Consider the following 72,089-nt stretch of genomic DNA (forward strand, 5'->3'; position numbering starts at 1 on the left):
TTACAAACACTTAAATGCATTATTGGTTCCAAAATGGCCCCATGCGGAGTACAGAAAAGAAAGGACATTCATTCTCCAGATAGTAGCCTGAATTGTTTTCCAGAAATAAGCTATATGTATTAATTTACAATACATTAAAGTTGAATCATGCATATAAAGCTATTATTTTAAAACATGAAAGCACTATTGTGTTTTTAAAACAAGTATAGGTGATTTCTTGGTATTTGAGCTGATCCAACTGAATCTACTCATTGAATTGGCTAAATAATGTCCAGCAATTTAAATCAGCTTTCTATATACCAGTAAAGAGAAATACTTTTTATATTGAGCACATAAAGTGCAGTGTAAAGTCATTGTGTGTTGGTGTCAACCATGCTAGTTTCACATTTCAACTCTGCACTCTTAGGCAGAAGATGACAGAAGTTAAAGTGCTTTGCCTCACTTAAAAATGGGTACTTAGTTAAAACTATGTCATAGACTTACTTTGAAAATTAAATGGAAAAACTACTTTAAAGTTCATATGGAACCAAAAAAGAGCCCGCATCACCAAGTCAATCCTAAGCCAAAAGAACAAAGCTGGAGGCATCACACTACCTGACTTCAAACTATACTACAAGGCTACAGTAACCAAAACAGCATGGTACTGGTACCAAAACAGAGATATTGATCAATGGAACAGAACAGAGCCCTCAGAAATAATGCCACATATCTACAACTATCTGATCTTTGACAAACCTGAGAAAAACAAGCAATGGGGAAAGGATTCCCTATTTAATAAATGGTGCTGGGAAAACTGGCTAGCCATATGTAGAAAGCTGAAACTGGATCCCTTCCTTACACCTTATACAAAAATCGATTCAAGATGGATTAAAGACTTAAACGTTAGACCTAAAACCATAAAAACCCTAGAAGAAAACCTAGGCATTACCATTCAGGACATAGGCATGGGCAGGGACTTCATGTCTAAAACACCAAAAGCAATGGCAACAAAAGACAAAATTGACAAATGGGATCTAATTAAACTAAAGAGCTTCTGCACAGCAAAAGAAACTACCCTCAGAGTGAACAGGCAACCTACAAAATGGGAGAAAATTTTTGCAACCTACTCATCTGACAAAGGGCTAATATCCAGAATCTACAATGAACTCAAACAAATTTATAAGACAAAAACAAACAACCCCATCAAAAAGTGGGTGAAGGACATGAACAGACACTTCCCAAAAGAAGACATTTATGCAGCCAAAAAACACATGAAAAAATGCTCACCATCACTGGCCATCAGAGAAATGCAAATCAAAACCACAATGAGATATCATCTCACACCAGTTAGAATGGAAATCATTAAAAAGTCAGGAAACAACAGGTGCTGGAGAGGATGTGGAGAAATAGGAACACTTTTACACTGTTGGTGGGACTGTAAACTAGTTCAACCATTGTGGAAGTCAGTGTGGCGATTCCTCAGGGATCTAGAACTAGAAATACCATTTGACCCAGCCATCTCATTACTGGGTATATACCCAAAGGACTATAAATCATGCTGCTATAAAGACACATGCACACGTATGTTTATTGCGGCATTATTCACAATAGCAAAGACTTGGAACCAACCCAAATGTCCAACAATGATAGACTGGAGTAAGAAAATGTGGCACATATAAACCATGGAATACTATGCAGCTATAAAAAATGGTGAGTTCATGTCCTTTGTAGGGACATGGATGAAATTGGAAATCATCATTCTCAGTAAACTATCGCAAGAACAAAAAACCAAACACTGCATATTCTCACTCATAGGTGGGAATTGAACAATGAGAACACATGGGCACAGGAAGGGGAATATCACACTCTGGGGAGTGTTGTGGGGTGGGGGGAGGGGGGAGGGATAGCACTGGGAGATATACCTAATGTTAGATGAGGAGTTAGTGGGTGCAGCACACCAACATGGCACATGTATACATATGTAACTAACCTGCACATTGTGCACATGTACCCTAAAACTTAAAGTATAATAATAATAATAATAATAAATAAAAAGAAAATTAAATGGAACAGTTTACACAAAGAACCTAGACCATAAAAATCATTAATATTAATTATTAACATATTGAGCACATCCCAATACTCATGCAAGGTATTTTAGAACTGTTAACCATATACAGTTTGATAAGATATTTTTCATCCCTTAACCCATGTTTTAACATAATTCATATTGTAAAAGTTTGTCTTGGTGAACTGATCTATTTCCTTTATTTTATGACAAAAGCCTTGTGTACCACCTTGTGTTCCTTTTGGCTTTGCCAGCCAGTGGGTTCAAGGTAATAGCTTCTAAATCCAAGCCACCATTCTTAACTGTTTTTTTTTCTACTATGTGAATTCTCCCTCCATCTTTGCTAATGACTAAGTTACGTAGATTATTCTCATTTTGGTTGTGTTTTTTTAATCTATTTCCAGAAAGAATTTTATGTGGACTAAGACCATGTGTATAAATACAGAAACAAACATAAATGCAAACAGACATTAGAATAGAGTGCCTAATCCTCGTCTCTATCTCTAAATGCCTCCAAGGATGATCTACGTCAGCAGCCACAAAATTCACATAAATGGGCATATGACATCCTGACAGCTGTTGTCACTTCAGCTGGTCATCTCTTCTCCCAGGCTACTTTAACTTACAGATTGATTGACCATTTCTCCCTCTCTGGCTTTACCCATCATTTCTTACTCTCCTGTCCCCAAATCTGGTAACTTTGTAATCTGGTTTAACTGTTTGCATCTGACACTATGTGTTTCCACTTCTTTGGGTTGGGCCTTCTGTAATTTACTCGAGTTTACCTTACATAAGATTGAAGTGTACCTTACATAAGGTTGGGTTGCCTGGGGCAACCCATCCATTCTGAAGCCAAGTCCTGAAGGAACCCCCATCAAATTAAGAAGCTGGCTATGCCTGCTGCAAAGAGTAATACATCTTTTCATGCTTTTGTCTGACTTTTAGTCAGAACAGACACACTTCTTCATTGATCTTTAATAAAATGAGACCTTCAAAAAAAATGAAAAATTATTTTCCATTTCTACCACCAGCAGTGTATTATTTTGTATTGTAAGCTCCATAATTTAGAATACTCAAATAATAGGAATCTATTTCAATAACAAATTCATCCAGTTATTAGGAAAGACAAAAGGGATGCACTTTTTAAATAAAGATGTGACAGGATTAGAAACCAATAGAAATCATCAGAAATTTGAAGAAAAAAATGTATTTTCTTCTCTCAGTTAGCAATTAGACAGCTGTATTTTGCATAAGCTAAAATTGATACCAGGAATACTGTGCTCAAGTTGCTTGAGCTAGAAATAGAATTGAATACAAGTTAGGGTGAAAAGATTCTTCCTGAATGCCCATAAGACCCTCTCACCCATATCTGGCCCACGTTTCTATATTCATGGCTAAGTGAGTTTTTCCCCTTTATTGTAAACTGCTTGTCTGGCTTTGTTTTCTTTCTTTCTTTCTTTCTTTCTTTCTTTCTTTCTTTCTTTCTTTCTTTCTTTCTTTCTTTCTTTTCTTTCTCACTTTCTCTTTTTCTCTCTTTCTTTCCTTTCCTTTCTTTCTTTCTCTTTCCCTTCCTTCTTCCTTATCTTTTTCTTTCTTTATTCCTTTTTTCCTCTTCTTTTTTGCTCTTCTTTCTTCTTTTCCTCTTTCTTTTCTTCTTTGCTTTTACCTTTTCCTTAAATAAGACAAATTTTTAATTGACCAAAAAAAACCAATGTTAGTATTTAAAGCAGGAAAAATGAACAAGGAGATATATAAAGAGGTAGAGAAAGAGAACTACATGACTTGAATTCATGGATATTTCCTTAGACCTTTCCAGCTCTCTAACCATCTATCTAGTTTTTTACTTAAATCTATAAACAATATATCTATGCTTTCTAAATAAAATATGTAGGGACCAAGTTAATCTAAATAATGGCCTTTAAATTACATTCTTCACATTCTTTTAATACACTGAAGTAGTTTAGCTCATGTTTTACTAATCTCCCTGAAAAAAAGGTGATCATATCTCTTTGGAATCAATTAGTAAATAAAGGTATTTTTGTGGCAATTGGCAATACTATCTAGAACTAACATTTCATATTATGCCCTGATAAAAAGAAGGTATCAAGATCAGCATTATTTAATTTATATGGTAAATTTTTAGACAAATAAAGAATGATAAGGAGTACTTACATGGTTTGGCTTTCATTTCATGAGCTATTTTGGAAAAAAATGAATGCATGAGTAGAGAAATAATAGCACTTTTTGCCTTCTGAATTAGCTCATATTTTGGAGGAAGATAAGACTGTGATGAGCAGTTGGGGGTCTGTATCATGCATTAATGCAAAACCACTCAGAAATCTTGCAGAAAAATACACACAGTATGTTGTATGATGAAACTTCCATTAGCATTTTATTGTTCCAACGATACAGCAATTACTCATGCATTCTCAAAGTCTTTTGAGTCGCTCCGTTTTGAACAATGTCTTAATAATATATGTAATAGCATTTTACCTGTGGTAGTAATATTATTGATCTTACACCATCAACGTTAGCAGCGTTTTTAAGACCCATTACCTGATTGTATAGTAGCCCTGCCTGGCAAAAACACATCACTTTCTCTGTTGAAGTTTGGCAGACAACAACACAAAAAAAGCAATTTTACCTGCTACAGTGTCTGTCTGCTTGCTTGATAATGTCAATCAATAAGTGAATTCACTTTTCTACAGTCTCTGGTAAACAAGATGTCTGCTCCATTTCAGATGCAAACAAAAAGAAAAGAGCCAAGATATGGGCTGGAGGGGTGGTCAAATAAAAATGTTTTGGATAATGTTTAAGGGGCATTTGGGGTAGGATTGGGGGGTAGGGTGTGCAGTGAAGTTACTAAAAATTATATCCTCTAAAGAAAACATTGACTGAATTACCCATGGCAACAGCAGTATGGTAGCCTGGAAAAAAACTTAACGAGATAAGAAGTTTATTTCTTTCTTAATAGAGTTATGATAGGAAGCCATTTGAATTGAAATACATTTTAAAATATTCAGAGAAAATAAACCACCTTACCTGGATAACCAGATTTCTATCACTTCATCACCTATGTACTATGTATCTTATATCTGCCTAGTGAATATGGGGCATTAGAAAGACAGTTACTATTTTCAAGAAACATCGGGATAATTTAGGGCAATTTTTTAAAAAGTGCAAATAATTCTAAGGCACTTTAATATAGCTATAGAGCCAAAGAGAAACATGAGTAGTAATCCTCACCAAACATGCACATTGGATCTGAGTATGAGTAGACAGAGTTAGGCTCATGACATGTGTCTGCTCGGATCCCAATCTAGAGTTTATACGGATGCATGGGGAAGTTGGGTTTTGATGAAACTATTTTAATACTGCATTTTTTAAAAAAGCAATACGTGTTTACAAATCTTCCGCACCAATAGTTTGGGATGTCATAGAGTCAACATCTCCATCTTTTTCCTTGAAGACAGACACTTTCCTTTGATTTCTTCCTTGCACAGTTGTGTTCCACAAATTTGGTTTTTCTTTTTCTAAATTATTTAAGATATCTGAGGGTCCCCAAAAAGTAAACAAAAGACATGTTAAAAAAATACAAAGGCAGGTTCATAGGGTCACAAAATTATTTAACCAAATTTATTACAATGATAATTATATATGTTAACCACTTTTAGAGAATAATATGTGACAGGCACTAGGCTAAGATTGGAAGCTTTAAAGGTCCTGTCAAGAAAACAGATGGAACATTCAAAATGGTTTATCTAAAAATAAAGCAAGAACTGTTTACAAAAACTGAAGGAATTTAAACATTTGGAGGAACGAACAAGGGATGGTAAGACATGAAGGGGCTGCCATGGTGAGAAGTCGTTTTTTTTTGTTTGTTTTTTGTTTTGAGACGGAGTCTCGCTTTGTCGCCCAGGCTGGAGTGCAGTGGCGCGATCTCGGCTCACGGCAAGCTCCGTCTGCCGGGTTCACGCCATTCTCCTGCCTCAGCCTCCAGAGCAGCTGGGATTACAGGCGCCCGCCACCGTGCCTGGCTAATTTTTTTTTGTATTTTTTAGTAGAGACGGAGTTTCACCGTGGTAGCCAGGATGGTCTCGATCTCCTGACCTCGTGATCCGCCCGCCTCAGCCTCCCAAAGTGCTGGGATTACAGGCGTGAGCCACCGCGCCCGTCTATAATGGTGAGAAGTCTTTAACCCCCCCTGAGACTGGAGAACAAAGGTTGCAGGTATTGGAGGCCATTGCGAGCTAGAGTGATGAATAGAAGCTGTCCTTCAGGAGTCTTAGCCTCAGATGAACTCAAACACTGCCAGTGAAAAATAACCTGACCTCCCTTTCCTCCTTCTCTACCATCTCCTGTAGGTGCTTTCCTTTACTGGACTCAACAAGAAGTAAAGAGCACAGGAGGCACATACCATGCAATTGTACAGGTCAGTCTTCTGGGACATGGAGTAGTGAAAGGAAGGGCAGAGAATTGACTGTATGTATTTAGGGGAAATGGAGAATAACCTGCATGATGCTTCATGCCAGTTAAATCCTACCACATTCATAAGATTGCCCTGTGTTACAGTTGAAAAACATCTTGACTCAGAGTAGAAGAGTGACAGCCAAAATCAGCGAACTAGTAATTGGTAGTGATGGCCTCAATCACAGCTCTGTTCGATCTCATCACCACACATACACCCCCACAGCCCCATACAATATTTCTATTTAAAAGATTAAAAGGGATTGGAGAAACTTCAATTGGACAGAAAATATTCATTGGGTTTGAGAAAGTTTTGGAGTAAAGAACTTTACAGTTCATAAACATTTTGAACAGTATTGCAATTGATTTTCACAGCAACACAATTGTCAAGTTAGGAAAGGAGTTTTATTTCCATTTCTAGAGAAGGAACTTCAACTCAAAAAGGCCCAGGGGTTGGTTTCCAGTCATACGATCAATGCTAGAAGTTGCACTCAAATCCAGGCTGCCTAAATTTTAGTCCAGTGCTTCTACCCTAACCACAACCACACACCATACTACATTGTTCAACATGGCTTCTGCATCAAAAGAGGTAGCATTTTATACTCATTACGTTAATCTTACGTAGTTACTGCTGAGCAATAAATAAATAAATAAATAAATAAATAAATAAATAAAATAGCACACCTATCCCACTGGAGTTGTTTCAAACAGTTGTAAATTCTATTTTTATAATGTTTATGTGTTTTGATTTGTGGATAATTTCTTGGCCTACAAAGAAAATATTAATACATTATTAACTGAACCCATAGTACACCTGGTGATGACCTTTTGAAAACCTGAGATAAGCTGATGAGAGCAGCTCCATGCAAAATAATAAAGGTCATTCAGATTTAATCATTTAATTTTCATAATGCAGATGTCAAATAAAACCTGCTTAATAAAGTGTGTATTTTGAAAAAGAGAAGATGACACCATGAATTATATCAGTTGAACTGCCACAGTGCATTTTGGTAAATATTCTCTATATTATACAAAATCTGAGGATTATTTCCCCCAACAAGCAGGAGCTCAAATGAAGAAAATGGCAGTCAGGGCCTATGCTTCCATGTGTAAAAAGCTTCTGACCCAGCTGCACCCTGAGAATGCAAACAGCCCCACTATGTTAAGTGAAATATTGCTGTGTAATAAACCATATTTGGTGATTTTAAATAATGATGCTTTATTGTTTCTCACAATTCTATAGGTTGGCTGGATTTAGCTGGGCAGTCCTTCACTAACTGACACTCTATTTGGAATGACTCGTGTGGCTTCACTCAATGGTGAGCTCTGCTGGGCTGTGATATTAGAGATGGCTTTACTTACTTGTCTGGGACATGGTTGCTGGTAGCCAGCTGGGGAGCCATGACTTTTTGTTTATGTGACTTCTGTTTCCACATGGCTTCTCATCATTCAGTAGGGAAACCTTAGTTTCTTTACATGGTGGCTGGGTTCCAAGACAGCAAAAACTCAGTTCTTATGGCCTAATCCCAGAACTGGCACGATGTTACTTTGGTCACATTCTATTGACCAAACAAGTTCTGAGGCCAGACATAAACTCATCTCTTGAAGGGAGGAGAGCCATGCCCAGGTATGGATGGGGGGATTGTGGTTGGCCATCTTTGGAGACAATCTTCCATTCCTATCCTGGCCTAAATTTCAAATCTAAGCAAAGGGTAGAGTTTAAATACAACTCATAGATTGAGAAATAGAAATACTTTTGGCAAAAGAACAAGATATCATGTAGTCCAGGGCAGAACGTTTTTGTGATTAAAGTAATATGACTTATTAGAGAGATTCAAAGATGAGACCTGGAAGATACGCCTGACTTGAAATTATCCGCCTTATTATACCTCGATATCTATGAGTCAGAAAATGTATTGAATATGTTCAGCCTAATCCTTTTTTTTGCTACTATTAAGACTTATGACTATGCTTGTCATCACAAGATAGTTCAAATATTTGTACTTCACAAGGGGAAGAGTAAGTTTTTTAACATTTATTGATCAAACGTTTTGTGTCACACAATTTAGCTTATTTAATATTCATGATAACCTAATGAAGTAAGTATCACTATACTCCATTTGTTCGTTCAATTATTTTTTATAATTCAGTTTATTATATTCTAAGCATTATTTGGGGCATAAAAATATGGCAGATAGCAAAATAGACAAAGATTCAATCCTCCCCAAGCCCACATACAAGTGAAGAGTAAGAATTATTTTAATGTTTGTTCATTGTCTGTTAATTGGCAATCAATATTGTAAAGAAAATGTACACATTGAACAAATCCTACAGGATTTCACATTATTCGAGATGATTACATTGTACATTATTCCTGATGAACATAAAAGATATTTGATGAGGTGATATTTGATTATAGTTTGATTTTTCAAAATTAATGAAGCCAAAAGCTTTTATCTCACCATTACCCCCCTCTGTCTGATGCCTACCCTTTTCCTGAAATATCATAAAAATACTGGCATTTTTAAGATTAATTTCTCCAGAGTTATTTGTATATCTGTACAAGCTAATAAAATTTGTCACTTCACCTTTTTACAGAATAAATAAAGGTTATAATATAAAACGATACACTCTTTTTTACCCTTGGATTATACAGAGATATGCTTTACTCGTTTCAAGAAATACATAGTGTGCCATGACACAAATGTTTCATAAGCTATTTAACTGGCTGGTAAAATGAAATTTTAGCTGAAATCTTAAGAAAGTGACAAAATACGATATGTGAATATATGAGCAAGAAATAATTCTTTTAAAAGTATAAACAGCAAGCACATGTTTTCTGAGTCAGAATCACACTGGATGCTAAGAAGAATACTGAGAAGAGCCATAAGATTAATACAGAGCATTAATGTAGTGTCATAAGAAATGCGGTTATCCAGGAAACTAGGGACAGAACCGGTTGATCTCGTAGTTAATTTTGGATTTTATTGTGACAAAATAAACACCCATTAGAGAGTTTTGAATATATAACTAACATGCTAGGGTTTACAATTTAAAAGTATTACTCTGGGAATGGGGGGCAAGAAGGCAGAATAGAAGGCTCCACCAATTGTCCCCCTTGCAAGGACACCAATTTAACAACTATCTACACAGAAAAAAAATACCTTCATAAGAACCAGAAATCAGGCGAGCTGTCATAGTTACTGGTTTAAACTTCATCTCATTGAAAGAAACATGGAAGAGCTAGAAAAAAACAGTCTTGGATCGCCAAAGCCATCCCTTCCCCATCCTCTGGCAGTGGTGGTGCTATGCGGAGAGTGTTTCTGGGTGCTGGGAAGGGGAGATCACAGCAATTGTGAGGCATTGAACTCGCAGCTGCCCCATTAGAGCAGAAAGGAAAACCAGATGAAACTCAGCTCATACACATGCACGGAGGTAGCATTTAAACTAGCCATAGCCAGAAAGTTAATCACCAATCCCAGCAGTTGGAACCTAAGTTGGGATTAAGTGCTTTATGCTCTAAATAAACTTAAAAGACATTCTAGGCCCTAAGGACTGTAACTTAGAGGCAAGTCCTACTGGTCCCAGAGACAGACTGAGTGGAGCATGTGACCTACTCTGACATCAGCTAAGGCAGCTAAGGAAGGACTGACATCACCCCTTCTCTAATTTGGGCTGCACAGCTCAGGACTCCAGAAGAGACCTCTTCTTTCCACTTGAAGAGACGGGAGGGAAGAGTGGGGAAGACTTTTTCTTCTGTCTTGGATACCAGCTTAGCCACAGCAGCACAGGGCAGAGAGACTCCCCTCCAACCTCTCTATTCTAGGCCCTTGCTACCAGACATTTCTTGACACACTCTGGGCCAAGGGAAACCAGCTGCTTTGAAGGAAAGGACCCAGTCTTGAAAGAACCCATTCATAATCTGCTAACTTTAGAGCCCTTGGGCCCTGAATAACCAGCAGCAGTATCAAGGTACTATACCAAGGGCCTTGCATGAGCCTCTGAGAATTGCTGGCTTCAGGTTAGACTCCGCACAATACCAGCTGGGTGGCTACAGGGCAAAACTTCTTCTGCTTGAGAGAAGCAGAGGAAAAAGTAAAGGAGACTTTGTCTTGAACCTTAGGTACCAGCACAGCCACAGGTGGGTAGAGTACCAAAAAGGCTCTTGGGGTCCCTGATTCCAGAACTTGTTTCTTGGACAGCATCTCTAGACCTGCCCTGGACCAGAAGGCAACCCATTGCCCTGAAAAGTGAGTCCCAGGCCAGGCAACATTCACCCCAAGCTGACTGAAAAGATCTTAGGCCCTAAGGGACTATCAGCTATAGTCTGGCAGTACACCCTGTGGCCTGTGGTGGCAGTGGCCATGGGGTGAGGCACTCTGCCTTTGGAAAGGTGAAGAAAGAGTGGGAAAGACTGTGTCTTGTATGAGTGCCAGCTTAACCACATTACAATAGAATGCCAGGTAGCAGGTAGACTTCTAAGGTTTTTTACCCTGGTCTGTGACTCCCAGACAATACCTCTGGACTGACCCAGGGCCTGGGGGAACTCATTGCCCTGAAAGGCAGGACACAGACTTGGCTGGCTTTGCCACCTGATGATATTTTTCTTTTTTAGATGGAGTCTCGCTCTGTCGCCCAGGCTGGAGTGCAGTGGCACAATCTCGGCTCACTGCAAGCTCTGCCTCCCGGGTTCATGCCATTCTCCTGCCTCAGCCTCCTGAGTAGCTGGGACTACAAGCACCTGCCACCAAGCCTGGCTAATTTTTTGTATTTTTTAGTAGAGATGGGGTTTCACCTTGTTAGCCAGGATGGTCTCGATCTCCTGAGCTCATGATCCGCCCACCTCAGCCTCCCAAAGTGCTGGGATTACAGGCGTTAGCCACCGCGCCCAGCCTGAAATAATATTAAGCATCTGCTCTGACCACAGTGAAATACAACTAGAAATTAATAACAAGAGGAATTTTAATAGATATACAAATACATGGAAATTAAACAATATGCTCTTCAACGACCAGTGAGTAAATAAACAAATTAAAGAGAAAATTGAAAAATGTCTTGAAACAAATAATAATGGAAAAACAACATACTATACTACGGGACACAGCAAAAGCAGTACTCAGAAGGAAGTTCATAGCTATAAGTGTCTACACCAAAAACAGAAAAAAACTTCGAATAAATAATCTAATGATGCATCTTAAATAACTATGAAAATAAATAATAAAGATCAGAGCAGAAATAAATGAAACAGGAATGAAGAAAACAATACAAAAGATCAATGAAACAAAAAGTTGGTTTTTTGAAAAGTTCAACACAATTGACAAACCTTCAGCCAGACAAAGAAAAAGAGAGAAGATACAAATAAATGAAACTGTAAATTAAAAAGTAGACATTACAACTGATACTCCAGCAATTCAAAGGATCATTACAGGATACTGTAAACACCTTTATGCCAATATATTGGAAAACCTGAAAGAAGTAGACAAATTTGTAGACACATAAAACCTACTAAGATTGAACCAGGAAGAAGTTCAAAACACATGAACAGACAATAACAAATGATGAGATCAAGGCCATAACAAAAAGTCTCGCAGTAAAGAAAAGGCCAGGACCCAATGGCTTCACTGCTGAATTCTACCAAACATTTAAAGAAAGTTAATACCAATCCCACTCAAACTACTCTGAAGAATAGAGGAGGGGGGAAACTTCTGTACTCATTCTGTGAGGTCAGTATTGCCTTGATAGCAAAATCATACAGACACATCAAAAAAAGAAAACGAAAGACCATTATCTCTAATGAATATTGAGGCAAAAATCTTCAACAAAACACTAGCAAACTGAATTCAGTTATACATTAGAAAGATCATTTGTCATGACCAAGTAAGATTTATCATCCCTGGGATGCAAGGATCCTTCAAAATATGCAAATCAATCAATGTGATACATAATGTCAACAGAATAAAGGATAAAAACTGTATGATTGTTTCAATTGATGCTGAAAAAAACACAATAAAATATAATATCCCTTCATGATAAAAACCCTCAATAAACTGTGTATAGAATGAACATATATCAACATAATAAAAGCCATATACAACAGAACCACAGCTAGTATATTAAATGGGGGAAAAAACAAAAGCCTTTCCTCTAAGATCTAGAACACAACGAGGATTTTTTTTTTTAGAAGGATTCTCTGTCACCCAGGCTGGAGTGCAGTGACACCAACTCGGCTTACTGCAACCTTTGCCTCCTGGGCTCAAGCAATCCTCCCACCTCAGCCTCCCAAGTAGCTGGGACCACAGATGCTCACCTGGCTAATTTTTTATATTTTTGGTAGAGATGGGGTGGTTGTCAGTAGTTATAAGGTTGAAATAATACATTATAAAATAGCATTCACAATCCTCATGATAGTATTTGCAAGCCTTGTGTTACCCAGGCTGGTCTTGAACTCCTGAGCTCAAGTGATACGCCTGCCTCAGCCTCCCAAAGTGCTGGGATTATAGGCATGAGCCACTTTGCCTGGCCAGGATGCCCACTTTCACCAGTGCTTTTCAACATAGTACTGGAAGTCCTAGCTAAGTAAATCAGATAAGAGAAAGAAATAAAAGGCATCCATATTGAAAAAGAGGAAATCAATTTATCCTTGTTTGCAGACGATATGATCATGTACTTGGAAAAACCTACACTCCAGAAGAAAACTATCAGAATTGTTAAACAAATTCAGTGGAGTTGCTGGATACAAAAGCAACAAATAAAAATCAGTAGCATTTCTATATGTCAACAGTGAGGGATCTGAAAAAGAAATTAAAAAGTAATCCCATTTACAATAGCCAAAAATAAAAAACACTTAGAAATGAACCAAAGAAGTGAAATATCTCTATAATGAAAATTATAAAATGGTGCTGAAAGGAATTAAAGAGGACACCAAAATATGGAAGAATATTCTATGTTCATAGATAGGAAGAAGCAATATTGTTAAAATGTTCGTTATACCCAAAGCAATCTACAGTTTCAATGCAATTCCTATCAAAATACCAATGACATTCTTCACAGGAATAGAAAAAGACCCTAAAATGTACATGAATCCTCAAAAGACCCAGAATAGGCACATCTATTTTAAGAAAAGAGAACAAAATTGAAAGAATCACACTACTTGACTTTAAATAATACTATAGAGCTATAGTGACCAAAACAGCATGGTACTGACATAAAAACAAAGACATAGACCAATGGAACAGAATAGAGAACCCAGAAACAAATCCACACACATACAGTGAACTTGTTTTTGACAAAGATGCCAAGAATGTACACTGGGGAAAAGGCAGTCTTTTCAGTAAGTTATGCTGGGGAAACCAGATATCCATATGCAGAAAAATGAATCTAGACCCCCTATACCTTGCTATATACAAAAAGAAAATCAAAATGGACTGAAGACTTAAATCTAAGCCCTCAAATCATGAAATTATTACAAGAAAACATCACAAAAACTCCTCAGGATATCAGTCTGGGCAAAAGTTTCTTCAGCAATACCTCACAAGCACAGGCAACAAAAGCAAAAATGGACAAATTGGATCACATCAAGTTAAAAAGCTTCTGAAAAACTATCACAAGAACAGAAAACCAAATACTGCATGTCCTCACTCAAAAGTGGGAGTTGAACAATGAGAACACATGGACATAGGGAAGGGAACATCACACACGGGGGCCTGTTTAGGGGTGGGGGACTAGAGGAGGGATAGCATTAGGAGAAATAACTAATGTAGATGACGGGTTGATAGGTGCAGCAAACCACCATGGCACATGTATACCTATGTAACAAACCTGCATGTTCTGCACAAGTATCCCAGAACTTAAAGTATAATATATATTTTAAAAACTTCTGCAAAGTAAAGGATACAATCAGCAAAGTGAAGAGACAACTCACAGAATGGAAGAAAATATTTGCAAACTTCCCATCTGACAAGGGATTAGTAATAATATATAAGGAGCTCAAACAGCTGTATAGGAAAAAATCTAATAAGCTATTCAAAAACTGGGCAAAAGATTTGAATAGACATTTCTTGAAAGAAGACATACAAATGGCCAGCAGGAATCAGAAAATGTGATCAACATCATTGATCATCAGAGATATGCAAATCAAAACTATAATGAGATATCATCTCATCTCAGTTAAAATTGCTTATATCCAAAAGACAGACAATAACAAATGTTGGTGAGGATGTAGAGAAAATGGAACCCTCTTACACTGTCAGTGGGAATGTAAATTAGTACAACCACTATGGAGGACAGTTTGAGGTTCCTCAGAAAACTGAAAATAGAGCTACCATATGATCCAGCAATCCCTCTTCTGCATCTATATCCAAAAAGTATATTGAAGACATATCTGCACTTCCATGTTTATTGCAGCACTGTTCACAATAGCTAAGATTTGGGAGCAACTTTAATATCCATCAACAGATGAATGGATAAAGAAAATGTAGTGTATATATATATATGTGTATATATATATATACACAATGATATATATATATATATATATATACACAATGATATATATATATATATATATACACACAATGGAGTACTATTCAGCTATAAAAAAGAATGAGATCATGTCATTTGCAACAACATGGATGGAACTGGAGATCACTCTGTTAAGCGAAATAAGCCAGACACAGAAAGGCAAACATCACGTGTTCTCACTTATGTGTGGGGTTTAGAAATTAAAACAGTTGAACTCGCGAACATAGAGAGTAGAAGGATGATTACCAGAGGCCAGGAGGGGAGGTAGGGATGGTTAATAGGTACAAAAAAAATAGAAAAAAAAGAATAAGACCTATTATTTGATAACACAATAGGATGATTATAGTCAATAATAACTTAATTGTACATTTAAAAATAACTAAAAGAGTGTAATTGGGTTGTTTGCAACTCAAAAGATAAATGCTTGAGGGAATGGACACCCCATTCTCCATGATGTGCTTAATTCACGTTGCAAACTTGTATCAAAACATCTTGTATACCCCATAAATATATACATCTATTGTATACCCACAAAAATTAAAATTAAAAAACAATTAAAAAATAATCAGTCATCACAAACAAAAAAATAAAAATAAAAGTGTTACTCTGTTTTCTGTATTGAGAATAAATTCTAAGAGAGACAGTATGGAGGCAGGTAGGCCAATTAGAAGACTATTGCAGTAACTCAGGCCTTAGATAATGATGAGTTGGACTAGTGGTAACCAGAGGACATAATGAGCATTGGTTAGATCATAGTTATATTTTGTAGTTAGAGTCAGCAGAATTTGATGATGCATTGAATCAGCGATAGCAATAGTGAGATTATGCAAAGAGTCAATGACAATGTGAAGGTATTTGTCCTGGGTCTCTGAAGGAATGGAAGGGTATGAGTGAAATGAGGTTGAACATAGGGAACACAAACTCTGATGTCTACAGGAGCCAGAAGGTCATGAGAAGAAGAAAAGTGAACTGGGTTTATGTTTATATGGATTAATGGTGTGAATCATGGATACTGTTTTAGCTAGGGCAGTCTTGGTGCACATAATGGAATCGGCTGTATCCAATTGTTTCCATGAGGTAAGTAGACCTAGAATTTGTTTCCGAATCTTCTAATTTTTCAAGAGAATTTTGAAGCCTGCCATTTTGAAACATCTTTCCCTGTTTTCACCAAAATCAATCAACCAAGCAAGCAAGTCTAACTCTTAAAAACTAAGAGTCAGAGAACTTGAAGTTTGACTAAAGCTTTGCAAATGTAAATTTTGTAGTGCCGGTCTTTCTGATTTCCAAGTGTTCTTGCATCACAACCTTAATATGCAATGGTCTTGACTCTGAATTCCAATCTTTCTGCCCTAATACTGTTCTGAAATCCACATTACTTCTACCAATCATCAACCTCTTTTGCTGAAATTCCACATTGTGCCATTATGCAAACTGCATTCTACAAAAAAACTGGATACAATGGAGAGTCTAGCATTTGGAGTTAAGGATGTGGGTTTAAGTAGTTTAGTTTTATTGTAACCTGTCCGAAATTTTGTGTCATCAGATGTATTATGAAAGTTGTAAAACTGTATTATTTTTGTAAGGACCAAATGAGACAATAGTTTTCAAAAAGTTGTCTGTAGTACTTCACATCTATGCATTAAATAAGCTTAAAATTCTTGCTTCAAAGTCGTTACTTTTTAAAAATGTTCATACACTTAGATCTACTTCTATTAAGTACTCTTTTAATAAATGAGAATTTTAATGGGGTTTTAGTAAAAGAAGAGTTTAAACATTTTTGTAAATAAAGAAATAACAATTCCAGCCAGAGATTTATATATTCACATAAATGTGTGTGCACTGTGTACACATACACAAATCAATGTGTGTGTCTGCTGTGTACATCATGTGGGCTATGTACAATATAGAGTCACCTCTTGGTATCTGTGGGAGATTGATTCAAAACGTCCTGTGAACACTAAAACTTGCAGATGCTTAAGCCCTGATACAAAATGGCATAGTATTTGTATATAACTTATGCACTTTCTCTCATATACTTTAAATCATCTCTAGGTTACTTATAATATCTGATACAATGTAAATGCTATGTAAATAGTTGTTATACTGTATTGTTTAGGGAATAATGACAGGAAAAATTAAGTCTGTACATGTTTAGTATATACATAATTTTAAAAATATTTTTTATTCACAATTGGTTGTATCCGTGGATGTGGAACTCATAAATATAAAAGACTGACTGTATGCAAATCAACACCTGTAATATATTACATTAACAGAATTAAGTACAAAAAGAATATGATCATCTATATGGATGCAAGAAAGGCATTTGAGAAAACACAATATCTTTTTATGAGAAAAACTCTCAACAAATTAAGTATAGAAGGTACGTACATCAACACACTAAAATCCATATATGAAAAACCCATAGCTAATATGATATTGAATGGGGAAAATTTGAAAACTTTCACGCTAAGGTATGGAGTAAGACAAGGGTGCCTCCTTTCACCACTTCTATTCAAAATAAAAAGTATCCAACTTGGAAAGGAGAAAGTCAAACTATCCCTGTTTGCAGATGACATAATCCTACACACAGAAAACCATAAAGATTTCACAAAAATATTAGAACTAATAAACAAATTCAGTAAAGTTGTAGGACCACAAAGACAACATATAAAAATCAGGAGCATTTCCGTATGCTAATAGTGAACTAACTGAAAAATAGATCAAGGAAATAATTCTATTTACTATAGCTATACACACAAAAAAATATACCTAGGAATAAATTTAACCAAGGAGGTAAGAGATATCTTTTTTGAAAACTGTAAAACAGCGATGAAAGAAATTGAAGAGGACACAAATAAATGGACGATATCACACGTCCGTGAATTAGAAGAGTGAATATTGTTTAAATGTCCTACTGCCCAAAGAGACATACAGATTCAATGCAATCCCTATGAAAATACAAATGTCAATCTTCTCAGAAATTAAAAAAAATCTAAAATTTGTATAAGGCCACAAAATAACTGAAATAGCAAAAAAAAAAAAAAAAACTTGGGAAAAAAAAATGGAGGCATCACATTACCCGACTTCAAAATATACTACAAAGCTATAGTAACAAAAATGCCATGGCATTGGCATAAAAACTGACACATAGACCAATGAAACAGAATTGAAAGCCCAGAAATAAATCCACATATTTACAGCTGACTGATTTTTGGAAAACTTGCCAATAACACACATTAAGGAAAGGACAGTCTCTTCAATAAACAGTGCTGAGAAAACTGGTGGTCCACATGCAGAAGAATCAAATATCCCTTTCACAATGTATAAAAATAAACTCAAAATGTATTAAAAGATAAATATAAGACCTAAAGCTATGAAATTACTAGAAGAAAACTTGGGGAAAATTCTTGACATTAGAAAGGGTAATAACTTTTTGGATATGACTTCAAAATCACAGGCAACTAAAACTAAAATAGAATGACATCAAATTAAAAAGCATATTTTAGCAAAAGAAAAAATCAACAGAGGGAAAAGACAACCCACAGAATAGGAGAAAAATTTTACAAATTGTACATCTGCCAAGGGATTAATTCCCAGAATAAATAAGAAACACTGAGAATTCAAGAGCAACATTAAAAAAAATCCAATGAAAAAACGAAAAATGTCAAATCACCTCAATAAATGTGTCTCAAAAGAAGACATACATACAGCAAACAGATATATTAAAAAAAGCCCAACATCACTAATCGTTAGGGAAATACAAATCAAACCCACTATGAGATATTACCTTAGTCCAGTTAGAATGGCTATTATCAAAAAGACAAAAGGTAAGAAGTGTTGGTGAAGATGTAAAGAAAAAGGAACATTTACATCCTGTTGTTGGAAATGTAAATTAGTACAGTCATTATGAAAAATAGTATAAAAGTTCCTTGAAAAATTAAAATAGTGCCACCATATTTTCTATCAATGCCACTACTGAGTAAATATCCAAAGAAAATGAGATCAGTATGTGGAAGAGATATCTGCACTTCCATGTTTAATCAAGGACTATTCACAATAGCCAAACATGGAATCAACCTAAGTGTCTACTAATGGATGAACAGATAAAGAAAATGTAGTGTATATACATAATGGAATACTATTAATCCATGAAAAATAATGAAATTTTGTCATTTGTGACAATATGGATGAGCCTGGAAGACCTTAAGTGAAATAAGCCAAACACAAAAATAAAAATGTCTTTTTTACTCATATGTGGATTCTAAAAAGTGGACCTCAAAGAAGTAGAGAATAGAACAATAATTACCAGAGAGTGGGGAGGGGCACAGAAAGGGAGAAATGGGAATAGATTGATAGATTGCCCAACGCATATAAAGTTACAATTACATAGGAGGAATAAGTTCCAGGTGTCTTATTGCACAATAGGGTGACTATCATTAACAATGATGCATCGAATATGTCAAAATAGCTAGAAGAGAGGATTTTGAATGTTTTCACTACAAAGTAATGATGTTTGATGTAATGGATATCCCAATTATTCTGATTTGATCATTACACAATGCATACATATATGGAAATGTCACATTAAACCCCATAAATATGTACAATTATTACATCAGATAAAATTTAAAACATATTTTCACACACATTAAAAATATTTTATAAATATAGAAATAAATTTAATTGTGCAATACTTCATAATAAAATGCACATAAACTGAGATGAAATGTATTAAACTGTTAACAGAATTAATCTCTAAAAATTCCATTATGAATAATTCATATTTTTCTCCTTATATATTTATCTATCTTTCCAAATTATTTACTATTTTTAACCATATAGCAAACATTATTTTTAAAGTGCAATAAATAAAAGGACTCATTTTCTAAAGGACATAAGAAAATGTTAATTCATATTACAATGATACCATATCTCTCTTTTTCATGCTGGTGAAATTCCAGGAACGTGGATATAGTAATATACTAGCTCTACAAGGGGAAATGAAGTTAAAGTGCTTTGCAGAAGGGTTCTACATTTCCTTAGTATAAAAATTTACAATAAAATTATGTGAAATAAAGAAAAAAACCTTCAGACCATTCATATTCCTAGAACAATTTGAAAGGTTACAAAAGTTATGTACAAAGATTTCTATTGTGCCGTTAGCTAAAATGCAAATAAATTAAGAAGAGATGATAAATAAAAGCATGATTATTATTCCTTGTTAATAGATACTCCTTATTGTAAGGCACTTTTGAATAATAAAAACATACTAAACCCAAATTTTAATATATTTGTTTGAAACATTTCTCAGAAAAGTGGATTATTTTATATTTTCATCTTTACTCCAAGTTCTTTACATTAAAAAAAAAATAAGTCTGTGTTTCTTGGTTAAGTCTGGGACTCATTGGCGAAGGAATAGAAGGGGCAGTGGCCCTACATTCTCTCTATTCTTAGAGAATCAGACCTATGTCAGGCTGCTGCTGAAAGGACTGTTGGGCTGGGATCTAGCAGAGAATTATGCCCAATTGCTGGTCTTTTTTATTATGAACAAACAGTGAGAAAAACATTATTCAACAAGAAATACTTTTAGCCTGGACATCAACCAGTCTGAGAATAGATGTTAGCCCTGTAGGGAAGCATAGGAAATGAGCAGCTACTAACGTTTGAAATCCTTTGCTATCCCATGCAAAGTTGCATTCAGGTACGACCTCTCTCACTTAGGTGAAGTGGGGGAAAATGTGGGACATTGTAATCCTTCTTGCTAGTGGCAGGGAGTCATCATTCTCAATCTGTAGAAAGCTCCTTGGGTTAGTCATCAGACAGTATTGCTTATCTCCACAAAAATTTTCATGGCTCAGTGTAAAAAAAAATTCAAATGAAGACTAAATAAAATGCAAGATAGAGCATCAAAAAAGAAGATCAATAATAAGGAAATAGAATCTTTGGACAACACTCTAGACCAAATAGACCTAACAGACAAATATAGAACATTCTACCCAACAGCAGCAGAATATTTCTTCTCAAGTGCACATTGAATAGTCTTTGCATGTTAGGTCACACAACAAATCTTAAGAAATTTAAGAAGGTTGAAATCACAACCTTTATATTTTTCAAATGCAATGGCATGAAAATAGAAATTAATGACAGAAGGAAATCTGAAAAATTAACAAACATGTGGAAATTAAACAATACACTCTTGAAGAGCCACTCGGTAATAGAAATGAAAAGAGAGTTTAGAAATTAGAAACTATCTTGAGACCAATAAAAATAAACACACAACATATTAAAACTTCAGGCATGAGGCAAAATTATAACTGAGGGGGAAGTTTACAGTGAGAAAATTTTTACTTATATTTTTGAAAAACTGAAATAACCAAACTTTACATCTCAAGGAACTAGAAAACAAACGTATGATAAAAACCTCATCATCACTGGTCATTAGAGAAATGCAAATGAAAACCACAATACCATCGCACGCCAGTTAGAACTATGATCATTAAAAAGTCGGGAAACAACAGATGCTGGAGAGGATGTGGAGAAATAGGAATGCTTTTACACTCTTGGTGGGTGTATAAATTAGTTCAACTATTGTGGAAGACAGTGTGGTGATTCCTCAAGGATCTATAACCAGAAATGCCATTTGACCCAGCAATCCCATTACTGGGAATATACCCAGAGGATTATAAATCATTCTACTATAAAGACACATCCACACGTATGTTTATTGCAGCATTATTAACAATGGCAAAGACTTGGAACCAACCCAAATGCCCATAAGTGATAGACTGGATAAAGAAAATGTGGCACATATACATCATGGGATACTCTGCAGCCATAAAAAAAGATGAGTTCATGTCCTTTGCAGGGACATGGACAAACCTGGAAACCATCATTCTCAGCAAATTAACAGAAGAACAGAAAACTGAACACTGCATGTTCTCACTCATAAGTGGGAGTTGAACAATGAGAACACATGGACACAGGGAGGGGAAATCACACACCGGGGCCTGTTGGGGAATGGGGGGCTAGGGGAAGGATAGCATTAGAGAAAAACCTAATGTAGGTGACGGGTTGATGGGTGCAGCAAACCACCATGGCACGTGTATACCTATATAACAAACCTCCACGTTCTGCATATGTACCCCGGAATTTAAAGTATAATTTTTTTGAAAAAGAAATTACGTTGCATTCCAAAAAAATAAGCAAAGAACAACTTAAGCCCAAAGTTATCAGAAAGAAGGAAATAAAATTAGAGCAGATATAAACAAAATAGAGAACAGAAAAACAATAGAACATATCAAAGAAGCTAAGTTGTTTTCAAAGATCAACAAAATTGACAAACTTTTAGATAGATTAAGAAAAAATAAGATATCATTCAGCCTGTATAATGAAGGAAATCCTGTTAGACGCCACAGCATGGATGCATCTTGAGGACATTAGGCTAAGTGAGAAAAGATAGTCACAGAAGGACAAATACTGTGTAATTTCATTTACATAAACTATCTAAAGTAGTCAGACTCATTGAAACAGAAAGCATAATGTTGGTTGCCAAGGGCTGAGGGGAGGAAAAAATGGGGGGTTGCTGTTCAAGATACAGAAAAATTCAGTCATGAAGGATGAAAATGTTCTGGGGGTTTTCTGTATAGCCTTGCACTTAATAAAACAATACTCTAATGTATACTCCAATGTACACTTAAAAATTTGTTAGGCGGGTAGATATGTGTTTTTTAGCAAAATTAAAAAGCAAGATAGTATAGTTATTTTTGTTGTTGCTGTTATGGTTTTTGTTGTTAAGTGACAGGTTCTCTGAAGAGTTTTAAATACCTTTTTCTCAGTTAATCCTCACATCAGCACTAAAACAAAAGTAGAGATGAGAAAATTAAACTTAGAGAGACTATGTACAGTTCCCAAAGCTGTAATTCTAAGAAGGCTAAAAGCTAGATTTCTAACTCAGTTCATCTGACGCCACAGCCCTACCTCTTTTTTTTTTTTTTTCTTTGACACAGGGTCTCGCTCTGTCACCCAGGCTGGAGTGCAGTGGTGAAATCTTGCAGAGTCCTAATTTTTAACAGCAGTGTTCTATCATGTTACCTGTAATCTCTAATATGAAAGTATAAATATTTCTTGTCAAATGAAAAGAATATGCACTTTCATTCAAAAATCAAATGAATACAGATCTTTTCTGTGTAAAACACTGAGGAGACTTGTGAAAGAAGGACAGCCAAAGATAAAAAGTGGCAATGTAAAAGAATAATGGGATTCCATATCCAAAGAACTACGAGAACTTTTTCAACCTGGCAGCTGGTGAATATTCAAAAGTAACCATGCATCATGCTGCACATCCACTTACAATATAAATACCCAACATAAATAAATAAATCCCTATCATGAATAAATCATAATGATCAGCATGATTCTAGTAAATCTTAACAATAAAATGAATCAAATAAGTGTCTCTGATTAATAAATCTATAATTAAATAATAGAATCCTCCTCTGAAGTACTCTTATATATTTTTATTGAGGGATTTTTCAAGCCCTTAAAGATGTGTTTCTCCACAATCCCTCTGGAAAGCATGACAGATTTATACATATGTATCTATTTTTCTCTTTTTCCTTGGCATGAAGAGAGAATAAAATTTCTTCTGACTGCATAATTCTTTATTTTAGGATCTGCACTTAAAAAGTACCTACTATACAAGTCTGCATATTTCATTGTATTTAAATTCTCTGTACATCAATTTCTTCATCTGCAAAGCAAGGTTGATATTTCTCATAGCCGCATTGATTCTTTCAGTTATTTAAAAATAGATTTTGAGGAGCAACTATGGGAGAGACATTCTTTTCATACTAAGAAAAGTGAGGTCCCTGCCTGCTTGGAATTTACATTTTATTAGGAACAGACAGGCTTTCTTGTTTTTACATTTTTAAAATATCACTTTATAATTAGGCGTTTGATGTCAAATGGTAAAAGAGCTATTCATATAATTGAAATATGCTGAAGTGACAAAGAGTGACTGAGTGAATAGGGGCCTACTCTAGACCAGGTGGCCCAGGAAGAATTCTATAGGGGATATAATTTAAACCAAGATCTTAATGACAAGAAGACATCAACAAAGCAGTGTTAGGGAAAATTCCATTCCAGGAGGAAGGAAGAACTAATAGGTCTTGAGCAAAATCAGTTAACAAGAGAATAAAGTCTGAACCCCAGTAAGTGTAGGGAAGAGTACTGAGAAGATACTGGGGAAATATATGCAACATGAAATACATAGAATTGTTTTTGGTCAAGGTAAGGGGTTTATATTTTAGTGTAAATGTCATGAAAAGCCATTGGATGACTTTTAGCATAATTCAAAATCTAAAATAATTTACTTGCACAAGTCATAGTCATTTTTTATATTTGCTCTCTGATACCTGTCTTGCACTTTCTGTCCTGGGGTGTTGGGAGAGGGTGCCTTGAGAACTACATTTTCTAGATGCCCTTGTCAATTGATTTCCAATTAGTTCTGCACAGTGGAAGGCACTGGCAGGAGTTTGGAGTGTTAGGCAAGGCAAAAAGCCTGCATAGCTCCTCTCTTCCTCTATACTGAGTAGAATATCCTTCAGAAGTGGCTGCAGTCCTTCAATTGCCTACAGACCAGCCCCTTTCTCCATTGTCCCATTGACGCCGAATGTCTTCTGCTGCTCAACTCTGGTCACTTCACCTTGTCTTTTTGTCCCCACAAGCTGTAAAGATAATAGTGGCTTCCTGTTGGTATTACTCTCTTGGTTGTCTCATCGATTCATTTTATCCTTTCTACCTTTCTAATTCCTTTGTAGCGAGGATTGAATTTTACATACTCTCTGTTGATCTAGTGTAAATTATCTTTCCTGACTGTTTCATTGCTCATGGTTAAGGCAAGTAAGCATGAAGATAGTAAAAACTAATTTGTTTTAGAATCTACAGCATACTTTTAGAGTGTTTGCTCTTAATTTACTATTAACTTGGTGGCAGCAGTGTTTACAAATTGTTGGTTTTCTCATTTATTTCCTCAACCAGAGTTTTAGGTCTCCAGAAGCATACTTTTAAGTATCTAGCTCTGTGTCCCTAGAACCTAACTAAGTGCCATTCAACAATCAGATATTGATAATTGAATGACTTGTCATGTTGTGACACCCAAGAATTTCCAATCATTAGACCAGATGTCTAGTATAGCCATCTACTTTTGAAACTGTTCCTGATAACATGAAGCCCTTGCCAAATGTCTGTCTATATCAGACAAAGACACAGAAGTTCTCTTCCTCAACCCCAATGGGAAGTCTGATTACTTGCTACTTTGAACAAAATCCTGAGTCCAGAGACTCAATTGTTGTGTGTCATTTAATATATTAAACTCCTCCATTCCCCATTGTTGCAAATCACACACCTATTGAATACAAGAATACAAGGAAGTACCAAATATTAATACTTCTGTTGATGAATTAAATGTTTCCCTTTGAAATCCATATGTTGAAGTTCTAAATGCCAGTGCAACGGTATTAGGAGATGAAGCCTTTGGGAGATAATTAGGCTCAGTTGAGATGATGAAGGTGAAGCCCCCATGATGAGATTAGTACTCTTAAAAGAAGATGGAGAAATACCAGAGCTTCCTTTCTTCCATGTGAGGATCGAGTGAGAACTTGGCCATCTATAAGCCAGGAAGCTGACTCTAACCAAGAACTGAATCTACCAATATCTTAGTATTGAATGATCCAACATCCAGAACTGTGAGAAATAAATGTCTATTGTTTAAGTGACCCAATGTATGGTATTTTTGTTATAGCATCCCCAAACTAAGATTCTCTAAAATTTGATTTGGACACAGTGCTATACCTTAAAATATTTTGGTTAAGCTTAAATTGTTGGAAAGAATATCACAATGATCAACAGTGCAGATAGATCCGAACTGGCAATGCAAGAAGAGGTAGGTGCTTCTACGGTTCATGGAGAGCGTTTTAAGCATCTATGATGATAATAACACTACTTTTAACATCTGCTACCACTTGGGAAAAATATTTTATATCTACTACCATTAAAAAACATGTTATATGCTAAAGATAATGTTAATAGTTATGTGTCTATTAGATATTCAGCCCACAATATTTTATAAACTTGCTAGTTTCATGAGAGAATTATTGAAAGTTAACCATAATAGAAAATTGTTTTACAGCAAGTTATAGATGGTTTAGAGAGACTTATTTCCAACATGTTTTGGCTTTCATTTTTTGGATACTTTCTATAGTTTATATGTATCAAACTTGGATCTAGTTTATCCAAACATTATTTCAAGCTGTGTATAAATATTTGACATCAATATTCTAAAACAACATAGATGGTGCTTGTATAAATTTTTAATAGAAATTTTTGTTTATAAAACAACCTCAGGTGCAGATTTTTCCTTCTGAAATGGAGATAATTTCTTCTTGAAGACAGAACTCAATTGAGAGAGAGAGAGAGAGCCAGAGAAAAAGAGGCAGAGAGACAGAGGTGGAGAGAAAGGGAGAAAATATATTCATCAATTTATTATGGTTAATATTACATTAGATTTATCCAACATATATTTATAATTATTAATATGCAATATGGCTGATAAAGTCAATGCAAGCAAAATAAATCCATGGGCATATTTTGATAGAGGACAGCCTTGGAGAAACATTCTTATACTTGTAGGATTAGCTGATAGATACTGCAAAATGAGACCACATTGAACCAATTTAGTAATTATTTCTCTCTTTTTGTCTTTGTCTTTCTCTGCTTCTGTGTTTGTCCCTCTCCATTCTTCCAAAACTTCTGCAATACTTATTTCACCTAAAAAGTAAAAATAGACTATTAACTTCAACAATTATAGTTCCTCAACTCCTCCAACATAGTTAAGGCATTTCCAAATCACAGATCAAGACATACCCTCTAATTAAATACTAATTGACTTTGACAACTGCAAGTCAGCAAACACAGATGCCTTAAACTTGTGACTTATTATATTCAACAAAACAGTGATCACCACCTTTTAAACACATTAGTCACAGAGCTGTTTCCCTTTAATTGTGAAATATCAAGTCAACAGGAAGGGCTTATATTAAAACACCAGCATAGATTTTAAAACTTCTCAAGGAGATGAACACTCAAAGCCATTAAAGACAAAATACCCTATCGACTTGAATGACAATAATATCTTGGCACATCCATTAGTACATTAATACTACATGAAGCCATTACATTGTTTCCATCTATCTATTAATACTCTGTTTCCACATATCTATTAATATAATCAGTGATAATATGGAAAACATTCAATATTTTGAAACTTGCAAAAAGAAAATTTAAGAAGAGTGTTTTTGAGAATGAGCATGATATTTTCTCCATCTCTTCTTGTCCAATGGCAATAAGAAGACATTGGCCAGGGACTACCATCCCAAAGATGCATATAATTATTGTTTGCACAGTCAATGAAATATCCTGAAAGTTGAGCTGATAAACATATTGTCCAAGATTAGGGTTGCAGTTTTGAGATTAACGTTTGGGTTGGGTTTCCTTGCCATCTTAATCTTTTTTTCTTTTTTTTTTTTTTTTTTATGAGACGGAGCCTCTCTCCGTCGCCCAGGCTGGAGTGCGCACGTGGCGCGATCTCGGCTCGGCTCACTGCAAGCTCCACCTCCCGGGTACATGCCGTTCTCCTGCCTCAGCCTCCCAAGTAGCTGGGACTACAGGCGCCCGCCACCACGCCTGGCCAATATTTTGTATTTTTAGTAGACATGGGGTTTCACCGTGTTAGCCAAGATGGTCTCGATCTCCTAAGCTCGTGATCCACCCGCCTCGGCCTCCCAAAGGGCTGGGATTATAGGCGTAAGCCACCACGCCCGGCCTAATCATTTATTTTCATTGTAACTTGAAACTCCTTGAACTTCTATTTCTTATAAAATAAGAGATGATAACATCTGTCTCACTAAGTAATTATTACAATTAAAAACACCAATTTAGAGTTTAGCTCATTGCCTAGAACATTGGAAGCTCCTTCTATATCAACTTTTTGTAGCGTTATTGCCTTTTAAGGTTCACACAATGATTTCCAATGGAGTAGACTTACATTTCCATTTTGTAGAAAAAGAGAACTGAATTTGGCCCATGGATACACAGTCAATAGGTATTTGGGGCTGGATTTTAAAAAGGGCGATTATCCGAGAGTTAACATATTGTCATAGTTAGCTACTTAGCACAGTGCCTCACAAAAACAGTAAAATAGCATCAATATTTTTATTGCTTCAATGTATGTCTTTATAGCAACTTCAAAAACAGTAAAATAGCATCAATATTTTTATTGCTTCAATGTGTGTCTTTTTCTCTCTTTGGACTCCTGCCTTTTATAACAGTGTGTCAGACCACGTGGGAAGGCAAAAGAAGAGTACAAAGGAGATGGAGACCCAGCAGACAAGGTATTTATACCAAGTGGCTGGGATCTGACAATAGTTTAATCTCTGATTTCAGTTTTATCAGAGATGTTAAAGCTCAAGAAGCTGTGCTGGACGTCCGATCAGTAAGGCGGGTCTGTTGCTCTAGACTTGTCTTATGATCATTTGCCTCATTGGTGGTTTGGTTTCATAAAGTGGAAAAATGTAGGATTTTCCCTCTGTGCTTGATTTTGGCCCTTGTTCTTGACTTTGACCCAGCTACTTACCACACTTCAGTTCTTGAAATTGTTTCAATCTGACACTAAGAGAGTTGAAGGGCAAAGTGAGATTCAAGACCTGTCAAAGTCAGTCCAACATAAAAGGACATTTTGGCTTCTACTCCTCTAGTATTAGCCCACAACAGGTGTCCAATTTTGATTTTTCTATTTCCTACTCCACAGCCAGTGCACAAAACTCAGATTTCCGTCTTCATGTTTACATGTTACTTGGTTTGACGAGGAATGTCTTGCAGCATTGCACTCAACCAGAAATTGTTTATTTTTCTACATCCCTGACAAAGGAAAACAAACAAACAAACAAAATAACCCTAAAGCACATCTGTATGTTTTTCTTTCCAAATTTGGAGAAGTTTAAAATAAATTAGAAAGGAAACATAACTGGTTGTAGCAGATGGTGATATTCCATTTTATTAGATGCATTTTTCCTCTTTTTCAAATCTAGGTAGATAATATAATTAAGCAGGCAGTCTTAGATAATTCAAAGTGTCAATATAGTCAGATCAACTCCTCAGCAAATCAGTGTGTGACAACTGCTCTCTTCACTTATAAATTGTCCCCACACTTCATAAGGTACATCTTTGGCATAAAGCATAAGGGAGTTTTGTGACGTAGTTAGATATCAATGTGGCTTCCAGGTTTTTTTTTTTTCATAATTGCAATTTAAATGTATGGCTAGAAGCTGGCATTTTCTAGTTGTAAAGAGGCTGTCTGGTGTCTTTCTGGCTTAGATATGTGAATCTGACCCCTGCTCCCCGCCACTCTTGTTCAGAATCCTTATTCTTTCATATGTCACCCTCTGAGGTAGCATGAGAAGAAAGTTCAGAGGAAAGGTCATATTCTGGGCAGACAGCTTGCATCTGTCTGAAAGGGAACTTCATTTGTTTCCACTTTATGCTATTTTATTTGAAAAGAGGTGTTTAAGTGATTATTTGCTTGCTTCTTGCTCTACTAGTGAGAAAAATTACAGACTGTAAACAGGTCAGTGGAAGCTCTCAAAGATTTTCTTCCTAAGAAATAGTTCCAAATTTTTTTATTTGAAAATAGTCCTCAAATTTTATTTTTCTTGATAAATAATAAGACTTTTTTTCTGTTGTGAACCATACCATATTGATGAAATTACTAAATCAGTATTTCAATGGGATTTTTAAATAAATTTATGAATACAAATAAGACCAACTAACACGTTAGAAAATGGTAATTTAATACCTACTATTAAAGCAGACAAGCTGAAATATAAATACTAATATATCATTGCTGATAATACATCTTTACACAACCTTTTCAGAGAGCAGTTGAGGAGTATTTCCCAAGTTTTAAATGCACACAACATTTGTATTAGCAATACTGCAGAGACATGTCTATTTTATAGACATATTTGTCCATCTGTGACACTAAATGTATATGAATATTTATTGCAACATTGTAATTTTATCTATTGATGAACATTTAGTTTAAGTTTTCTACTATTTAAACAAAATATGGTACATTAAACAATAGTGCACTAAATGGCCTATAAAAATAATATATATCTAGATGCACTGACACATAAAGATGATTTCATACATATAAAACCTAAAAAAAAAAAACTTATATAGAATGATGTCTAAAAAAGCACCCTGATAAATTATTTGGGCTAAATGTCTGATTCCATTTACTAGGTATCTTATCATGTACAAGTCATCCAATGTCTTTGAACCTCAGATTCTTCCTCTGTTTGTATAACTCTCAGAATACTTACAGTAGGTTTTATATAACTTAGAAGTTTTTTTTCTCGCCTCACTGCAAGCTCCGCCTCCCGGGCTCACGCCATTCTTCTGCCTCAGCCTCCGGACTAGCTGGGACTACAGGTGCCCCACCACGCCCGGAGAATTTTTTGTATTTCTAGTGGAGACGAGCTTTCACCGTGTTAGCCAGGATGATCTCGATCTCCTGACCTCATGATCCGCCCGCCTCGGCCTCCCAAAGTGCTGGGATTACAGGCGTGAGCCACCGCACCCGGCCATAACTTAGAAGATTTAATAGTGAAAAGTAGGATAAGAATGTGAAGGGTAATTGTCTTTCTTCTTATATAATAATTAAAATGTTAAAATTAAATATTTCTGAATTGCAAGATTATGTTTATAATATTCAAAACAAAATTTACAAAAGGTATATTACACAACAAACAATTATTATAGTGATATTTAATATATAAACCATATTTCTAATAGTTTGAAACACTATACACACTGCACATTCCAAGCACTGTGTTTAATGCTGAGGATACTAACTATAATGCTCTCACCAGATCCTTTTTTTTTCAGTTAAGAACTTCTTGTTTGCTGGGCACAGTGGCTCATGTCTGTCATCCTAGAACCTTGGGAAGCCAAGGCAGGCAGATCACTTTAGGTCAGGAGTTCAAGGGCAGTCTGGCCAATATGGTAAAACTCCATCTCTACTAAAAATACAAAAATTAGCCAGGTGTGGTTGCAGGCACCTATAATCCCAGCCTGGGTGACACAGCAAGATTTTGTCTTGTAAAAAAAGAAAAGAAAAAAGAACTTACTGCATTTTTGTTAAATATACTGGATTCCCACCCCATTCGATGGATGAGACAAAACTAGTACAAACTTTTTCATGGATTTAAAACAATACATTAAAATTACAGATTTCAAATGTCAACAAAAGTAAAAATTTAAAGAAGGGCATTAGACATTGTTAATTTTACACAATGACAAAAATGCCAACAATACTAATGATGATACAGTGTTTATGACTAGGAAACTTCTCAATAAATGTTAGCTTAGTAACTTCACTCATTTAGCCTTTACAACAATAACTTAGGAGCAGCTGCTACTATTCCCATTTTATGCATATGAAATCTGGGGTGAGGAGATATTAAGTCACACAAATATAAGTAGCCACATGCGGAGATACTAAATTCAGATCTTCCCTACTTTAACTGCTATATTGTAGAGCCTCACAGCAGTTTTCTTACCCTAATAGCTTATTGTATTTAAATGACTGTACATATTATTTCAGAAAGAGTTATATTTATACATAGACCCATATGTTAGAACATTTTATTCCTAAGGAAGTATCATAACATAACTTTGCATCTCAATTTGGCCTATAAACCAATACTAAAATCATATTCATGTAACCAACTATAAGAATATTAATAACAAATAATTAGTCTAGCATCAACAACAAATTTTACTTGCTAGAATAAGCAAATATCAAAAAAAGAAAAACTTTTATTATCTAGTTGGAAGTTTATAGCAGTAATTGAAAGCAACCTAATTTTAATTACATTGAAAGATTTTCATCTGCAACAAGTGTCTGAAGACAATAAAGCAAATTATTCAGAAGCCTCAATGAAAAGGATGTGTTCCTTAACCACTAGGAAGGAAAAGTAGTAAAAACAGTGTAGATTAGGAGGCACATTTTCTAGGACCTATATTTTACAGGCAGTTGGGTTTATAAATTACAAGAAATATCAGCAGAACAGTGCCTTCGTTAATAGAAGTGGAATATATAGATGATGATTCTATTTATTTATTAATTTATTAATTCATTTACTCATTCATGATTCATTTACTTATTCAGTATGTATTTAACATGTAATTGGTGCCTGGTTGGCACTGGGCTAATTGCTGCAGAAAGAGCAGGAAATTAAATTCTTTCGCAGTTACACTATCATTAGACTGCAATCTCCCCAAGAAGGACTTTTGGATTTTGTGCTTGTGTCAGTGAGTTTGAGTCTATCAGGCATGGTCTTGATATAAAAAGATGGCACACTCAAATTAGATAACATGAGAAGAACATAAGAAGAGGCTATTTTTAAAGGCTCCAAGTAGCATTTTAAAAAAAAATAAGGCATGGTGTACCATGCTTTAGAGCATGTAACATTGGAAAGCTACTATCTCCTCTAGGCTTGATGGAGTGGTGGAGCGGGCGGAGGGAATAATTATCAGAATGCTGAGAGAAGCAGATTGGAGAGGGTCATTCAAGTTATGGCCATCAGCAGAAGGAAATAGCCAAATTAAGGTATCATAGCAGAAAAGCCATCTGGGTAATAAATACAAAACTCCACTCTCCTATTACCCTCCATTTTCATACGGAATCTTTTCCCACAGCTCCCATTGATCTAACTCAACCACAATCTAGAGCATGGGAGAACCCAATGATGCACTGCACTGAAGTTAGCCTTCAGGGGCATACAACAAGGAAAAGAGGAGTGAAGAGTGTTTCCGGAACTGGAGGGCTGAATGGATGAGATCCAACACATGGACCAAGACATGTAAATACATAAAATTTAATATTCCTTACATGCATTCAGGAAGACAACAATTTCCACCCCCACCCCAATCATCTGCACTCGAGTTTCAGGGTTACACATAACAAGCTAGAGTAATTCAAATGAAAAAAAGTGTTGTTCTTATCTTTTAGGTGTATTATTAGTGACCTTTCTCAGCACAACTGTGATTATGACCCCTGATTAGAAAGATCTAGATTTGTTTTGTTGAAGTTTCAACAAGTGTCTTATCAGTTCTTTCTTTTTTTGATCAAACACTTAAAAAAACTCCTATTTTAAGTTCAGGGGTACATGTGCAGGTTTGTTACAAAGGTAAACGTGTGTCATGAGGGGTTTGTTGTACGGATTATTTAATCACCCAGGTATTAAGCCTAGTACTGATTTATTATTTTTCCTGATTCACTCCCTTCTCTAAACCTTCATGCTCTGATAGACCCCAGCATGTGTTTTTCCCCTCTAAGTGTCCATGTGTCCTCAACTTTGAGCTCCCACTTATTAATGAGAACCTGCAGTATTTGCTTTTCTGTTCCAGGGTTAGTTTGTTAAGGATAGTGGCCTGTAACTCCACCCACGTCCCTAAGAAGGACATGATCTCATTCTTTTTTATGGCTGCCTAGTATTTCTTGGTGCATATGTACCACATTTTCTTTATCCAGTCTATCAATGGTGGGCATTATAAGAAGAATCAATTCTTTATTAACACATTCTGCCCATCCGACCAGTGTTGCACTTAGTGGAACTAAGATGAATCAAAAAAATAGAAGAAAAATTGTTCTGATGTGGAAAGTGGAGGACTAAAATCTTGTTTCAAAGAGATGTAGTTCTGTTCATAATCAACCATTGATGGAGGCCATGGAGAGTGGCCCAAAGTATATGTCAAATTTCCCATGTCTTCGGAGAACATAAGGATCAGTTGAATATTAGATAGACAATTCCCATCCTCTTTCCTTCTCACGACATATCTCAAATCTATGTTAAAAAGCAGAATGCTATATTCTTCTGCACTCTCATGTGTATCAGCATGCATGTGTGTGTACATAGGTGTGTACACACATGTGATTACTGAACATAACATTTGGCCTTCTACTAGTAATAGTGTAATGCTGGCATTACATGTAAAATAGTTGTTATAATGTTAAAATAATCCAGTCAGAAGGTATTTTTAAAATATTGTGACATAAAATGGGTACAACACTTTATTGGGGACTGGTATATATCAATTATTTATTAAATATTAGATTCTAAATGTAATTTTTTAAAAATGAACTACAGCTAGCTAGTGCTATCTGTGAGTTCCAAATCCATTGGCTCAACCAAATGCAGACCAAAAACATAAAAAAAAAAATAAAAATAGCTATGATAATAAAAATAATACAAAGAAAACTAAAGTATAAGAACTACTTACAAAGCATTTACATTCCATTAGGTATTTATAAATAATTTAGAGATGATTTAAAGTACTCGGGAAGATATGTATATATGATATGCAAATAATATGCCATTTTATATAAGGGACTTGAGGATCCATAGGTTTTGATATCTGCAGGAGTCCTAGATCCAATCTCTTGTGGACACCCAGGGTCAACTCTACTTATTCTCAGCTTCCTCATATAAACACCTCTCATCAAACTTCACGTATTCTAAAACCTTCTAAGCCCTAACATTACAAATTAATAACAGATGTCACGGATATCTGTGAGTGTCTTTCACAGATATATTTGTGAGATTAGAAAGTACATTCATCTTATTTAAAGAGCGAAATTCTACTTCAATAAAAGGACAATTACATATGGCAATCAAATACATCAAGGCTATTCTGGTTAACCACTTGAAAAGGAGGAGGGACTCCATCCAGGCTGCATAGAACACATAAACCCCCATGACACATAAATGGTGACAGAGTCCAATATGGATATGTGAAATGCCATTAAGACATTGTCTTTTACTGAAACAGATTCGAATTTAAATCCAACTTCATCCATCATTTGTATATAATCTTAGGCAAGCCACTTAGCATTTCTGAGTTTGCTTCCTAATCTAAAACATACGTATTTTTTATATCACCATCTTATGGAAACCTTAAGCGGTTTAGCAACATTTTGCTAGTTTCTGTACTGTTTCTTACATACGTAATTATATAATCATCAATATCATTTTCTGCTTTATTGTACTAATTAGCTACATAATAAAATATTAATATTATTTATGGAGCAAGCACAGTACGAGATATGCTGGACTTCATTCAGTTACTTACTTTTCATATTGTTTTCTCTTCTGTAATGTGCTTACATGTCAGGACTGCATGAGGTGACTGCGTGAGGTATCTGCATACAGCAGAAGCCAAAATTTAAAATAAGGTTATGTTTATTGCAGCACTATTTATAATAGCAAAGATTTGGAATCAACCAAAATACCCATCAGTGATAGACTGGATAAAGAAAAAGAAAATGTGGTACATATACACCATGGAATACTACCCAGCCATTAAAAAAAGAATGTGTTTATATCCTTTTGCAGAGACATGGATGAAGCTGGAAACCATCATCCTCAGCAAACTAACACAGGAAAAGAAAAATAAACACCGCACATTCTCACTCATAAGTGGGAGTTGAACAATGAGAACACATGGACACAGGGAGGGGAACATCACACACCGCGGTTTGTTGTGGGGTGGGGAGAAAGGGGAGGGAGAGCATTACGACAAATATCTAATGCATGTGGGGCTTAAAACCTAGATGATGGGGCCAGGCACAGTGGCTCACGCCTGTAATCCCAGCACTTTGGGAGGCTGAGGTCAGGAGATCGAGACCTTCCTAGCCAACATAGTGATACCTCATCTCTACTAAAAATACAAAAATTAGCTGGGAGTGGTGGCACATGCCTATAATCCCAGCTACTCAGGAGGCTGAGGCAGGAGAATCGCTTGAACCAGGGAATCAGAGGTTGCAGTGAGCTAAGATCGTGCCACTGCACTCTAGCCTGGTGACAGAGCGAGACTCCATCTCAAAAACAAACAAACAAACAAAAAACCAAAAACAAACAAACAAAAAAAAACAACAACAGCAAAAACCCTAGATGATGGATTGATAGGTGCAGCAAACCACCATGGCACATGTATACCTGTTTAACAAACCCGCACATTCAGCACATGTATCATAGAACTTAAAGTACAATAAAATAAAATAAGAAAGATAAAGTAAGGTTATCTGATTTGATTCGCAGTGTTATAACAACTTGATCTTATTGTTCTGCCTAACCAAGTGAGCTTGATTCGTCATATAGAACGCATCACAGATAACAGTCTCTACTAGAACCAACTGTTGATTACAGGTCTAGTGTCTAGTAACTGACACCGTACCATTCCAAGTTTACATTGGAACATGATGTAGGTCAAGAAAATCCAACTTTCTCATTCTTTCTCTCTCTCATTGTTTCTGCTTTACTAAGGGAGTTTTTACCTCACTCATTGCACCTGCTTTCTCACAACCATTTTTAAACATATGTATTAATAACACCAATTGATGCAATCTGGTTTTGTCCAATAAAACAATCTTCCTAACGGCTGTCTATTCATGCTGATTACTCAAGCTCGAATTCCCACAGGTTGATGTGAATGGTCAGATGGAACCTGGACACACAGTAGGGTGTGCCACAGAGAGGGACCCGTAACGTAGATAATCATCCACACTTTTCTTTAAAAGAAAGAAAACAACTGTATTGTTGAATAAGTGTTTAACTAGAATATGCTGTGCATCACAGCAGTCTACTAAAAGACTGCCTAGACTGAAAGAAATCCCACCCTTTTATGTACCCAAGCAGACACAATTAATTGCTTACTTGTTCCCAAGGTAGACAATACCTAGTCTTCAAACAAGAGCTTGACAGCACTGATTGTTGCATATAGTTCATCCTAAATTCACTTAGTAATTGGGGTGACTATCTGTGTTAACTAATTAGCTTTACCCAAAGAAAAAATAAACTTCCCATATAAGAGATAATTTTACAACTGGGAGGGAAGGGACCACTAAAGTTAGGTTCCTACTCTACCGCAGAAATTAGGAGATAAAAACACTATCTTTCTTGATGATTACTTTTTTAAAAAATGCTTTCCAGATCCTTGAGAAAGATATTCCTAGATCATAAAGCTGGCAAGAGGTGTATTTACCTTTAAAAAGATTTATGTACATTTCAAAGAGACAATGAAGAAACTTACACATTTTCTAAAGTAAATACTCATAAGAAAAGGGAGGGAGGGAGTATCTTCCTTTAATTTCAACCAAGAAAATCATGTCTTTTTAAATAAATTTGTATTTGCCCTTCTAATGCTCATATGCATGCACACACACAATTATAATTTTTATTCTGAATACACACATGCACATATAATACACATGCATACACATAATTATGATTTTTATACTGAATAATTTGAAAGTTGCAGACATCTATGATATATTTACTAATTTGTTTAATTTTAGAATATATATAAAGTGGTGTCAGAATTTGTACCTTCTTTTTCCCTTTGAGTTGCTATCACAACATGCCATAGATTGGGTAATTTATACATAACAGGAATTTATTTATCACAGTTCCAGAGGCTGGGAAGTCCAAGATCCAGGCGCTGGCAGATTCTGTGTCTGGTGAAAGCTCTGTCTTTGCTGCATAGATGGTGCCTCTTGCAGCATTCTCACATGGTGGAAGGGCAGGCAGGTGATAGGGATAAATGCTGTGTCCTCACTTGGCAGAAGATGTGAGTGTAAGAGCCAGGCAGCTCTCTGAAGCCTCTTCTATAATGTCATTAATTCCACTTGTGACAGCAGAGTGTTCATGACTTACAGACTTCCCTAAGAGCCCCGCCTCTTAATATCGCCACAATGGAGATTAGGTTTCAACATGAATTTTGCAGGGACACAATCATTCAAACCATGGCAGTAACCTATACCACTGTGAAAAGCAAACCCATGAAGTAGAGTTCAATATTTGTTTACATTTCTGTAAATATTATGTTCAAAACTTACTTTTTGTCTTTCTCTCTTCAACAAGGTTGTTTGTCATTCAATTGAAACATGATTTGATTCTTTTATAATGGATTTAGCGTGTTTACCCAGTGTAATTATTTTTTCAAAAAACTGCTATTGTTGAGTGTGAAAAACATTGATATGCTTCCAAAAGTTATATTCAGAGAAGTATCATTCACTTTCCCACAGTTCATATATTTTTGTATTGTTGGATGTTATCTTTAGAGTAAATTTTTTCCACATTTAATAAACATATAAAGCATGTTAGCTGTATAGAATAAGACTAGGTCCCTTGTAGAATCTCATAGTATATTCCTCCAATATGTTTTATCATTTTCAGAATTTCCAACTGCGTAAACCATCCTGAGAAGTGGCCTGAGTGAAAGAACCATCAAGACCTTGCAATTTTGACATTTGCAGAAAGATGTGTGGGAGTACAAGAGGTTCATGGTGTGTGGCCTCCCCGTATCTTCTGTAGAAATTGTGTGGCTCTTCCTGTGGCTTGATTAGGTCCTTCTCCTTTGTTCTACTTCTTCCATCCAAGCACTTAATATTTTGCATTATAATCATTGATTTTCTTATTGGTCTCTCTTTTCTTAAGGGAAGAAACTACATCTTACTGAACTGCTATAAGAGCCTGATGTTCTCTGGATGCGTGGGGACACAGAGATGAATGGATGCAGGTGAGTAAACATAACGACATGGTGAAAAGTTGAGGAAAGGCAATATGTACGTTAATCATCTGGGTTTTATTATCTTTCATTCCAGATGCTTAGTACAAAGTGATACTTGTTAAAATGCAAATTATTACCCCCTTCTCTTACAGGGATTTAGGGATAGGGAGTTATACTCTACTTATTACCTATTAATCGAAGAGAATTTCAAGCAAGTACTGCAGAAACCATATGTAGAAGATTGATTTTGACCAGACAAGTGGATTTTCCATGCCTTAAGCTACACATTATAATAAGAAAAGGAAAATCTGGAAAGTAAACACAAGACTTATGGAGGCTGCTCTTGTGGAATGATATTATGGGTATCATCAATGTGATCATTACTACCTGAAAGAACAGGTCCAAACAATTTTCCATTTACTGCATCAGAAAAAGGGGCTGGGCATGGTGGCTCATGCCTATAATCCCAGCACTTTGGGAGTTCGAGGTGGGCAGATCAACTGAGGTCAAGAGTTGGAGACCATCCTGGCCAACATAGCGAAACCCCGTCTCTACTAAAAATACAAAAATAAACTGGGCGTGGTAGGGTGCACCTGTATTTCCCAGCTACCTGGGAGGCTGAAGCAGGAGAATTGCTTGAACCCGGGAGGTGGAGGTTGCAGTGAGCCGAGATCACACCAGTGCACTCCAGCCTGGGCGACACAGCAAGAAAAGAAAAAAAGAAAAGAAAAGAAGAGGAGGGGAGTGAAAGGGAGGGGAGGGGAGGGGAGAGGGGAGGAGAGGAGAGAAAGACATGCATGATAAGTTCCAAATGCTTAAGAATATAAAATATGCAGCCTTCACATTTAGCAGGCAGTGTTAACCTTACATAAAATATGGGTAACTATAGAAAGACACCATTATGGTGGAGATTTTTGTCAAATGGTCCTATATAATCTCAATGGTTTTTACTATGGAACATTGTAAGGGAAAGATATTTGCCCTGTTTCCCCAACTTTAATGAATTACCTCTTCTCCATGCATATATATATATATATATAGAGAGAGAGAGAGAGAGAGAGACTGCAAATCACAGTATCACCTGGTTTCCTGGTTGCAGGTGTAAATCAGTGACTTGGCTTGAATCAACACAGTACCTTCTCTTTCCACAACTATTAGTTTAAACATTACTACTCATCACAGTCATTTCAAAGTACTCAAGCTAGTAAATCGTGCATGGCAATTTTCGTGACTCACTTAAACTTCATACTACTTTTGTTATCTTTCAAAATGCATGAGTAAGTCCTGCTTGAGAATAAAGTCTGCACAGAAGAAAGCAGCATCAAGAAACAGATGGAGGTGCAGAACTCTGAAAGTGGTATAGGAGAACCGGGATCCAGCTATGTCAGCAGTAAACTGTTTCTTAGCTGTTGTGTTGTATAAGCCAATAAGTCTCTCACCCTCTCTTCCTTTCTATTTTATTCCTCCATAACTTTCTGTGATTAGTAAAGAATCTTCTCTGAATTCATTAGAGAAGAATATCCAACTTAAACTGTCTTAAACAAAATGGGTCAAAACAAATATCTAAGAGTTGTTTTACTAGCTTCCTCTTTTCTTTATCACTCTGTCTTCTTCCCTTAGATTTTACACTTATTGTGACTTATTGTGAAAATACATACATTGATATATACATAATAAAAGTGAGACAAAAGGAATAAAATAAATTTAATGTTGGTTAGTACTTGGTTTATGAAAAGGAGAAAGTAATCATGAGAATACTAGTCTGAAGGACAAGAGACACAGGTTCTAATACTACCTCTACCTTTAATTTGTCTTGTGGTATTTAGTGAAAATAAAAAGCATTTAGTCAAATAAGTGGAAAACAAACCAAGTATTGGTTTTAAATTAAATTCTTGAATTTCTAAAAAGTGTACAAAAATAACGATGTGAGATTTTAGTCTATTTTAAAACATAAATTTCAAATATCTCTTAAAAATCATAGATGTAATTGGGAAATTCCTGCCCAAACCAAAGCATCCTCCTATTTTTGTTAATATGCATGGTCTTATTTGAACTCAGCCTGGTAACTTTAGTTTACTCATGGAAACAAAAAGGGTTATGACTTGTGGGCTATATATGCCTTTGATTAATAATAAATTTGAAGTCAATTATTATTTAATAAACTCCATGGGTTTGGAAGACCACAGCCAGATGGTCCTGTGGTTCCTGACCTTCATTTCCCCAACAAGACCCTTTTTATTGTTTTCTTCCCCCTTTTGAAATATTTCAAAATATCCTAGGAAAGAGTATGTGCTTTGGTGACATACTGATTGGGGTTTTGCTTCTATGCTTAGAATTAACCAGTTGGGTGTTTCTCTGAACTTTAATTTTATCACCTTTAAAATGGGATTGCGTGTACCTCCAGCACAGAATTACTATTAAGTATAAATCAGAATTTTGTTTGTCCTGTTGTTAATGTTTTATAAACATTAGTTTTCTATTCAGATTCAAATTCTTAAAATCAGGTTTCTACCTTAACTATAATGTACTACAAATAATGTAAGACTACAGGTAGTCTATAGGATTAGAAAGAGAATTCTGCTTTATTAAAAATGGGTTAATAAAATCTTAGATTTAGTAACGTAACACTAATGGAATATGAAATGTATCTTATAAATTCTCTATAAGCCATATATTTTACAAAGATACTGAAAAAAAAATCATGGATTCAGTAGTATAAATACCCAATTGCCACAAAATGTCTGGAATAGAAAACTTTTTTTTTTTTTTAAGGCAGTTTCACTCTTGTCCCCCATGCTGGAGTGCAATGCGCAATCTCAGCTCACTGCAACTTCCACCTCCCAGGTTCAAGTGATTCTCTTGCCTCAGCCTCCCAAGTAGCTAGGATTACAGGTGTGCACCACCAAAATTGGCTAATTTTTTGTATTTTTAGTAGAGATGGGATTTCACCATGTTGGCCAGGCTGGTTTCGAACTCCTGACCTCAGGTGATCTGCCTGCCTCGGCCTCTCAAAGTGCTGGATTACAGGAGTGAGCCATTGAACTGGGCCTGGAATAGAAAACTTTAATTTAACCTCCCTTAATGATGTGTTAACATTTGATGTCTAAGAAAGCAAACATTAAATGACCTAGTAAGATCTTTCATATGTATAGCAAAAATGATGCACAAAATGCAATACGTTTCAAAAAGATATGCCAGGGAATCTCTTGCTTTCTATAAGGCCACCTATAGCAAAGTGAGATATTTTCAGAAACAGACAAGGAGACCAGGGATGTTTCTGAAGGAGAGGTCAGACTAATATTTTTTAAGGTTTAAACAAGATAAAAAATATATCATTGCAACCCTAAACTGTCTTGACTTCCTTTGAACATGCAGAGCCCTCATGTGATTCGAAATTATCCACAAAACTTAAAAACTTTTGCAGAGAAATTTGGCAGCCACCAAAAATTCCTGGAAGATAAATACCTTTGTAAGGGCAGCATGTAAGTGTATATAGATGCTCAAGGTGGGCCCACAGTTCCCAAATCCAATTTTTTTCCTAAGGCTGTTATAGAAATTGGGTTATTCATTCAGAATCTGAGGAAAATTATTGACACTTTCTCAAGAATAAGTCACATATGGACACATACACAAATTAGTTTAGGGAGCATCAAAAACTCTTTGAAACTTACAATGTTCCTTAGATAAAGAACAACTGGTTTATTTACCAGCTAATACATATTCATGATTGCATACATCGGTTAACATGTTTTTACATCAATAATTGTTCTCTCTAGCTAATGTTTGTATTCCACAAAAGAGTCATAGGAGAAATGGAGGCAAATGCTTGAAGATGTCTATGTTCAGTTGCATTACGTACTGAGATAGGGCCCTCTCTGAAGTATATGAGATCCTGAGCACTGGACTCAATATGGGTTCTGGTTCAGCCTCAAGGCAATCCACCCATTATATTTTGAATTAATTAATCAAATTAATGGTGATTTCATTGTTAGGCCTAGAGGCTCCCATGCAACAGAGGGGATTTTAAAAATTTTTCAAGAAATTACTTTAAAGCATGAAGACACAATGCTCCACACACAGGCCCTGCCTGTGGGCCCTAAGGCAACATTGTGTCCAATAGCTAGTGAATCTTTGAGGGAGAGATTTACATTAAATAATCATCCAGAAGATTGGTACATGATATAATACACCAATTTCAAAACTCCCCCATGTCGGCCAGGTTCTGTGGCTCATGCCTGTAATTCCAACACTTTGGGAGGCCAAGGTAGGAGGATCACTTGAGCCCAGGAGTTCCAGACCAGTGTGGACAACATGGCAAAACCCTGTCTCTACTAAAAATACAAAAAAATTATTTGAACATGGTGGTGTGCACCTACAGTCCCAGCTACTAAGGAACAGCGAGGCTGAGGTTGGAGGATTGCTTGAGCACAGGAGGTTGAGGCTGTAATGAGCACTGATGGTTTCACTGCACTGGAGCCTGGGCAACAGAGCAAGATCCTGTCTCAAAAAAACATAAAACAAAAACAAACAAACAAAACTTATCCATGTCAACAGAATTATCGAACACACTGGAATGTTCAATTTCAACCCACCCTTTCACTAAGGGCAATCTATGAAAAACACTAAGTTATTCGAATACAATAGCATTCAGATACGACAGGAAATGTACTGTACAATTTTAGAGCCTAGGTTCATTAAGCAATGTATGGCATCTATATATGATAGATTCACTTTAATCTTAGGATTTTTTTAAAAGAGGACTGAGATACATTAGTTGCTTTCCTCAGTAGAGCCAGTGAACTCAATAATGTGTCCCTAGAAGATGGGCCACACAGTAAGTAAAATGAACGAGGGTAAAAGGGGAAGAATTTTGCTAGTATGGCGTTGTATGTAGTCACACATGCATTTTACTGCAAAGTGGTGAAAGGTCGGCCTCTTTCTATGAAATACTCTTGGTACGACAAGAAGTAGGCACCAGGCACCAGGACGTAGGAGATTTGCCAATGTCTGAAGACATTTTTTTTGTTAGATACAATTTGGAGGATGGTGCTACTGACATCCTGTATGTAAAGGCCAGGGGTGCAGCTAAACTTACTATGATACACAGGGTAGCCTCCCACAACAAATAATTATCCAGCTCTAAATGTTAATAGTGCTAACATTGTGAAACCCATCATATATAATATGTATAAATATATGATATGATGTGATATGGTATAATTTTCCAATACTGTGATTGTGTGGATGGAGAATCTCAGTATCTACACATGGTGTCTGTAAAGTGGGCATATTAAGTTACTCATATTGCACAGACATTAGAAAAAGAAAAAGTGGACCAAGATTCTCTGCCTGGTACATGTTACTCCTCACATAGCTTTGAAATTTTAGCTTTTTCTATGTCTCATTTTTTGCATCATAAAGGAAGTTTTGCTGGTATAGTTTTCATAGTTCTGGAGGTACCCCATTTTTATGACTGCCAATACCACCAATCTCCCACCATCAAATTTTGAAACCTCCCCAACCCTGCCTACCTTCATGCATACACTTTGTTTTACTTTTGGACTAAAGATTTAGTTTCTATTGTAGAATGGGACTTTGCAGTCTCTTTTTGAATTGAATGCTGAAGAAACGTCATCTTTAATTAAAACGACAGTATCACCATTTAAAGGTTAAAATACACACAAAGACACGAGTAATAATGGTTCAGTTTTATATGGCTTAGCGGGCTGGCTATTGCAAGAATGCTTCTTAGGTGCCTGGTTTGCTTTGAGAAAAGAAAAGAGAGGATCTTGCTTTTCTAAAGATATGAATTCTAGATCTGATTGCTTCTGTGAAGAACATTTAAAAAGGATTAGGTAATTCTGGTTGGAAAAAAAATATGAGTTCATGTTAAAAGTTTCAGAGTTGACTGCAGTATAAGTCCCATCAACTTTTCCTGAGCAAATTTGTGCATGGTTTGCAAGCTGTTGAGGAATTCATATCTCTCATAGCTCCAACAAGAATAGGACACGCATGGCCTGGTGTGCCTCCCACTCAGGCTGGCTTGAAAGAGCTTGAACAAAATGAGAGGATTGGAAGAAAGAAGCCAAGTGATTCAAAGTGAGTCTGATTTCCCTAATCTTTGTTATCAGCTAATGATTTGCTTCCTAGTTTATCAAGAAAACACAAAAATGGCTTCCACATGGAGAAACTGTCATGTTTACACATTTCAATGCCTGGGCTTCCATGTAGGTCTGCATTCTCTCCAGTTAACTCAAACTATTTTGCTTCTTATAAAAGCCAATCCTAAGGGCGGTGCAAGATGTGCTTTGTTAAACAGATGCTTGAAGACAGCATGCTCGTTAAGAGTCATCACCACTCCCTAATCTCAAGTACCCAGGGACACAAACAGGGCTGAAGGCCGCAGGGACCTCTGCCTAGGAAAACCAGAGACCTTTGTTCTCGTGTTTATCTGCTGACCTTCTCTCCACTATTATCCTATGACCCTGCCACATCCTCCTCTCTGAGAAACACCCAAGAATGATCAATAAATACTAAAAAAAAAAAAAAAAAAAAAAAAAAAAAGCCAATCCTCTCACTAATGTACAAGTTCCAAGAAGGTAGAGACTCCAAAGTCTGTGTTATTTGTTGTTGCATCCTTTATACCTAGAAGATCACTTAGCACATAACTGGCTGACAAAAATTATGTTTTTAATTAGTTAATCAATACAGTGGTTTCAAAAGTGAAAGGAATACAGAGGGTGGTTGACTGGTTGCTCCTGGGATCTTCTGTAAGGGGTGCATTCCAGTGCTACCATCAAAAATCTGTTCTTCAGCATAGTAGGACTAGAAATAGTTTAACAGCCAATCTTCAAAATTCGCAATTATTAAACCCAAATAAACAAATTTATTTTCTAGTACAAGTTTGTCAATATGAAATTAGTTAAATATCTTATGCTGTAGCAAGATTTTCAATAGTTTCTTTATATTATATTTTAGAAGAATCTTTTAAGATAGGAAATGCTTCTAATATGTTACAAATTGGAAATAAAAGCAAGAAGTTATAAGACCATGTGAGCACAAATAATATAAACCAACAATTTGTATTGCTTATCTCTGGATAGTAGGATGATATATTTTTTGCTTTTCTGTGACTTTCTGTACTTTCAAGTTTCTGTCTCTCACTCTCACTCTCTCTTGCCCTCATTCTGTCTTTCTTTCTTGGTGAATATGTGTATAAACAATAGGTATAACATGTTTTAAAATTTCTTTATAGAGTATATGAATATATGTATATGCAAACATGTATTAAACCAAATATGTATTTTATAATCTGTTTGGTACTTATGTTTCTAATTAAAATGCTAATGGCTATTTTCCTGGTCATTATAATCATCTGTATCTGGTGTGCATGTGTGTGTTTGTGGATAGAGCAGGGTTGTAAATAGTCACTAGAGAATAGCTTGGCAAGAGTGCAATCAGAACAAAGGGCATTATCTCAGAGATGTCACCATTTGGTGTTGCTATAGATATGTGAGCATTGCATTTTCATCTTCATGTTGGTCAAGCAGGTAGGTATATTTGAGCCCATATCCAGGTGTTCTCTCCATAGATAATGCTGGAAACACTGATACATCTATCTACTATAGAATCTCCATTACTAACCACCATGTATCTCTTCCTCCATTTATTTATACCATATCTCTTGAGAGAGAATCTGGAAAAATGTGATTGTTTGAGCTGTCACAGTGCCTAGATATTTTTGAATATTTTATAAACCTGAATGAGACAGAGGTATGATAGACCTGCCCACCTTTTAATTTACATAATGGATCAAGTTGCTTCCAGAGACTGAACTCATTATTCTAAGCAAAGAAACAAACAACCCTATTAAAAACTGGGCAAAGAACATGAACAGACATTTCTCAAAAGATGAAATACAAGTAGCAAAGAAACACATGAAAAAATGTTCATCAATATTCATCAGAAATGCAAATTAAAACTGTAATGAAATATCATCTCATACCAGTTAGAATGGCTATTACTAAAAAGTCAAAAAATAACAGATGTTGGCATGGATGTGGAAAAAAGGGAAAACTTATTCATTGTTAGTGGGAATGTAAATTAGTTCAACCTCTATGGAAAACAGTATAGAGATTTCTTAAGTAAATAAAAATACAAACATTCAACCCAGCAATCCCAAAGGAAAAGAAAGCATTATATAAAAAAGAAACCTGTACTTGTATGTTTATCACAGGGTTATTTAGAATCGCAAAGACATGGACCCAACCTGAGTGTCCATCAACAGTTGAATGGATGAAGAAAATGTGGCATATATACATTGTGAAATACTATTCACTCATAAAAAGAATGAAATCATCTTCTTTCCTGCAACTTTGATGGAGCTGGAGTCCCTTAACCTAAGGTAACTAACTCAGCAACAGGAAACCGAATACCACATGTTCTTACTTATAAGTGGGAGCTAATAAATGGGTACACATGGATGTAAAGATGGAAATAATAGACACTAGGGACATTCAAAGCGGGGACGGTAGAGGGTTCAAAAATTACCCACTGGGTACAATGTTCACTGTTTGGGTAAAGAGTACACTAGAAGCTCAATCCCCACCAGTATGCAATATAGCCATGTCGCAAACATGTACCCCTTGAATCCAAAATAATATAAAAAATTATAAATAGAAACCAAATAAGGCAAGGTTAACTTAGAATAGGTAGCCTTGGTTTTTAGATGCCACACTGTTCTCAAGCAGAACAGGTAATCATGTTGCTCTGGATATCAAGACCTTAAGATGCTCTGTGACAAACTTGGGGAACTGTTCTTTTACAATCTGTTAATGGGCTCTCAAAAGTATAATTTCTTAGACCTAACAGCTTCACTAAATCAAAACTCTTTCAATTTTATCTATGAAGGTCTGCCACTCCCACAGATTTATTCTTGAGTCTAAGGGTGTCTTGACCACATGCAAGACCCCCAGTGCATGTGAGAGAACTTCGGGTGGAAGCAGCAACAATGCCACAAGTGCAGATGCCTCAATAGAAACTGTAAGTTAGTCTGTTTGGTTATCTTTTGCTGTCAGAAGTCTGTTTGGTTATCTTTTCCTGTCCATTGTTATAGTCAGATACAAGAGGGTAATGAAAAATAGAAGAGAAAAGTGACAGAAAGCACGTTGGAAGGTGCTCCTGGGATCTCCCAGGGTTACTTAGGAGCTTGGACACATTTATCTTTGGCCAACATTAAAAGGCAGGGCAAACATCAGCAAACCAAAATTTACCAAAGCTACAAGACCCTCAAGATAGCTATCACTTAACCCCTTCAAGGTAGCTCTCACTTAATCCGAGGACTGCCATTGTTTTACATTTGATTTTGGTTTTTACATTTGCCTTTTAGCTTCAGAAACAATAGAGAGTAGGCATAGAAATTACATTGTCTTCAATGGGGTTGAGGGAGTGAATATTCTTTCATGGGGACATGAGCACATGGAGAAAATGTGGCATATATATGCTGCAAAATACTATGCAGCCACAAAATGAATGAAATCAATTCCTTTTGCTGCAACTTCAATGGAGCTGGAGTCCAAGAGTGCTGCTCACAGAGCTCAGCATCTGTGGGATTTTTCATAACAGCATGGCCTGTGGCAATAGAACCCCCTATCTTTCAGGGCAAAGATGCTAATGTAAAAATTTACAATTTACATTGTCAATGCCCCTATACAGAGAACCCCCTATCTTTACAGTTCAAATGGTTTCCATTTATTCATTTATATATCCATTTATCATCTTTTACAAAAAAACATTAAAATAATAAAAATAAATAAACTAATAATTAAAGTAATATAATTGCTAAATTTCTAATAAAAATTTTACTTGAAGAGGATATTATGAAGAAAAGGGAATGAGAAGATCCTAATGGGCACTTCCCTTTGGCAACAATGAAGCCAGTGGAACTATGAAGAGAACAGAAAGAGCTCACCTCCGTGCTGGCGAATGGCAGAAATACTGTTGACATTAGAGTCTCAATGGACAGTGTGTTTTCTTTAAAGGAAATTTCTCTCTCATAGTTCACCTCATCTCATAGTTCACCGACGAGGTGAAACTTCTTCCAGCACATTTTGTTCAATTTCTTCTGGTCATGTTTTCTGCAAATCTCTATTTAATGTGACATTTCTCCTCCCTAAACTTTTAGGAATGCCTGCTATCTATAGAATCAGGTTATGTATGTATGCTTATGATTACATCTCTTTTGTTAACAAAATTTTATATGAGGATAACTCATGGAGGTTAAAGCTTTGCATAATTCCAATTCTTGCAGAAAATGGGAGTATTATAATTCACATACACCAAGTTGTTTTTAAAAAATGAAAGAGAGAAATAAAGAGTGTTTTCAGTTACATTTTATTTTTCTGACACCAAAAGCATTTATTTCCCTTTCTGCTGGGCTGCCACCTGTCCCCAGCAGATGCTTTTTTATTAATCCTTTAGCGGTGTCCATTGCCAGCTCATTACCTGAATTCTCCGGGTTCTTAGCAGGAAAACTTCTCTTTCCTGAAGTCATTCTTTTCTCTGTCTCTCTCTCTCTCTCTCACTGTCTCTGTCTCTCTATCTCTCTCTCTCTCCCTCTCTCTTTCTTTCTTTCTTGTTTTCTCTTTGCCATTTGAGTTCCTCGGTGTACTCATCTTTATTTTTCAGAGTACATTAGTGGAAGGGAATGAAATTATCAAATCTTTGTTAATCTGTAAAATTGGCTTATGTTTTCTTCAGAAACACTGCCTCCTTCTCTGTGATTGGTTGCCTGACCCAGAGGAAAATAGTCTGACAAAGAAAGCTATAAGAAAACTAAACTGCTTTATAATTATGTCACATCAAATTACTTATTTAAAATATAATGGCAGTTTCGCATTTATCTTCACTTCCTTCCAAATTACATCAGTTTCAAGAATATTCTCCGATCACTGTCCCTGTTTTGTCTATCTTAGAAATCATACAGTGTGGTCATGAGGGCAAGTGCTTCTGTATCCAGCTTATTAAAGATAACTCTCTTAATGTCCTCATGTCCCCATGAAGGAATATTCATTCATTCCCAACCCCATGGAAAACAATGTGATTTCTATGTGTGTTATCTATTGTTTCTGAAGCTGAAAAGGCAAGAGATATAGTTAATTATCACCTCTTAATCCCTTTTATTTTATTTATTTTTCTTCTATTTTAGAGACAGGGTCTCTTTCTGTCACCCAGGCTGAAATGCAGTGGTGCAGTCACAGCTCACTGCAGCCTCAAACTCCTGGGCTCAAGCAATCCTCCCACCCCAGCCTCTGGAGTAGCTGATACCACAAGTGTGCCACCATTTCTAGCTAAGTTTTTGTTTTTTCCTTTTTTTGTAAAAATGAGGTCTCCCTATGTTGCCCAGGCTGGTCTTGAACTCTTGGCCTCAAGCAATCCTCCTGCCTCAGCCTCACAAAATGCTGGAATTATAGGCATAAATCACCAAGCCTAGCCTCTCAACCCCATTTGAGCTACATTAGTATGTGATCTTGAGCTAATTAACTAACTTCTCTAAATTTTATATTTCTAATAGACAAAAGAGGGATACATAATACTACACCTCATATAAGAATGTCAGAGACTTAGATAGAAAACTTAGGTCAAAGACACCTGGTACATCACTTGCTGTATGATGGGTAATTAATAAGCTTTAGATTCTCTTGCCTCATATTTCTTACACAGTCTTTTGATACCCTTCTATAAAGATCTACTCCACTGTTCAAGCCAACCCTCTGACTTTGTTTCAGTATGTTCTGGTTTCTTCTCAGGATTTACTAAAATAATGAATATAAATGATAATACCAAATCCTTACAATTCTTTTTTTTATTCTTGTCTTTTTTTTTTTTTTTAGACAGGGTCTCACTCTGTCGCCCAGGGAGTGCAGTGGCACGATCTCGGCTCACTGCAACCTCTGCCTCTTGGGTTCAAGTGATCCTCCTGCCTCAGCCTCCTGAGTAGCTGGGATTACAGGCACGAGCCACCATGCCCAGCTAATTTTTGTATTTTTAGTAGAGACAGCATTTCACCATGTTGGCCAGGCTGGACAATTCTTAATAATCAAATAGTTTTTATTATATTTATATTACATAGACACCCCTGTCTCTCTATTTTCTTGGATAAGTCTCTTTTGAGGAGAAAAAAAAATGCCTCTTGAACCAATTGATTCATCAGCCAATGGAACGTCCTACATCCCAGTTGGCAAAGTTTTGGCTCAGATCATGCAGAAAATAGAGAATGGGGAGATCTGTGGCATGAAGACAGAAAAGGTGGATTATTGAAATCAAATTTTTCTATATTTTTCTTATCATTACAATATCTGCAGCTCCCTGGGAACATGCTCAAAGGCTTGATGTGAAATGAACAGATGTCCTGCCTTTTAATTTAATTTCTGCTTAATTTTATGCAAAGACTAACCGTTTTTCCTAAGTCATTTTTATTACAGTTCATACAAGAAAGAGCTCTTGCAAGTAATTACTTCATAAAACTTGAGGGAATAAATCACAGAACTTCAGGATTAATAGGGAACGCAGGCATGAATCTTCCTTACATGCCAGGAGAGAACCTCCTGAAATAATATGCTAAAATCATAGAATGCTGAAAGAAAGACCAGAGTAGAATGAAAGATCATCTTTTCCAAATGCTTAATTTTGTCTCCTGAAGAACCTAAGCCCCAAATAACTTAGATAAGTTACCCAGGTTCCACAGTTGATGTATGTCTTTAAACCTGGGCCAATACGTGCACTGGGTCCTCACAAACACTGGGGGGCAAATATCATTAAACTCTGGGAACCAAATTTATGCAACTTGCCAACAGACCTAAACAGTCATTGGCTACAACAAGACTAAAGATACAAACCTCATAGGTATTGATGGGAGTGCAGATGAATAAACAGAAAATGTACATGTATCTGGTTTTTTATTGGTGTTCAATACTGTATCAAGTATGTTGTAAGCATTATGTTAACCTCTGGAGGGCCATTTCTACTGCCGTCCTCTCAGAAGCATTAGAGTATTCTAAAATGACAGTTGAAAGGCAGGGAGGGTCAGTGTTGTTGGATCGAGGCACCGATATTGGGATTGACCCCTTGGGGCAGCCAAGAAGAAAAAGGTGGTTGTTGGCTCTGTTAAAAAATGCTTGCTACAGTTCAACATTTAGGATTTAGCTCTGATTTCTTGGAGACCTCTATTTCACTTCAAGATAATTTCCCTCAAGCATACATGGGGGAAAAGAAATTTTTGAAAAAGCATATCAGCCCAGTCATATTTCCTAGAGTGTAAGTATTTTTCAAAATTGACTGAACTGTCAATTTACCCTAAAAGATGGCTATTAGGAACTTAACTGTAAAGTTACAGACGGTTGTCAGAAGCACAATAAAGTGAAGAATAAATTTGGTTAGACTTTACTTGGAAGACCTTCTTACATTTGGAACTTTGCCTCTGCCAGTTATTAAGACAGAATAATTAGGACTATATATCCAAAATTGCCCTTCCTGAAAATCTAGTTCAACGCATAAGTTCCACATTTGCAACGGCTCAAAAGAGTAAAGTGATTTCCAAAGATTTTATTTCTTAGCACAAAAAATATTAGGACACATCACTTACTAGTCAAATCCACAGCTACATTCACCCATGCTTTCTCTTCAAATGTTAGCTACAAATGAGAAAGAGAGACACAGAGTAAGAGAAAGGCTTTCATGAAAAACGGAAGCAAAACTGTCAACATTTAAGGATGTTGAATCAGGGTAGAAGCAAGGGAAGATGATTAAGAAGAAGCATTTTTGTTGTTAAATGGAAGATGAGGAAGAAAATATGAAGTCAAGGCATCTAAAGATATTCATAACTTTAAGAAGAAGGACTAATTAACAGTCTCAACTTTGACAGTGAAGAAAATGATAGATAGGATAATGGACTGAAGATATATTTAATAGAAGGTTGTCTTGCTTTCTACTCTTTGCCATCCCATTTAAAGTTTGGAGAGGGTGGCAAGGGACAGGAGGAAAGCATAAGTGGGTGGAAAAGTGAATATGTGTAGGTATTTTAGGAGCTCACTAGTCTAACCATAGAAGGCTGTCACTCAGACACAGCCAGTTGTATGCAGGGGTGGTGTCCTAGTTTTGCCAAGTTGTCTAATGTTTCATGAGAAACAGAAAATCTAGATTATTTAGTGATATATTTCATTGTCTCTAGAAACGTGTATCAATGAAATAAAACATACTTCTCAGTTAATTCAGCTTGTAGATGACAAGTTTGAGCACTCGATGCATTGTTGTGAGCATGTGGCAGTTTAAAATAAAATCTGCTAATATTCTGCTGGCCAGATTATCTTTCCCTTTGTATCTACGAAATGACTTCCAGCAAAGATCAGAAAGCCAAGGGTAAAAACTCAGGTAACACTAATATTTAAGGCAAGGGAGAGAGATCTAAAAGAAAACAGAGTAGTAAGATAGAAATAAAAAGACTGATAGAAAATGAAGTGAAGACTGGAACGTTTAAGGAAATAGTTGTAACGAACTGCATCAAATTCAACTAACTATTCTTATAAGCAGAGATTGAAAAATAATCATTCAGCTTCTCAAGCATTAGCACATTGATAACCTTGATGGGTACTATGTAAATAGTTTGATGTTAACAGAATGAGATTTCTAAGTGTTTGGAACAAAAATGAGATTATAGAATAGACAGAAATTCTGAGTATCACTTTATGAAATAAAGCTATTTGTAACTGTCCACTCTGTGTTCCCCTCACATGGGTTCCATGATTTCCAGAGCTTTTAGATTAGAAAGAGACTTGACCGATGAATATTGTCAAGGAGAAAGACCCTGGGCTTTTAATAGATTAATTTGGCTGGAACAAAGATGATATTAAAGAGACTAGCAAGAGATAAGGGGATGAAAAGCAACTGATGTTAGCCAGCAGAGGAATTGAAATGTCATTCTCAAAATTTCAACCTTAGCACATTAACAAGTTTTTTTTACTGAGCAACCTCCATTTCATTTTTGAAACATTTGACAACAAACATTTATAATTCTTATAGTGATATAGGTTTTCTCACCATCTTTACAATGAGTATAATATTAAAATATTCTGTAGTACCCACACTTAGTGACCTATACCAAATCTCGCAGATCAATCTTTGGTTTCAGCTGCAGCCAGGGCAGGCAGTTCCCATGCATTCCAAGAGTGCTGCATCTGAAATTTCTGCCATATCTCTCAGATTTTCTACTTCAGATATTTTTGCAAATGCTCAGGAGCTTGCTTAGCTGATTTATTGAACAGCACAAACATGTAAGGGAATTGACATACCTAGCGACCAGCTTCTACCAATGGAGAATGGAAATGATAAACAAATGTCTCCTATCTCTTATCCTTCAAAGTGATGCTTTCTACATGGTACTTCAGAAGCCATCTGTAGGATTGAGCTCCATCCACAGTGGGAACTAAGTCCTTTACTCAGGCTTTGCTGTCAGAATGGTTCCTTAGGTATAACGGCATCCAACCTTCAGAACATCCTGTTTCACTGAGGTGTCTATCTTCTTTGCACTATGTCAGGGCAACTCTTCACACAAGCGAAACTGAAGATTTAGGGGAAAAACAAAGAGAGACTTCCTGAGGTTTTTCAGGGAAAAAACAATTGGCAGAAGGTGGCAGAATACAGTGGAAACAGGGATCCCCTTGGGGGTCGGGGAGGAGAGGCGTGTTCCTCATCACGCAGCTTCCCAACTGAGAAACCTTCTGTAGACCTCACACGGAGGAAGTTGGTTCTCTAACTTTGCCCTTTTAAAATGTACTTCTCTTCCTTTGGGAAAATCAGCCTCTTGGGTCCTACAGTTTACTGCATTTTCCCAAGATAGTCATTGTTTCCATTGTGGTTTCAGCAGTATTTTTGATGTTTGACAGTTCAAACTAGCCTGACATTTCCAAAGCCGCATACAATGAGAAAACAGCTGAGTACCTGGTTTTATAAGTATTTTCAAAGAAAAGAGAGGCGTTTGCTTCCAGCTTTGTCATTCCTTATCTTAATGAGCCCTAAATTGATAGATTAACCAAGGCAAACTTATGAGATTTTGCTGTTAAACTTAATAAAGATTTTACAAATGGATTTGACACAGTGTTTGAATGCCCACTTAAAATAGTGAATCATTTGAGACCAGGGAAGAGAGTTATTAAAAGAAACATTGGGGCATGGAAGGGCAAAACACCTTTGGAAAACTACTTGAAATAAAACGTTTAAATAATGAGTAGTACAAAATTCTATATACTGGAAGCCTGACCCATATGAAATAGTAATCATATAATTCATGTGATTATGGATATCATCATATATGGGCCTTCGCCAAAGAGCTTAGGATAAAAATACATAAAATAAAGACAACGTGATTATTTTCAGTCAGTTTGTTTTCTAGGAAGGTGGATCTTGTGAAATGAAAAACTATTTTATGCTACTGGATTTGGAATGTATGAAGGTAGGCCTGGAGCCAATTATAGCAGAAAGTGTGCAGAAGTGAATTATTGTTTTTTATTAAGAGGACTCGAGTAACTCCCTGTCGATTCACGCAGGAGTGAGGGTAGAAGAGAAACGGGAAAAGAGGGTAAATATCTTGAGGTGATTTGAAGGTGGGCAATTACAACTGAAAATAGTTTAAATGCTTTCATGTTGTTGTAATCAAATTTTATTTTTAAGGCCAAATCCTTGTTCATGTTGAAGTTGTTTTGTTGTGATATAATCCAATTTCCTATTATGTTCTATTTCTAAAAATCATAGTAGAAGTCCATTCTGCCATATTCCATAATATCTATTACACTACACAATATCTTCTGTAAAAGGGACATTTTAAGGGATCTGGGAAATGGAATTCATTTGATACTTTTCAGAATAGAGACAGCACGCACAGAGGCTGGCATGGGAGCAGAATAATCCAGAAAAGGAGCTCGCTAACCATCTTTATTGTCTTCCCCAAATATGTTTGCTAAAACATACCTACTGTAGGGCTTTGATTTTAGCAAAGATTAGAAGAGGGGATTTAGTAGACGTTTTCATGATCTGACCCTCTGAAAAGGGTCAGAAGACTGTAGCTGACATGTGGGTTATGCAGAGATTAGTAACATGAAATACATATTAGTAGTTAAAAAACAAAACAAAACATAACTAACCAGAAATTATTTTCCCTACTTCCTAGGGCTATTATGAGCTTCAGCTGCTAACTGTAATGAGGTTTAGTATGGAAAACGCAGGGCCATAGACTCAGAGTTAGAAAGATATCTAGTGTAGTAGTTAATTTAAAGATTATTGCTGCTTTTATTGAAGAGTTGTACAGTTTATGGGATTTTACATAGAACTATGCCCCTCCCCACAACCCCAGAAAAAAGTGGTGACCTATTTTATTGAAGCACTTCTTGTGACTTCGGGGAACTCATTTTGAGATTTATCAACACAATTCCATATTCATATTTATAGACAGAGAAATAGATAAACATGGTTTGTTCAAGTGTGTACAACCTGTGAGGGGTGGAAGTGAGCTTAGAAACCAAATTATCTCAGACCTAATACAAGACTTCCTCTATTACGGTACTACGTCTGTCTTACGTAAGATCTACATAGATTATAAGCAATTGGCTCTGGCCTTTTACATTTTTGTTTATTGCTGCTCCCGAAACTACCAACTTTAAATACTTTTTTTATATTTGAATTCTTTAGACATGTTTTTCAGTTATATAATCATTATAATTTCCTGACCACCACCACAACTTATAGCACCACTACCACCACCATTGTCCTTCTCTCCATTTCACAAATCATCTTTTATTTCTATTCCCTTTCCCATGAATGGTTGCTGCCAAAAAAATCTTTTGTTTCACTGGCAGCAAATGGTGGATAATGATACGAAAATAAATCAAGAAAGAGCTAGAATGTTTTGCATGAAAAAATGAAACAATATTCTCAGAAGGAGAATGAAAATTATTGCAAAGAAGAATAAGCTTTAAATAATTAATTGTGGTCAGAGAAAAGAGATGGATGGGTGAGAAACTTGAAGAGATCTGGACAAAAGTAGGGCAAAAACACAGCTACTAAAGAAAGTAAAACATTTGATTCAATAGGGAAATTAAAAATAGTGAAGGTTATGACCATGGCCAGTATTGGGGATGCATTGTCATTTTCCTGTATTTTCCTTATCTATCTTTTTCTTATGAATTATATGATTTGGTCACAGTGAAGTTCTAGACCAACAATAGATTAAATCAGTCTGGTCTGTGATTTTATAGAAGGCAGATCTTATAATGATAATAAAACAATACAACTAGGGAATAACTTCGGCTCTTAAAGAGAAGAGGGACAAGAGGAGTTGATTGGGACAAGAGAACCATGAGTGACCTCTCTGTCCTGCTAATCCTCTAATGCTTCTTCATGAATTTTTTACTCCAAGCCTGAGGGAAAGAAAATCTAATGTTTTATTTCACTAATATTACTGTATATACTGAGGTCTCCAAATATTAGAGAACACCACAGTTTGTAAAATCCAAAACTCTTTATAATTTGAACTTAACATAATCTATGTTTAGTCAGAGCACACAGTGACTGGAAAATGAAAGAAACAAAATTGACACATTTGGGAGATAACAAAGGTAAAATTATCCATCACACTCTGGACACTTTTTCCAGTACGGAATGTGTTGTTTCCCCTATTGCACAGATGAAAAAAACTGAGGCTTAGGTTGGTTAAGAATAAAGTCTATGGAAAATCAACTGGTAGTTTTGGAGTCTAGATGAGTGAATGAATAGAGGTTTTATTGTCTTGGCTGACAACCAGCTGCTGCACAACGCATTGCGACAACCAAGAGAGTAGTCAAAGAGCCAGAAATTATTATTATAGACATTATGAGGTATGTTATATTGTAATATCACTGACTTGTCTGCAGTTGGTTTTTAATTCCTTTTATAATGCCATAGGAAATTTTAGAACAACATTTGAAAGTGTGCTACAAATACAAAAGCCAAAATGCTAAATTGCTGAAGAAAAATCGTCAGTAATTCCCAGGTATTCTTTAAGTTCTCAAAATTGCCCCAGAATCAGTCTCTCTTCAGCTTTGTCTGTTCCGAGAGGATGGATTACACCCTCCATTGAGAGAGTTTCAGTCATTACTGTCTCCAGGACATGATGCGACAGAAACCCAGCGTTTTCTTTAGAAACTGTGTTTATTAATTACAACAAAGCACAGGACAGAACTGATGTTCCAAGTTTTGAGAAGTCTCTTAGCACCGCATTTGCCCCATTATCACAGGTAATAAAGCCAGTTTACAGAAAGCAAAAGGCAAATATTCCAGTGAGTCAGAATAAAATAGAAGGACATTTAGTCAGCTCTCAAATTAGCAACTGTTTATTTTTATGTTTTTCAGTTTTGCACATAATGCTCTTACTACTGTGTCTTTAAAGTGGAAGTATTTATTTTACATCCTGTTAGTGGGAGTGTAAATTGGTACAGCACTTCTCCAGATCTGTGGGAAACATGAATCAAATGCCTACCAAATGTTTATATATCTTGACCTAGTAATTCTAATTCTGTTCCTAGCAAATTTATCCTGAGTTGAACATCAGATATTTTAATCAACATGTATGTACAATGGTGTTTATTCCATCAATAATTATCATAGTTATAACACTGTAAATAACCCTTACAAAATTAGACATAGAATTTAAGAAAACTATATTTAAAAACTCAGTTATGTGAAAATACTGAATGGCATGAGAAATGAAAATGTAAAATAGAGCTTAAGATAACATATTTGATATATTATACTAAAATGCTGTAGTGTAGTTATAAGCTCTCTGTGTGTGTGCTGTGCTGTGCGTGTGTGTTGTGCTGTGTGTGTGTGTGTGCATGTGTGTGTGTGTTGAGTATCCCTCATCTGAAATACTTTGGACAGAAAGTGTTTCAAGTTTTGAATTTTAATAAATTTCAAAATATCTGCATGATACTTGTCAGTTCAGTATCCCTAATCCCAAAATCCAAAATCTGAAATGCTCTAATGATCATTTAATCATTTCCTTTTAGTTTTGTGTCAGAGCTCAAAATATTTCAGATTTTGATTTTGTATTTTCAGATTAGGAATACTCTCCCTCTTTCTCTCTTCCTCCCCCCCATATATATACCTACACACATATATATGTACACACATGAATGTATACACACATGCACATACACATATATATATAAAGATTATACTATATATAGATACATAGATAGGGTATATTATATATCTAAACACATATTAAGATTATAATATTAATAATCTAATGTTATAGTAAACTTCATTTGGATAAAACTATGTAAAAAAGTAAACAAAAGTAAAGAAATGACCAGAAAATAATATTAGTTATAGTTATTGGTAGTTGAATTTAGAGATGACTTGTATTTCTTTTTTATTTTTTAATTATGGGTATATTTTCTGAAGCAATCAGAAAAAATAGTTTTCCGACTAAAAATAACAATCATAATTACTGTAAAGAAGTTACCCAAGATAATAGGATTTTTTAAAAAATGAAGAAACAGACTAATAGACCAACCAAATAGAATACAGATCCCAGAAGTAAATCCTCACATATGTGGTCAAATAATTTTCAATAAGTGTATCAAGACAATCAAGTTGGGAAAGGACAGTCTTTTAAACAAACTCTCGGGAAAACTGTATATACGTAGGCCAAAGAGTAAAATTGGACCCTTACCATACACCACACAAAAAATAAGCCAAAAATGGATCAAAGATTTAAATGCAGGACCTAAAACTATTAAAGTCTTAGAAGAAATCATATGGAAAAACTTGATGAAATTAAATTCGCAATGATTCCTTAAAGGTGGTACCAAAAACATGAGCAACAAAAGTTAAAACAGAAAAAAATGAACAACATCAAACTTAAGTCTTCTGGTCATCAAAAGATAACAGTCAATGCAGTAAAAAGGCAACCTACAGAATAAAAGAAAATATTTCCAATTCAAATACTTGACAAAAGGTTAATAACCAGAATATATAAAGAACTCCCACAACTCAACAACAACAACAAAACATATAACTCAATTTAAACATAGGCAAACGACTTGAATAAACATTTCTCCAAGGAAGATACACAAATAATCAAAAAACATGAAAAGTTGCTCAACATCACTAACCATCAGGGAAATGCAGATCTAAACCACTTTGATATATCACATCTGAATAGATTCCATTATCATTGGAATGGCTACTGTAACAAACAACAACAACAAAAAACCCAGAAAATAACAAGTGTTATGGAGATGTGGAGAAATTAGAACCCTAGGGCACTGTTGGTGGGAATGTAAAATGGCACTGCTTCTATGGAAAACATCATGGCAATTCTTCAAAATATTAAAAATAATATTACCACATGATTCACTTCCTGGTACATATCCAAAAGACGTGAAAGCAGGATCTCAAATAGATATTTGCACAACCACGTTCACAGCAGCATTATTCACAGTAGCCAAAACGTGGAAGGAACTCACATGTCCGTCAAAATGAATGAATGGGTAAAATGATGCGGTATACACATACCATAGAATATTATTCGGCCTTTAAAACAGAAGGATGTTTTGACACCTCTACAACATGAGTGAACCTTAAAGACATTGTGCTAAGTGAAATAAGACAGTCACTGGAAGAAAAATACTGTGACTTCACCTACAGATTTCTGGAGGTTTCCAGAGCAGTCAACTCACAGAAACAGAAAGTGATTAAATGGTGGTTGCCAGAAGATGGGAAGAGAGAGAATTGGGAGGTGTAGTTTAATGGGTCTAGAGTTTCAGTTTTGTAAGATGAAACAGTCTTGGAGATCTGTTGCACAAGAATGTGAATATACTTAACACTGCTAAACTGTGTGCTTAAAGGTGGGTGAGATGGCAAATGCTATGTTATATATAATTTACCAGAATTCCAAAAAGAAGAGGAGTAAGGGGTGGGTAGGGAGAGCCTCTCTGAGGCAGGAACTTGGGAGCAGAGAATTGAGTTTGAAGATAAAGTCATGAAGAGATCCAGAAGAACTTTCCTGGATGCAAGAACAGAAAGTGAAGGGCTCTGGGATAGGACCAGGTGGGTGTGTTGAATAAGAGATGTCAGTGCTGGATCATAAGGAAGCAAGGGAGGTAGTAGAGGTGAGGTCAATGAAGGCGTCAAGGTCAAAATTGTCCTATATTGTAGGATATGCAAGGAGGCTGGATTGCATTTTGAAAATAATTTTTTAAAGCAACAGAAGTTTTAAGGAAAATGGTCTAATTTGATAGACTTCTTTGATCTCTTGCTAATGTGAAAAGGGTTTTATGAGAGCAAGCACAGAAACAGAAACTCCAGTGAGGAGCTGTTTTATTATTCAAAGCCAGAGTAAGAGGTGCTCTTGAGTCACTTGGATAAGTCACATCCCCTCTAAGAGAACCCAGATCTGTATTTCTCCTTGAGTGTTGGGAAACCAGGATTTATCCATCTAATAATTCTATGATTCCATACAGGATTGGAGGGGACTGTTATATAACACAGGCAGAATGAGGCTTAGGAATGCATTTCACTTAATTGATAGACCTGTCTTGTTTCTGCCCCAGCACACTTATTCTGTACAGAAATTTACATTTGACCATTTTTTTTGGAAAGAATATAAAATCAGTACTCTAAGGAATGTTGTCTTTTCTCATCTTTCTGCATTTGACATAAATTCCATGTAGTTGGGAGACTTGTGGGATATATCTGAGGGAAGAACTGGGGAGAGAAACTGTATTAGAGACCCTGAAAACAGCAGCAACATAGGGGGTCCTGCTTTTTCTAGTTTTTAGCAAGCTCAGTGCAAATATTATTTTAAGGAAAACAGTGCAGGATTTATATTTGGACAAAACTGGTTTGAAAATCTAGCTTTGTCACTTAGGAGTCAGTTAGTTTTCAGAAATCTCCAATAAAGTATATCAGGGCTGTTTTGGATTTCATATCCCAGCTTTAATAATCCTTTATTTCTTCACTGTGTGTACAGCAAGCCTTGTACTTCATTAGTAGCTACACGACATTGATGAAGCACACGGATGTTGAAGGCATTCAGAATATGTCTAATCCTAGCTGTGTTGTTTTCGAGCTTTGTGAATTTTTTGGAACTAGCTGAGCCTTAGTTTTCTCATCTAAAAACAAATTAATGGTGCTTGCACTTCACATAGTGGTTCTTACCATTTTCCCCCTCCCCATTGTTTCTATTTGTGGATGGATAGAAGCATGGGTCTCAGTTTGTGCATATAAAATGATGGTAGGAGGTACGCAAGGGTTTTCAAATATTCAGTTTTCAATTGTCTCAAAGATAAGGAACCAGAAAAAAAGAAAATCTCCAAAAGACTCACCAGGGAGGTCATCCCTGGAATGAATTTGGGATGGGTATCCAGGAGATATAATGTTGATTCTGTCATTAGTTGGTTCAATCTTGATGACCTCAAAGATGGTCAGTTCCCTTACATGGGCCTTAGTCCCTCCATCATGAACTAACCTTGGAAACCATAGACCCAGGTGGAAGGATTTAGATAAAAATAAATGTGTATCTCATTCTATCAGACTTCCTTCCACCCATCTCTTTTCATCACAGATTCTGTTGCTTTAGAGAAAAGCCAGAGAATCAGTCTTCCACCACACACCCCTCTCACTCTCTCCTTAGGATACTCAATGGGTAACTAGGTTTGGGAACTGCTGGACTTGATGCTCACTCACATAAACCTTGCTTGTATCAGGCTCTAAGATTCAGCAACCAATTTAATGGTCTCCTCTGATACTTTGAAGATGCCCTCTGTTTAACTCCTTAGGTTGCAATTGACAATTAATCAATTGTTTTACTTATCTGGGCTTTTTGAAATAATCAACAGGGTGAGTGACAGCCATTTTCACTGCGAGGCCTCAAAGAAAAGAAAAGATTAAACAAACAACATGTGTATCATACAGACTGGAACTTGTTTCTGAAATAAATTCTTTGGGATAAAATGCAGCCCTATTGATTAAGTGTATCCATTAGGCATTAGAAATGGTTTTTAACTTCAAGGAACTGGTAGCTTAAATAGGAGCCTATAGCTTTTACAACATGCATTCTGCAGTGCTAGCAGCTATTGTTAGTTCTGCAACCCAGTGATGTCGGGATCAGCATTTCTGCAAGATATTTGAAATTTTCCTCACTCTAGTTGGCTCAAGATAAAACAGAAGGATGATGTGTTGCCAAGTATTACATCCACGTTTTATATAGGATGAAGGGACAGGGTGAATGATATTCTTTTCAGAAAAATTTCTCTTTTTAAAAAATACCTATTTCTCTTAGGAAACACGATTTCTACTCAGAAGATCTCATGTTTCAATACTTCATGCATTTTTTTATTTTAGTTATGCTCTCTTTTCATTGCAGTAAGATATACATAATATTATTTTATTTACTAAAAAAATTGGGAACTTATGTCTTAGTGTGGCAAAGCTACTTAGCAAATATTCTGTCTGAGGCTTTCCATGTCTACTCCCTCATTCAATTAGGCAGGAGCATATAGCTATGTTCTGGACAGGAAAACGCCAACAGGAGTTGCCAGATGAGACTTCCAGGGAAGCTCCTTAAAATGTAGTGCTTTATTTGTCTTTATTTTATTTTGTTTATTTTAATTAAACACATTATTTTCCTCTAAAAACTGAGGGACCATTAATTTAAAAACAGAAGAATAAATATTTTAGTTGTCTTTACTACAACATAATAAGTGCAAGCAGTTTGGAGACAGAATTGAAAGCCATTCCCCAAATGACTTCAAAATTATTAATTTAAGATACAGTGTGGTGTGGTAAATAGAGTCTTAGGGTTAGTTAGGCATGAGTTAAAAATTGACAAGTGTTGAATTATGTGATATACTAGAGATATTGTGTTTTTATTTGTTTCAGCAAGAGACTATAAAGTCGATATGATTTATCCTCAATAAGAGAAAACTGTGGCTTAGTGAAATTAAGTAATGGGTCTATGCTGCTCACCCATGAACTCCACTTTGTGTACCAAGGTTTTATAGGTATTCATTGAATATTAATTTCTTTTTTTGTGTGGGTATGTAGTAACATTTTATTGTGATTTTAATTTGCATTTTTTTATACTTTAAGTTTTAGGGTACATGTGCACAAGTGCAGGTTAGTTACATATGTACACATGTGCCACGTTGGTGCGCTGCACCCATTAACTGGTCATTTAACATTAGGTATATCTCCTAATGCTATCCCTCCCCATTCCCCTCATCCCACAACAGTCCCCAGAGTGTGATGTTCCCCTTCCTGTGTCCATGTGTTCTCATTGTTCAATTCCCACCTATGAGTGAGAACATGCGGTGTTTGGTTTTTTGTCCTTGCGATAGTTTACTGAGAATGATGGTTTCCAGCTTCATCCAGGTCCCTACAAAGGACATGAGCTCATCATTTTTTATGGCTGCATAGTATTCCATGGTGTATATGTGCCACATTTTCTTAATCCAGTCTATCATTGTTGAACATTTGGGTTGGTTCCAAGTCTTTGCTATTGTGAATAATGCCGCAATAAACATACGTGTGCATGTGGCTTTATAGCAGCATGATTTATAATCCTTTGGGTATATACCCAGTAATGGGATGGCTGGGTCAAATGGTATTTCTAGTTCTAGATCCCTGAGGAATCACCACACTGTCTTCCACAATGGTTGAACTAGTTTCCAGTCCCACCAACAGTGTAAAAGTGTTCCTGTTTCTCCACATCCTCTCCAGCACCTGTTGTTTCCTGACTTTTTAATGATTGCCATTCTAACTGGTGTGAGATGATATCTCATTGTGGTTTTGATTTGCATTTCTCTGATGGCCAGTGATGATGAGCATTTTTTCATGTGTCTTTTGGCTGCATAAATGTCTTATTTTGAGAAGTGTCTGTTCATATCCTTTGCCCACTTTTTGATGGTGTTGTTTGTTTTTTTCTTGTAAACTCAAAACTGCTCAACTATATGGAAACTGAACAACCTGTTCCTGAATGACTACTGGGTACATAACAAAATGAAGGCAGAAATAAAGATGTTCTTTGAAACCAACGAGAGCAAAGACACAACATACCAGAATCTCTGGGACACATTCAAAGCAGTGTGTAGAGGGAAATTTATAGCACTAAATGCCCACAAGAGAAAGCAGGAAAGATCTAAAATTGACACCCTATCATCACAAGTAAAAGAACTAGAGAAGCAAAAGCAAACACATTCAAAAGCTAGCAGAAGGCAAGAAATAACCAAGATCAGAACAGAACTGAATGAATATTAATTTCTGTCACTTTTTTCAGGTTTGAATTTCAACCGGTACCTGGCTCAAAATAATGTTCAATATATATGTTTTATGATCACAAAGCAAAATAGTCAACAGATTCTACTTTTGTAATGTACGTAAATGTAGATGATTAATCATTAATCAATCAGGATAGTGTAAAGGACACTTCCCAAACTCCGACCGCATTAAGCAATCTCAATTTTGTTCCCCAGCAGTTGATATACTTTATTTCCATCTACAGAAATCTGCGCTGCTCTATTGTGAGGATCTAGTATGGCATAAAGATGCATTAGGGATTCTGTTCCCTGTCTCTTTAAGAGAACACAGATGAAGACTTAAACCCAGAAAGTTTTTAACAACTTTTTTTTGTCCTCTCAACATTTGTTGTTTACAGTTGCCTCATAGACCAAGTTGATGGGAAAAAATAAGAAACTAAAAATAAACGAGGTCTTTCATTCGCAGGGGTAATGCAGTTACATAAGTCAAAGTGGCAGGTCATATGAAGCCCTCCGTGATTCCTTGGGCTTTCTGTCTCATTTCACTGGCTAGCAACCAGCGAAACAGTAGGATATATATTTTTCAATTAGGTTGTCAATATTTCGACCAAACAACCTATTTATAACATTCAGGATTACTGTTCTGTTCGTGAGAACCACTAGAAGTTGCTGTGTGCAGAAAGTCAGCTTGAGATTTGAAACAGCATGATTAAGTAGGGTATACTAACTTGCTTCCCAGGTTTCATCTGCTTGTCAGTCATGTAAGTATAATACACTCATCATTGAATTATCAGAAATCACCATTAAAGAACTTATTTATGTAACCAGACACCACCCGTTCCCCCAAAACTATTGAAATAATAATAATAAATTAGCTATTTATTTAATAAAGGCAGTGACACATAGTAGTTAAGCAGGCTTTGAGGTTAGACTACCTCAGTTCTAAGTACCACCTGGGGCATCAGTACTTTCATAACCTTTGCAAATTGCTTTTCTTTTCTTTGCTTCGGTTTTTGTATCTATAAAATGAGGAAAACAGTAATGTCTGTTGCACACAGTTGTGAGGATTAAAAAAGTTATTTCATGTAAATCACTCAGACAATGCAAGGCAGACATTGCAGCCTCAACCTCCTGGGTTCAAGCGATCATCCCACCTCAATGCAAGGCACTGTCTGACCCCAATAAATACTAGTTATTATTAAAAAATATATTATACCTACTATTACTAATGTTAATAAGTAATAAGAATAAGATAAGATAAAAATTTAAGATTCTGAGTTTACTAGGAGATAAACTCAGTGGAGAGAGAATTGGCTTATCGACTACTCTTTTTTTTTCCCCAAAATACTATTTAGCCTCATGACCATAGCTTTCCTGTGGTGGACTTAGGGATACTGAAGACTTGCTAGTTATGATTGATGTTGAAGGTCAATAATCTCTCCTGTTACAATTACAGAGAAAGGCATGTGTGTGTGTGTGTGTGTGTGTGTGTGTGTGTGTCTGTGTGTGTGTATGCATACATGCATACATATAAATTATAATTGCCTGCCAATATTAAAGCTCTAATGGGCTTAAAACACCAGGCAGTGATTAAACACTGAATAAGAATATAAAGGGGTAAAACAAAGGGAGAAAGAAAATCATTGTTTTATAGATATATAATACAAGAAAACTTTTTTATTATAGAAATTTTGTCTATCAAAAATCATCTTTTCAATTAATAAAAGGTGATTCTCAGCCTTTTAATATTTAGGTTTTCCTGAGATCCCAATGGGCACAATTATATCCAAAAGTGTAATTATCCAGTGTGATGAAATTGCATTTGTTCTAACAGGGCTGTGTTTATAACAATTCCCCATCTGAGAAAGAGAGATACTCAGTGTCAATAATCAATTGACCCAAATTATGGAGAGACTTTTGGAAAGCATACACATATGAAAGAAAACAGAAGAAATTTCAAAAGTGTCCCAAGAAATCTTGTTGGATTGTTTAGCATACATTATTAGAGATGCAAAATAGAGATATTTCTATACTTTGGCTGTTTAAAATATAAATAGAATACCTTGGGAGAAATTTGCTCAGAAGCAAAATTTAAAATGTCAAAGTGACACAAAACGGTATAAGGTCACAAGAAACTTTAAAAAGACGTTTCCTTTTTTCTTTAATTATCTTTTTTTTTCTTGCTGCTTTTAAAAATAATGTATAGTACATCTGGCACGCTGACTATAGGCCACTGACATGGCTCCCACTCTGAAGCCCTTACTCCTTCTTGAATATAACTGAATTGCCCACAAAAGCACAGATCACACTCAAACTGTCTAAACATCTGCTAGAATCATTGGAACACCACTGATTAAATTTCAACAATCCACCTGCTCCTCCAACTCAACTTTCCTGATACTTCAATGCCTCTTCTTCACTTTGAGCTCTTTGTGCCCTATCCCTCCCACATACATACTTTAGTTGTTCATCATAGAAACCAACCCTGATGAACTTTTACAAGTAGAAGACATGCATTGAACAGGTACGCCATCTGAAAGAAGACACTGGCTAACTGAAGAAATCTTAGTCTATGAGTTTCTGCTGCTCTCAAAGCCATCGAAGAGTTATTTCTAATTGCTTTCTGCAACTGTGTGTCTCCCTCCAAATCTATAGTTTTGAGAAAAAAACACATAATTAGCCTTATTGGTATTACAGGCCTACACAGGGCCTGCCCATTGAGTGGGCAAAGAGGTAGTAATGCCTATCCACCCAATAAGACATATTAGGCAAATGAAGCCAACATTACCCAGTGTTCATTACAAATTATTCATCTGGTTCTCTTCATTGATAAATCTACACATGGGCATACCTTTTAGGATATACTTAGCTTCATACTTCAGTAATTCTACCAAGACTGAAATATTTACTATTTGCTAGTCATTATTAACCCTTGAATTCCCAGTGCTTAGCAGATAGTCAAATTTTCTGCTCTCAAAGCATATATTCTAGTGAAATGAAATTCCACTCATCAAAAATTATCTTATTTGCTTAGGTAATATAATATGTATGATATGAATAAGATCAAATGAGCAAACGAGCAAAGGATAGAGAGGAATAACTTTATAAAGGGTTGTCAGAGAAGACCTCTCTCATGAGATGAAATTTACTCCCAGTTCTGGATGATAAGGGGGACCAGGTCCTGTGGATTATTCAAGGAAAAAGAAAATATTGCAAGGCCATAATCGGGGTCAAATGTTCTGTGATGAGGATGGGCTTGGTCTATTTGAGGAGTCAACATGGTTGGACCATTGTGAAACAAAGGCAACAATGTAGGATATAAAGTTGAAGAGAACGGGGGGTGATCTATGCTCTGCCAAGTTATAGAGCGGGATTTATGCCAAGTGCAAATGGAAGTCACTAGAGGCTTTTAAGAGGGTGGCACAATTTGTTTTATGCTTTAAAAAATTCACTCTGGATTCTACATAACAGAGATGATTGGAAGGTAAGGACAAAGACAGAGATCTGATGAGAAATGATGTGAAGGGGGTGAGATGTGGTTAGTTTTAAAACATATTTTAGGAGTATCATACTCTGTGTAAATGTTGGAGATACAGCTACAAATAAATCAGATATAGCCCTTGCCCTTATAGCATGTTTAGGTATGTGGATAAGAAAGAAACTGAACGTTGCACCATGAGTGCAAGGAGAATCTTCATTGAGAGATGTTCAGGAGCATCTGGGGTGGATGTTGGGGATATAGTGATGGGTGGAGTAGGGTACGTGAAACTGCATTATTCGTGTATTCTAACTATGGATTCACAATAAAAGCCTACCTATTCCTCTCCCCTCTCCAATGGACTGTGTCAGCCTTCTTGTGGTCCTAATTCAAAGCTAAAGGAATCATACTACATATGTCAATAGTTTGTGGATTTTCCATTCATGGAATGCTTTATTGGAAGAAAAGTCAGAACAAAATGTACTTTTCATTAAAATAGCATGATTAATTGACTATATATAGGATAAAATACTGCCAAGTTGTATTAAAATTTCTATAAAACGTGTTGGCTCAAATTTGAAATATTCACTAAACATACAATTAATATGTGGGAAGAAGGCACAGATTAGGAGGGAAGAATAGTTTATGTGCCATGCCAGTGGCAAAATATAAGTTGGTGATTAAAATCATAATTAACTGGTCAGGTGCAGGGGGGCTTATGCCTGTAATTCTAGCAGTTTGGAAGGTTGAAGCAGGCAGATCACTTGAGCTCAGGAGTTTCAAGACTTGGGCAACATGACAAGACCCTGTCTCTCCAAAGGAAAAGAAAAAAAAAACCTAGGTGGGAGTGGTGTCACGTGACTGTAATCCCAGCTACCTGAGGGCCTGAGGTGGGATGATCACTTGAGTCCAGGAGGTTGAGGCTGCAATGAGCTGTGACAGATTGTGCCACTGTGTCAGCCTGGGTGACCAAATGAGACCCTATTTCAAAAAGAAACAAACAAACAAACCTCATAATTCCAAAAGTTAATCAGAACCTCATAATTCCAAAAGTTAATCAGATTTCCAAAAGAAATCAGAACCTAGATTTGTGACTTCCAGCTTCATGACCCTTGGGCAAATTATTTAATCTTTCTCAATTTGTTTTCTCTTTTGTAAAATTAAAAATGGTGCCTACATCATAAATGGTATAAGGACTAAATTTGATAATTCAGAGTGAGTGTACGTGTTGGTTTTCAATACATTTTAGCTATTGTTATTATCACCATTCTCTAACTGACAGACACTGATGAAGATGAAGAAGCCCAGCAGAATGGCTGAGAACACAAATTCTGGAACAAATGGCCTGGGTTGACTACTGGTTCCACCACTTCTATATCACAGATTTTTTCTCTCTTTTAAAACTGCAAAACAACTTTTGGGCAAAAGCTTTTATTCACCTCAACTCCCCCTTATTTTCCAATTTCTAAATCCTTTATTACTCTTGCTTTTCATAATATATCAGTGTGGTAATACTTGCTGGCTTTTTTTGCTTCTCCTACTGATTTTCAAGGTATTTCCTGGTATGTGTATCTTTAATGCTTAGCATAGTATCTTTAGCATGCTCAATAAGTGTTTGTCAAATGAATTGAATAACAAATAAATAAAAGTATTATGTATAGAACAGCAAGAAACCTCCAGCGTAATGTGCTATCGGCATTATTCCAATAACCTCGGTCTTCAATCTTCTCACTCTTTGCCTTCTTCTCCATCCCCATTTTCTGCTTCTGTTATGCTTTGGCTTGAAGAAACAAAAGGCTGACCTTGCATGACATTGTGAAAATAACTTAAGTCCAAAATTTCACTAAATCCTTCCCACATCACCATCTTCCACCTTGGCCAAATCAGCTATACTTCTTTGTATATGTAGACCCTCTGCACCTCTGTCCCTCAGCAGCAATCCCATTTCGTTGTGGCTTAACATGGTTTTAGAATGTTCAAGTAGAATAGGAAGAATCTCTACGAACTAGGGATTTGAAGTTGATGTTTCAGCAAAGTGCAGAAGTTCAAATCCTGCCTCCATAAATGCAATTCTGTTGTCCAGAGCATAACAATTCCTTTTAGCATTGCATTCTGTTTTTGATGATTTATGGGACCTTTGTTATTTTCCTTGCCTCCATTCCTCCCCAGAGTCACTTCCCTGCTCCTCTCTTGGATGGCATAAATGAGAAAATTTGAAATGTGTTGCTACACAAAAATATAAAAACAAAACAAAGTGGCATAGCTGAGTCTGTGAAACCCATTTAATCTAATCCTTACATGTTTATAGGACAGGAAATTGAGATTCCAAAGGGAAATTGACTTGGGCATGGCCAAATGGGAAGCAGGAGCAGCAGTCATTGAAATCCGACGGTTGACCAAGCAAATTAGGTCCCTTTGGGCCGTATGAACAGATAACCGTCAAAAATCACACCACCTTTTTGCTTGACTTTGCCTAACCTGAATAAATAGATAAATTCTCAGTTAAAATAAATATATAAATATTAATTGAACTCAGACTAAGTATTTATGAACTACCTCCAAAAGAAAATACCACTGAAGCACACAAGCTTCATCACAAACACAAGCCTCCTATCTCCTATCGTTTAGAGTGTTCAACTGTTTAAAAAATATTGTTTCTTCAAAAGAAATGTTCATTTGCTTCTATGACTCTCGCTCTTTCTCAAAGACAAAGAAAATGCATAGTCCACCTATAAAAAATTATAACATTTCTGTAGTCTTTAAAATTTTTATATGTATTTCTATACACACATTTATACATATATGTTTATATTGAATTTTAAGCAAAACTTTTCCATCTATCTTAACACAAGAAGAAGAACCACTGTTCAATATTCTTGAGCACTACCAAAGGCCATGCATTCAGCTAAATATTTTATAATCATTTTAATAAATCCTCAGAGAAGCCATCACAGGTATTATTATTATGCATAATTTCAAATTTGAATATATACAAAAATAAAAACATCGCAACTCAAATGATTCAATAAATATTCACAATATCACATACTTACTGAGTGGCCTAAGAGGAACTTGAACCTATTTCTGTTTGTTATTTTTGTGCTTTTAACCATCATGCAATACTTTTTTTTCCTTCTAAACTTTCGTTTCTCTCTGTCTTTTCCACAATGCATTATTCCTCAGTCATGTTCGTAGCCTCTCCCAGGATGGGCAGGTATCTTTGGTATTAGAGAGTCTTTATTCTCCTTCAAATTTTAGGCTTGGACAATAAGAGTAATTGGGCTTGTGGTGTTACTGATTAAAACCTCTCACTTGTTCCCCATCCTTATCATCAGGGAATGAAACCTTAAACTTCAAGATGCCCAGAATGTTCCATTTAAGTTCCAGACCTAAAATGCCAGTTTTTTTGTTTGCTTGTGTGTTTGTTTCTTTTTTCTCACAAAGGGAGCTCATACAGTTGACTTGGTCTCCCTTGTACTTCCACATATCTTGTCAAAGAAGACAGGTATGTTTTTTTTTTTTTTTTTTCGTGGGG

At 36.0% G+C, this 72,089-nt stretch overlaps 1 long non-coding RNA gene across 1 annotated transcript; it reads left to right on the forward strand.

Annotated features, from left to right (window-relative positions):
• The first annotated feature begins 5,507 nt into the window (after positions 1-5,507).
• On the forward strand, positions 5,508-47,770 carry LOC117976246 (uncharacterized). The gene is made up of 8 exons (XR_004666864.3): positions 5,508-6,479; positions 7,758-7,833; positions 28,423-28,485; positions 32,858-33,021; positions 38,395-38,504; positions 38,656-38,737; positions 46,965-47,132; positions 47,639-47,770. It is a non-coding gene; the product is annotated as an uncharacterized LOC117976246 (long non-coding RNA).
• Positions 47,771-72,089: the final 24,319 nt, after the last annotated feature.

This window comes from Pan paniscus, chromosome 18 (genome assembly GCF_029289425.2).
Source record: "Pan paniscus chromosome 18, NHGRI_mPanPan1-v2.0_pri, whole genome shotgun sequence".
NCBI lineage: Eukaryota > Metazoa > Chordata > Mammalia > Primates > Hominidae > Pan > Pan paniscus.